This window comes from Dermacentor silvarum, chromosome 2, assembly GCF_013339745.2.
Source record: "Dermacentor silvarum isolate Dsil-2018 chromosome 2, BIME_Dsil_1.4, whole genome shotgun sequence".
Taxonomy (NCBI): Eukaryota; Metazoa; Arthropoda; class Arachnida; order Ixodida; family Ixodidae; genus Dermacentor; species Dermacentor silvarum.
The window spans coordinates 122,683,067-122,755,155 of NC_051155.1; the positions used below are offsets into that span (position 1 = coordinate 122,683,067).

The 72,089-nt window shown below is 43.9% G+C and overlaps 2 protein-coding genes across 3 annotated transcripts in view; one reads left to right on the forward strand and one right to left on the reverse strand.

Moving 5' to 3' along the window:
* Window positions 1-10,848, reverse strand: part of LOC119441727 (sodium leak channel NALCN-like) — an 87,150-nt gene extending 76,302 nt beyond the window's left edge. The window contains exons 1-6 of the mRNA XM_037706330.2: window positions 10,669-10,848; window positions 9,702-9,817; window positions 4,467-4,652; window positions 4,151-4,234; window positions 1,546-1,685; window positions 1-49 (exon numbers count right to left, since the gene is read on the reverse strand). The exon at window positions 1-49 is cut by the window's left edge and continues 80 nt beyond it. Of these exons, the coding sequence (XP_037562258.1) occupies window positions 1-49; window positions 1,546-1,685; window positions 4,151-4,234; window positions 4,467-4,652; window positions 9,702-9,803 (561 nt within the window). The 5' untranslated portion in view covers window positions 9,804-9,817; window positions 10,669-10,848. The remainder of the gene's footprint in view (window positions 50-1,545; window positions 1,686-4,150; window positions 4,235-4,466; window positions 4,653-9,701; window positions 9,818-10,668) is intronic.
* Window positions 10,849-14,100: 3,252 nt separating this feature from the next.
* LOC119441729 (mediator of RNA polymerase II transcription subunit 27-like) lies at window positions 14,101-45,055 on the forward strand. Of its 2 annotated transcripts, XM_037706331.2 has the most exons (8): window positions 14,101-14,441; window positions 16,456-16,600; window positions 20,408-20,535; window positions 26,469-26,562; window positions 32,027-32,134; window positions 41,127-41,168; window positions 43,713-43,790; window positions 44,356-45,046. In XM_037706331.2, the coding sequence occupies exons 1-8, from the start codon at window positions 14,236-14,238 to the stop codon at window positions 44,488-44,490; spliced, it is 936 nt and encodes a 311-aa protein (XP_037562259.1). In that variant the 5' UTR covers window positions 14,101-14,235; the 3' UTR covers window positions 44,491-45,046. The 2 variants fall into 2 exon arrangements, with proteins under 2 accessions (XP_037562259.1, XP_049517535.1); XM_049661578.1 differs by lacking the exon at window positions 41,127-41,168 and having other exon boundaries at window positions 44,356-45,055.
* The last annotated feature ends 27,034 nt before the right edge of the window (window positions 45,056-72,089 follow it).

The window sequence follows — 72,089 nt, forward strand, 5'->3', positions numbered from 1 at the left end:
GAAGAACAGGAAGAACAACGTCACATTGTATATCTGCTGGCTTGATCGCCTGCAGAGCATAAGAACAAGGACAAGAAAACTCGATTAGCAATATGGTATTTCTGCACCAGATTAGCTGGGATTTGCGAATGCACTTTTTTGGGGCTCATTCTCTCGGTTTTATGAAATAACCAATGAAAATTATGTTCACAGTCAGTGCTGAATCCAAGACATTTGCTGCTTAAGATATGTACACATATATGCAAAAAGGTAAAAAAAGGGAAAGCCGATTCAGAAGAATTTCATTACAGTCCAAAAATATGGATGTGGGCAATTTAACAAAAAGCCAGCAGCCCGCATGTGGCCTGCATGCACATTTATAAAAGTGCACAAAAACAAAGAGGGCACAGTAAAATGGATGCAAAGGATGCAAAGTAATGTCTCACTCCTGTATTCCATAAATTTCTTAACTGTCCTCTTACATATGCTTATCAACTTGCTTGGTGGCTTTCAGTTTTTGTGATGTGCAAAACATATTCCTTTGATTATTCTTGCTATACGAGATTATTACCTAACGAAGTGTCACTAGTACCATGCAAATGTGCAGGTGCTCATAGAAGTTCTCAGAACAATATCACTATGAAAAATACTGAATTTGCTTGAGCCCTGTGCATTTAGCTTACACACATGAGTGCTGAGTGCATCCCTCAGTTTCTGGCTGCATGCTTGAGCTCTTGTCACTTTTCTGTTTCTAAAACTTTCATTAGCTCCTGCGTGCAGCTTCAAACAAGACCAGAAACATTTTCCTATACTTTTTCTGCTGGAGAGTTGCCTGGACAGATGGTTTAATTAGCTCAGAAGTGTCAAGTCTAACACAATATTGCAGCATGCATATCAGAGTGCTAGATGTTCATCACTAAAGCACCCTCTGTATGTGGTTGGCATTCTTTATATAAACAAGCCTATGTGTGACTGGTGCATGAACACACTTGTGAACATGGACAGCTTTCTAAGGGCCACACTTTGGTTGCACTACACAGGTTAAAAGAAAATAAATCCGATAAAAGGCAGAACGAGACCACAAAGCAAGGTGTATTTTTGTGTCTCGTTTTGTCTTTCATTCATGTTGTTTTCTTATAACCTGTGTAATGCAACCTCCACTCAGATGTAAAGACCAACTAGCCTTATGAATTATCAGCATTATGCTTCGGTTCTTTTACTTTGCTATAAATCACTTCTGTCAGAATTCAATTCATCTAAAAAAAACTACAAGGCTCTTTCATTTTAAGAGCAAAGAAGATTTACTGATGATAGTCGAGGGGAACCCATGCATTTTTGCAATAAATGCATTTACACAAGCCGCTCCACCATGCATGTATGTCATTTACAATATGTTGACACCATATTATGATGTGTAGATACTGCTCATTCCCTTTCTTTAAAATGTTTAGGTCAATTCTGATGACAAACCCAGCAACATGAGTGCTTGTGAACAATCTGTATAATGGCTATCGTCAATGAAATGAAGACATAACAACTAGCGCTGAAGTAACGTGTTGCACTCACTTGAAAATTTGGTTGATTCTGGACTTTGGCATTGAAAACTTGAGGAAGACTCGAATAAATCGGATCATGATAAGGGGTCGAGGAGCTCGCAGGATGGACAGGTAGGAGAACTTGGGAACCACTTCCGTGATTTCGAAAACCTACGAAAGACAAGTACCCCACGACTCCGATTTATGCTGAAACATGTACAAAAGCTACACAATGTTATGCGCTGATTAAACAAACAACAGATACTATAGATGCATGCAGTTTATAAGTTATGTTAATATTGGCTTGCAAAATGATTTGCAACATAATAAAATGGCCATGATCCTAAAAATAACAAAAGAAACAACATACAGTACAGTCCCCTTTCAATAATACCACATATCATGGTACATTGCGTGTAATAATTAATTTGGCGATGTCACCTTTCACAATATCTGTACTTGAAAATATACCACTACCATATGGAATGACAATTTCTACAGCAAATTACATTCAATTATCAAATTCTGGATTTTCAAAGCTGTTTTCCGGGTACACCATAACTTCAAATTCATAAAATATTAAAATTCAACTAAGCAGATGACGACAATGTGGTCTTGTTTCATCATGGATGACGATCTGAGCTTACACCAATCTACTTTCATTCAATCCAAACGACTGCAGTCTGCATATCCGATGTGAGCATATGTGATACATGATGCTGCCATTAGACCGCATGTGTGGTATAACTAAGAAAATATATCGAAGTTCTTTTTGGTTCTGCTGATCACTTAAAATACATTGTGTTCAACTGCAGCCTAAACACAAAACCAGGGTTTTATATTTTTTGCTAAAATCCTACAAAGTATAGGTTTACGCAGATAGCATTCTCATCTGGAAAATCCTTTTTGTTTTCTGTAACATGCTACCATTATCATGAAATGTAAGCACCATGCTTGCATGAGTGTATAGACGCTTTTCACTGCAATCCCATCGGTGCCGCCATGTTTGATCACGTTATGACATGTCCATTGCTTGCCTCAGCCAGCCTCCACTGCCTCTGTTAACAACGACAGTGCACAATGCCATTGTGGTGCAGCAAGCTGCTGTTTCAGTGTTTGTCACCTACAATGACTGCGTGAATGGCATGAAACTTTGGCCAAAGCTTCAGAAGACATGTAAATGTTGCATATTCATCTTTCTGAGCTCATTACACTTTATCCAAATGGTGCGAGGATTACAGTGCGAGTACTAGAAGGCAAGATTAGAAATTGTTTTCCAAGAAATAATGGTACGTACTTTCAGCCACTGCATTAAATCAGGATTATTGTAATTTGCATCTAATTTTTCCTTTATTTATTGCCAATGGCTTGGAAGCCACAGTTTGTCATGTTTTTGTTTCAGTAACATATTTTGATGCGCTGCCATTACATTACTTATTTTCTATATAATCACCCGTAAGTGTCAGTTGTGCCAGATTTGTTTGTGCCGTGCTCTGAGCTTAAAACATTCATGTTTTGAATTTTTGTAGCAGCTTCCAGAAAAGACATAATATTGTTCATCACTCGTTTACGTTGTGGCTGGCTCATAACAAAACATTCAGCTTTCAACATTCTTGCATAACATATGTAAACCACTCATTCTTCAGCATATAACGAGCGCACTCATATCTTATATGTGACAGTGAGTCTCAGTGAGTTTCAGTGAATGGAACTGGACATTAGTAGGGACCATAAAAATAATGTTTAGAAGCACGAGCGAGTATCTATTGTATTTGCAGTGCTATCTAGCCATCATATATTTCTGGGAACTTTGCATCTGATCAAAAAATAATTGCAAAGTTGTTTTGCCATAGCAACACTTTGGTTTGAGTTAGATGACGATTTGACATTTTATTCCGTGGTTGTGGCGTAAAGGAACAAGGACAAAGAAAACCTGGGAGGACAGTAGCTATGGTAAACCATTGTTAACAGAATACCATTAATGAGTGGTTTTTACAATGCTTCACCACTGTGAATACAAAACATTGTGAGCTGATCAGCCTTTAGTACAAAAATTTATGGGTGAATGCCACAATTGTCAATCCACTAGCTGAGAAGCAGTCTTACTTAAATGTTTATGCATTTTTAGCAGATTTTAAAGAAATGTAGGGTTTAGCATCCTTAAAATGCACAGTGGGCTATGAGGGACGCAGTAGTGCTGGGGCTCTGGATTAATTTCAACCATCTGGTGTTCTTTAGTGTGCCCCCAAATCTACGTGCAGGAGCATTTTTGCATTCCGCCCCTCTCGGAACGTTCCTGCCATGACCGGGAATAAAAATGCCGCGGAGGCGATGCAGCAGGTCTTGAGGCAACATATGGCAAGATGCGGTGCAAGCAGCATCTGCTTACAGTGAGTGAACTAGCCGGTGAAAAGGCTCTATAAAAATCTCTGCAGGACAGTCTTGAGGTCAGTCGATAAATATATAAAAATACCTACATACAACAGCATTTCCAGTTTGGTGTTGTGGATATATAACTGGACAGCAGTGATGTAAGACAGAATACTACAAACAGAACATCTTGTTTTGAGTTAGCTCTACCTTGCTGTTTAAGGTATACATGTGGTAATGAATAGAATCATTGTCATGCAACTTACCTGAAGAATAACTGATATCCAAAGAAAAAATACCATTGTGGCATCAAACTGACACCACCGATCTTTCAGGTAGGGTGACTCTCCCTGAAAAATCAGAAAAAATGTATATAAAAAATCGGGAAGACAGCAGTTTCGTGACTGTGAGCTAAGAGAATGCAGAGTAGGCAGCAATGGCAAGATAATGTGATGAAATGAAATTATGCCATCGGGCATTTAATGAATCCAGCGCCACCTTCCACAACTCATGTAATGTGTGTCTACCTGAATTCTCACAGAACTTGTTCGGTTCTCAAACGTATGCGAACAGTTCACGCACCGTGATGAGCCCCCGGATGTGCATCTTGGCAATCATCTCTGCTGTGAACAGCAGAGTGGCAAAGATGTCCCAGCAGAAGGTGACGTATACAAGGGGCGGGTGCTTTTCAAACGTTCGTGTGGTGTTGAGGCTGACAGAAACCAAGGACAGAAGCGCACACATACGCAGTACTCGTCGCACCCATACCTGCACAGAGCAACCGCAGCCGACATGCACAGACAGTTGGAAAAAGTGCACAAATACATCTTTTGCATATTCTGCTAAAGGCAGCTTTAATCACACACATATACACAGGGCGTCCCAGATAACTTAATTTAGTCAACCTGTGACGAGAAAGAAGATTAACAAAACACAGTGCACGATACAATTATAAGACCTACGGTGTTCAGTCATCATAATTATACACACACAAACATGAGATTTACAATGCTCACTGGTGCTGCAGTGGAGAATGTATTAGGACTAGTAAAGCTGTATCATTAAATTTTGTCAGTCATAAAAAGCATGCAATGTATGTTTTTGAACATATTAAACTATATCATAACCACCTAATTAGGAGATTACATTAGGTTACTACTTTTATTGGCTGCATTTTCCCTGTGTGCAACTTGGTACATATGTAGTGAGTGGTTCCACGTGAGAAGAGAATACACACATTGCAGTTCACTTAAAATGATGTTGGTCGATCAGGCAGAAAATCAATTTGTTATAACTGTATATCACTGTATACAAGCTTATTTTAAACAGTCACTATTGTATCATATTGACGCGAGATAGGCTGGCACCTGTGGCCGCCGGCCGCTGCAACGAGAACGACGAAGTGTGTTTTGGAACGCGCGCTCTCCGAGTGTCAGCCTAGATTAAAAAGAACACCGTTTTGCCAAGGCCTCGACTGCTAACTTCGTGACATTTTCTGGTGGAGTTGCTGGGTGGAGGTGCTCCCCAGCACCTCCACCAAGAAGCACCCATCTTTCAAGAAGCACTTCAAGACTTCAAGAAGCGACTTCAAGAAGCACCCATCTTTGCCGCGGCGAAGCAATTAGACGCGTGTCATTTCAAGGGGCACCATGTCTTCCCCTCGTGGAAAGAAAAATACGACGCGGGTGACGTCATAAACCGCCCATCTGGGTCCTGTCGACGAGAAGTCGCCAAGGGGACTGCGACGACTGACCACTCGCCCCTCGGGGTCCTGTCGCCGAGTCGCCGCCAAGGGAATTTAAGGAAGAACCGGCCCATTGTTAAGCCACAGAGTCGCCACCGGCCGCCCCGTCGGTCTGGTGCGCTCTTACTGCTTTATATGACCAGAACATACAGACAACACAAGAAAGTTTTGCTTAACCAGCCAGGCTACAGCTCTGAGGTTTCTTTTCTATGTGCTCCATTATTTTTCTATGCTGTATGCTGTGATAACGATGAAGCAAAGAAGCTCAGAAGAAACTGCCATTGTATTAAATGTTTTAAAGTAACCACGCAAGTTATAATTTGGAAAAATGAGTGTATTTTGCTTTGTTCACAAATATTGCGTTCAATTGTTTTCTATACAATTAAATATGCAGTCTGTGACATCATTTCCTGGTGATTTCATGTTGACAAAAATATGTGTTAGCAAACTATAGTTGTGGGAGACAAAGTAGCTTTATCTTGCTTTCTTCATGCATAATATTTTTCTAAAACTAACTGACTGGCACAAATAGATAAGCCTGACAGCAAAAGGAGACCATCACTTCTTTTTTTATGAAATATGAAATGTGGGAAGTTAAGCCACAGATAAGGCCGGTTATCTAAAAATCATAATCATAAGTGGTAAAAACAACAAACAAATATGATCGTGAAAATGCAAAACACTCCACGCATACATGGAAGAAAAAAAAAATAAGGAGATGATGAGACTACAAGAACATTTCTAGCATAGCAAAAGTAGTTGATTCTTTAAAGATATCTGGGTGATGTGTTTCAATGAACCAAAATAGCTCCACAAACACAAACATTGGCAGTGTGAGAACTGAATTTCTATCTTTTGACAAAAGCAACATCACTGTGCAGTGAACGTATATCAGCAAAAGTACTAAGGTATTTGTTTGGTTTGCTACTCAGTAAGAATGATCAATTTCATGACGAGCACAGGTCTGCATTTTTTAATGATGGAAGCTTGTTAAGCAGGAAGTCGAGAAGACCAATGAAGGCTAATGATATCTGCACAGGGCTACTGAATAAACGATTTTTTTTTCTGTTCTTCAAAAGAACCTTTGGAAATAAATGTACTTATTGTCTTTAATTCTTGTTAGATCAAAACAAGCTTTTCATGCATTTCTCCCACTATACCGAAAACCATAAGCGTTACAACAGTAATGCTTGTCAAGCTAGTAGCATGCATACAGTTGAATGCAGCAAGTATTAAGGAGCTCTGCTTTCTAATGACATGTCTTGGTCCAAACACACTGATTTAACATGCAACGAGGCACTTAAACAACTTCGTTATCTAAAGCATACATTACATACCGCTTCGAAAGAAACAAAACCTTTGATGTATAAGACTCTAGTTCGTCCCGTTTTAGAGTAAGCATCCTCTGTATGGAGCCCACATAAGCAACAAAACATAAACAGATTAGAATCAGTTCAAAAGAGAGCTGTTCAATTAAAATGTTACAGATATGACAGAGAATTTCCACCTTCGTCCAATCTTACTGTTCTACATCTAACCTCGCTCCAATTTCGACGCCACACTGAACGCTTAAAAGTCTTGCACATTTTTTTAAAGCAGCCCATGTTGCTCTTCGCTAGATTGTCAAATATTCAAAACCTTCAGTAACAAGATGCTACAACTTGAAGAACACTTCAGTATTTCTTCCTTGTACAGACTTTGTTAACTGTCTTTTTTTCCATACAGTATATGGACCTCTAAAATCTGTTGCCTAGCAGTGTTCGTGAAATGCTAATTCAACAGTTTCTAAAATCTAATGGATGTTAGTAATGGGCACTTTGTTTTACTGTCTTTGACTGCACTGTGTCTCTCACTGCTATATTTTGTGCTTGTACATTGTCCCATTCCTGCTATGGCCCCTGCTTGGGCCATGTACAACTAAACAAAACTGAAACTAACTAACTAAACTAGAATTACTGCAATCTACTCAGCCTATGAGCTTTATTAATGCTCTTATAATGAAAGCTTTTTTGACCCTTAACTGCTGTGACAAATGGCAAAAATTTTTTTAGAAGAGCAGAAAAAGATTGGCGAAAGTCATTATGTATTATTTTCTTATAAAAATGAGAACAAACTGAACACATACACATGTGCAAAAAATTGCCAAAAATTCACGAGTTAACTTGTAATTGGTACCAGAGGACGCTCGTTGTGATGGCGAGTTATCTCGTCACCGGCAGTTAAGGGTTAAAAAACAAGCGCATTAGAAAAAACAAAGATTCTAAATGAGCGACTGAGATATCATTTTAATAATAAATTAAAATAAAAATGTAAAATATGTAGAGCAGAATGACAGCCATGTCCCAGAGAAACATACATTAATAGTTGATGAGGAAATGGTCATTAATGTGTTTTAAAGTGTAAAGGGCCTACCCAGTTACCTTAACTATAGGACTTAGCGGATATGTAAAGGTAACCATTATAACTACATACTGTTGCCAGTGGAGTGCACTGTAAAACTGTCATTATGCATTTCAAATTCCTATACAGTAGCATATGTTTATGTATCTACTAATTTTATGTGTCAGTGAGAAAGAGATACAGGTGGTTTACTATTAATCTACACAGCAGCAACCCCATGAATATTAAACTTTGCACGCTTAGCACCTATTAAGACCACCAGTAAAAACATTATATGAAAATCTTCCAAAATGTTTATTGTCTTTACATTGAACTAATTTTCAAAAAAATCAACACACACAAAAGCTCTTCATATGTTAAGTAGACTATCTGATTATGTAAGCATTGCAATAATTCTTTTTTAATACTGCAAGGGCCTATTATCACCCTCTTTTTCAATGTAGCAAGAAAAATTGCATAACTGCTTGTTTTGATTATCACCACCACAAAGCTGCAACCGCTTACTGGCTAATTGTGAATAAAGAACAAAACAAGAGAATCAACGAAAAGTAAAGCAACTTTGCTATCTTAAACACCCATTTTAATTTTGACAGCCATCTTAGCAAGCAACAAGTATGTTATGCCAGTTAAGTAAACAGCAGACTAACTATTTACTTTCTGTATACATGCACTTGCTAATTTCTTAGAAAGTATACCACTTAAATAGTTGTAGATGAAGGTAACAGGAAATTTCAGTGGAAAGCCTCATGCCTAACACTATGGCACATATATAAGAAACTAAGCATTGTAATTTGTTTCAGCACTTGAGTAAACTCCTTCCCACGTTTCATAGGAATTTTTCAAGAGATAGGTTTGCACATAATTTTGTTATGAATTGATCTACACATAGGTCTGCCCTGGTATATATGCCAATCACTGGATCTGCATAATGTTAGAGGAAAATTTCATTTGAAGTAACTTTACTATTTCGAGAAACTGTACAGTGTAGGAAAAATTTGTCCTGGTCCGGGATTTCCGGACCAGGACGAATTTTTCCTCAACTGCGATGCATTCTCTCTGAGAAACCCGTATGGGTTTCCTTTGTAGCTTCATGTTACATTCGGGTGGATGACAATATTTCCCTTTTGTTATCACAGCAAGTTGGATACAAGATCACCGATTTACCTTTATATAATCTTATATAGCACTTAAAGGAATACAGGAGGCAAGAATGAATATCTGAGCTTGCTCTGTCAGTTCAGATACGAGTGTCCAGAGTTGACAGAGAAACCTGTTATGGGCCATTCTTTAGAATATGGCACATCTTACAACCCTGAAAATTAGTAGTTTGTGTACACATATATTCTATTACAATTTTTGAACTTATGCATTTCTGTATATGTCAAGTATATATAATGAAACTTTTCCAAAAGGGTAGTAAATGGAAATTCTGTACTTTATTTTCACAACGTCTTTGCATTTGGACCCAAACAAAACTTTTCTGGGCAAGGATAGGTACAAATCTATATTAATGTGAGTAATTAACTTGGTTGATGTAAAGATGTGAATATATTAAAATTGTTATTCATACCCCTCAGTTAAATTTTTATCGGTGAGCAGAAGACTGATAAAAAAGAAAAAAAAAGAGAAAAAATTGACATACATATGTGATAAAATAAGTTACTGATACTTACCTTGTTAACCCACTCGATATCAGCATTTTCATTAAGGCTTTCATCAGGTCCATAGTCTGCGAGGATTGGTTCTCCTCGGACGCTTTGTTTTCTGGCTAGCATTGTTCACGTATAGACTGCGAAAGGTGCATTTGCCGAATTCAGTTGCGGCAACGAGGTAAAGTTAGCAGTAATACACTCGCTTAAAAAAAAAAAAAGTTAAATATTTGTCAGTGAATCAGAAAAAGAAAGCATTATTAAAACAATTTAAGGAAGCACAGAATATCATGCAGTCACACAAATGATCTCATAAAAAGAATGTGTTTGAACACGAAATTAGCGGCACTTATATGCAAATATTACAGTTAATTTATATAGGGCTACATATCGTATATCATAAACGTGCGGTCTCACGATCAGCTCCCCGCGCACATGGAAGTAATAAAAACATTCACCGCGGTACTTTTCGGACTCTCTCAAATCCTAAACTTAATCGTGTTTTAAACGAAACCAACAAAATCCGTGCTTATACGCCTCCCACGCAGTGCACCTATATATATACACACACGAGACGGTTTATTTTTTTCGCTCGTTTACGTTTCACTCAGCGCCGAGATCGCCGAGATATTGTATACACAAACGCCGAGTGCCGTTTTCGGAACCGGGAGAAGGCGCAGCATCTGGCGAAGCAAATCGCGCTGGGCGCACGTCTCGTACTACGTGCTTCAAATGTATCTATATAGATGCGTCTAGGCTGTCGTGCCAGCGCTATATACCCGAGTCGTAAAACGCGCATATAAATGTGTTAAAACCCGGCCGTTTCGCCGTGCGAAAAGCCGGGGGCCGTAGTTGCAGGCAGCAAGGCCGCCATCGATTTCATGGCTACCTGTCAACGCGCGCGCGCGCGGCCGACGTGCGATGTTTGTTCAACGCGCGGTGCGAAAATAGGAGATAACTGATACGCCTTGATCGCCAGCGGTTCGCTCACCTTGAAGGTTGGTGGCAGTCCTATTAAGAAATGATCAGGATAGGTGAAGAGGACGACGACTCGCAGTCGCATTTTCCCCGGCCGGCCTGATCATTCCACGGAGGGATGGATGCGGCGGCGCTTCGCTTTTTTCGAGGAAGGAGCACCCAGAGCGGCGAGAGACGAGGAGGAAAAGCGCGGATGGAGCGCGCGGGAAAGGGCTGGCGCGCACGCCGAACCTCCTCTCTCTTATTAAACATCCTCTGTTGCCGCCCAGAGCTTATTTACCGTGTCTGCCTCAAGCTTTGAAATGAAAAAGTGTTCGGGTTACATTTGCGTTTTACTGATTGTAGCGCCATCTAGCATCAAAAAATAAAACTATTATTGCTCACACATTTTATATATGTGTTGCAAATTTATGTATTAATTAATTGTGTAGAGGACGCTTAAGTTTGTTGTTTTGAAAGCTGGCCTGGCCGGATTTTGGACAGGTGTCTACAAGCTCTGGCTGAAGCAAATTATTTATTTTTATTGATGAAATTGTTATTATAGAAAGCGTTACAGTTTCGTGTTTCGGAGTGAGCAACAGCTATTCCTGAAATTCAGTGCGAGGAGACATAGCGGACGTTCACAGCTGGATGTCAGGATATCAGTGTGTCGTCCGGGGGCGAAAACGTGCCTCTTTTAGCGATGACGGCCTGGGGTGTTGGAGCACCCCGGTCTACTGCAGCGTCATCTGTCGCTGCAGTCTGAAGTCATTGTTGGCAAGTGGTACAACACAAGGCCTCCGGGATCGGCAGTGAAGGTTGTCGCGGAGGTCATGCACCGACGGGGGGGAGGGGGGTGCTGAGGCCGAGTTAATCCCCCCCCCCTCCCCCCCGCGCCCAGCCCCACCAGTCCAACGTGTACCTTCACTGCTCTGTTCGCCATTGTCATTACAATTCAAGAGGTGGGTTGAGGTCGAATTTTCCTGATTAACAGAAATAACTCTCTACAACTGTCTTGTATTGATTCAAAACGGTGAAGAAATAAACATCGGCACCATCCTTGGTGTCATTATATTATTATAATTATCAGGCATTTTATTTGCTGGTGGATTCCTCTGGCTAAAGCAAGGAAATTGCATATTATGCAAAGTGCTTGCTTTACCCTTTTTCTTAACCGCTGTTTCCTGGTTTGCACCCCTCCTGCAGTCCAAATATTTGATTGACAATTTTCTGGTCAGCTTCCTCCATTTTGTGTCAACATTCCTCATGTACAAATAACTGAAAACTCTCGATCCTTGCCCACCGCTTTTCTACCATTTCTGTGTATTCCTACCCTTTGGCGCCCTTTTGCGGGCAAAATGTGCAAACGATGGTGGTTGCATTCGTCACGGGCCATTATGATTATTCTTTATTGCGATAGCAATTATATGGACACTTCAACCGGATTTATGCCGTCGGCGTCGCCGTGAGGTTCCGTATAGACTCCAAGGGCGATAAGATCGTCGCCGCGCGCCGTATGCGCGAGTGAAAGCGCGCCGGGGACGCGCGCTATCACGGAGAGCGAACGCACGGCGGAAAGCAAACGCGACCGTCGCGCGAAAGGCCGTGGGTGTATGGGAGGGAGGGAGGCAGGCCGCGCTGTGCTATGGTACCAAATGCGTATGTTGCAACCGGGCGCAAGGGGAACTGGCAACGCAATCTCCCACGCGAAAGCAAGAAAGCGGGAAGACAGCGCGGGAGGGAGGGGGGGGGGGGCAGCTTCTACTCTGCCAACAACTACGCTTGTACTGGCTGTGCTGGCGGTCGCCCGCACCGTCTCTTATCTCCACACGGCTCTGACCTTTGTATGCGCTGTGCATTCGCCGCTCAGTTTCCGTTGAAGCGATAGACCGCACGAACCTTCGCCCGCTGCGGCGGCTGCGCTTGCTGCCAGCGTTGACAGTCGTTGTCTGCGGTCATTCAGTGTGATCTATTGATGTTTGCTTGTACGCGACGGCACCACGCTTGTCAATTCAGTTAGAAAGCGAATGTGTCCAAGTTTATGCAGCCGATAAAACTACTATCCCTACTCCGAATAGCTCTCTGCTAATTTGCTATCGCAATTGATGCTTCGCCTTTCGGGCGAAACTGCGACATTTTTTTTTTCTTCAGTGAAACCTGGCGACTGCTTTTATGGCTGATGCAACATGAAAGGAATCCCGTGCAACCCACTAGGAACAGTGCAGGTGCTCCTTGCGGGCTTCTCCTCTTCGTGTGTTTCGAAATACTTTGATACCGAACGGAATACCAGGCACGTTCGATTCGCCTGCACCGCCTGAACCAGTTCACAAGGTGCTGCACCCTGCCATTCGTTTCAACGGTGCACCAATGGCGCCCACTGAACCACGCCGTTCGTTTCAAAAGGTGCAGGGCTGGTTCAGGATTTTGCTGCACCCACTCCACTGTCGGTGCCGCCTTGGTGCAGGCGTACAGGTGCGCGGCAGTAGCGCAGCAGACGACACAACACACGGGCGCGAGCGCCGTTAAAACCCCGCTTATGCACGTCTGATGTATCTACGCAAGTGTGGTGTGTATTTACGCCCCAGAATTCGATCATATCTGCAGTTCAGGACCTCTCAAACTTACGCACTCCGTGCACATTAGTCGGACATAACATAACGCCTGCACAGCGTCTGCACCTTGACATTCGTGTCGAGTGTCGCGCTGTGCTTGCACCACAGGAATCGAGCTGCACAATTTCTGAACTTCTCGTGAACCGCCGTGAACTGGTTCACAGTGGTGTAGGCTAATCGAACGGAAAGAGCAGACAAGTGCAACCGTTGCACTTCTGCAACTTCTGCAACCGTTGGAAACGTGCAGGCTTAGACGGCGTTATTGATGTATCCGAACAGTTCGTATGAATAATTTTTTGCAGTTTATAATAAATTCAATTGGGTGTTGAGAGCGTTTGAGTTTATAAATGTGGAAAGGTTTGAAAAACATATTTAAATTTCGCGCGCTAGGCACACCGCTCGATTGCAGCGCGCATTTGGTGGCGTCATCGCAGAAGCGCCCTCGGTTCTCCCATTGTTTTGCTATACAGACTGCCCCATTCCAGTACACCATAGCTGGATGTCGGGATTAAAGACTTACGGCGGTAGTAGTATGGAGGGGCTTTAGTCAGGATGTGATATGCAAGCATCGCGTTCATGCGCTGTCCAAAAAGTTCTGCATTTGCCATTTGCATTAGCTTCGAGATTAATAACAGTGAAATTAGGATCTCAAGGGCCATGCTTTTGGCGTACTTTGATGTGCATACTTGTGCTTAGGCAAGCGGAACGCACTTCTACAAACTGTAATGCGCAGAAAATTCTGAGTTAGTATAATGAACTAAACACGTCAAAGATCCGGAAAGTCAAGAGCCAACCACAGAGCCAACTGACAAAACGTTAGTTGGGGCTATTCACCCATTCACCGCCAGGGGGACGCGTCTCAAAATGGCAGCGGGTGGTTGTTTTGTGTACGCTCTAGTTTTGTGACTCGAGTGCGGTCTCGGTGGTGCGGTGTTGTGTGGTTACGTTCTGTAAGCGGTTGCCTTGTGTGAAAACTGTCAGTAAGAATCATGAACCCATACATTGCAGACATAGGGATAAATTTGGATGCTGTGAACTCTGGCCTGAGGGCCGTGAAGGCCCTTCGATGCACTGTCGGGGAAGTGTTTCGTACTTTGACGGATGGCGTTCCGTGTTCACAGGGTGACGAAAACAAAGAGAAGAACTTTATTCTCGAATTACAAGGAACGCTAGGGGCGGTTATCTCTCGCATAAGGTATGCTGTGCCTTTGATTTGTTCACTGCCATGAACAAAAATAGCGTGACAATGTTAGTACTTCGACATGTACTCTGAATGTCATCGCTTTAGGAGCTCAGTGGTTTCCCATAATTCTACTGTTACCTTTGATTTCTGCACACTTTAACCATTGCATCTTGGAAGGATGAAACCTGCAGGATTCCATGCCTTGATTATATATTAGAACTCGGTGAATGCAGCCCCATAACGCGTTGCGATTTGTAGCAGATCGTCTTGCGTTACTACGTGGCGTCAAACATAAACGCACTGGCGCACATTGGTTGTTGTGTAGCGCCGTGTATGATGCGTTACGGTAAGTGTTGGAGGTCATAAAGAGCTTAACGATCTCGAACCGTGCACGTAACGGCACGATTTTAAGCGTAACTCTGACAAGTTACAAGTCGCATGTAACTGTGTGACCTATGCCCGTAATTCATCCCGTTTCGATTTGGCAGTTGTTGATTTTATGATGCGTGAAGCCAGCGTGAACACTATGCAAAAGTGGGTAAGTTGCATTTAATCCTTAAGATCAGAGTTTTCAGACAGGAGAAAGCTTCCTCGTAATATGTTAGCTTGGGTTTCTTAGGGTCTTTCGCTTCTGCGTGTAGTGCATTTCATTGGTATTGTCCGCAGAAATACCATGTTCAGTGCTGTTGATTTCTAGGGGAATATGACCTCCCCACCCCCCTTGTAGCCAATCTGCTTTCTTAGAGCAGCTAGCTCTCTTTGTTGTATTTTTGCTTCTACTTCCGATAACACAAGGTGCCATTCATGTGATTCTAAACCGATCAAAATTGGCTTCATTGACGCCATGGGATGCTCATGACAACTGCGTTGATATGTGAAGCCTGGAAGTAAGATGCAAAACTGGGGTAAGCAGGAAAGCTTGACAATATAACCAGTGTGACTCGGTGACTGTGGTGAAGTGCTGCTGTGCACAAGGTCACTGGTTATGTCAGCTACTTTGACTCCATTTTGATGGGTGTACAATGCAGAAACACTTGTGAACTGAGATATCAGAACCCCAGGTTGTTTCAATTGATGTACAACATCTCTAATAGCCCAAATGTAGCTTTGAGGTGTAGGACTCTGTCACTCATATAAAGTGCACAGATAGACAAAGTGAAAGAAATGACGATTACTTGGCGGGTTAATCAGTCAAGGTGCTATCATTTCCATTAGTTATGTATATTGTATAGTCTTTCCAATTCTCAAATGAAAAATAAAGAGTGAACTGACTCTGGAGTTATTAAATTAAACCACGAGATGATGGCAATTATGCATACAAAAAAAAAAAAAAGAATATGGTGCCGATATGGCACTATAGATTTTTTGCAGCCAAAGTTGGGGGACACTATGGTGCAGGGCATACAAAAGAATGCAAGAGGAGCACAAGAGAATGCAAGCAGGGTTATATCTAAAGCTCCCTATTGTCATTTGTCTGACTGCTTACTAGGCAAACTATGGAGAAGTGTTGGATGCAAAACTCTCATAGGGCACTTTTTTGTTTGTTTGTTTGGCTGTGGTGTGAGGCCTGAGCTGGAAGGCAGAGAGATACTCTTATGAAGATAATCATATTAATTTGATTTGGCCAGCAAAATGCTGCACTTAAATGTGCCATTGTTAAGTTGCACTGTGGTCTTTATGCACTCTTGGAGTTATTGGAGAATACTATTCATTTACGCTGTTCTCCAGCTGACTGATAGTGTTATGAGGGCTGGAGAAGAAGTTGAAACTACAAGGCTGTTGGTTGCATGGTATTTTGTCCATTGTCTGTTTTAATATGATTGGCATTTGCTGCGCATGGAGAATTTTAGAATAGGGTATACAAATGGTTTGTAATTCAGTTGCATACACGAGCAGCTTGGGTTCCAGCAAGATTAAAGCAGAGTTCGGGTTCTTACCTCGTGCGTCCCCTAATCTAGAACTCCAACGATTTGGATATGGCGTTATTGAATTTGCCACAATTACATGTATTTTCGTTTTGTTGCAGAGAGTTGGAGACTGCAGTTACGCTGCTTGGTTCTCCTATTGCACCACTGAATCTTGGAAGCACTGGCCACTTGTGTCAAGATCCCACTTTGGACAGGACATCCTTGTATACAGACATGATTAAGTCATATCGGTGGTTTGACAAAGTACGTAAGAACCTTAAAGACACTGTGTGTGCATCAAGGGATGAGTGGTAAAAATTTAATGTTATAGCCAAACTGTTGAGAGGGTAGAAAGTAACTCCCATAGTCCATGTGTTGTACTTGGCTGTGCAGTTGTTTGTTTTGGAAGCCGCCGTGGTAGCTCGGTGGCTATGGCGTTTTACTGCCGAGCTTGAGGTTGCAGTTTTCGTTCCCAGGTTGCAGTGGCCGCATTCCAGTGGGGGCAGAATGCTAAAGAAAGACTTGTGTGGGGATTGGGGACATGTTAAAGAACCCCAGCTAGCGAAATTTAATCCAGAGTTTTTTTGTGCATTTTTGGATGTACAGGAAAGTAAAGTAAGTACGCAGATGAATAAAAGTAGGTTGATGCAGGCTCTTGTACGTGATGAACCAACATTAAAAAGAAAAATTTTAAATTGATTTATTCTTCCAGTTCTAACCATGGGCTAAGCTTCAGGGATGACAAAAAGAAACCTGAGAAGTAACTAGTGTTGGAAGGAAATATGATAGGTGTAACACTAAAAAATGAGATGATTACAGCATGGATTAAAGAGCAAACACGGGTAGCTGACATTTTAGTTAAAAGTAAGAGCAAGTAATGGATCCAGTTGGAGGCAGCTCATGTGATGTGTAGAAGAGATAGCAGATGGTTTCTTAGAGTAATAGACTCGGTGCTTTAAGAAGGGAAATGCAGTCGGGGGAAACAGCTTTGTCTGGAGCGATGAGATTCTAAGGATCGGACAAAGTTGAATGACTCATGAAAGAGAAGCCGGAGACTGCCTGGAGAGGCCTTCGTCCTGTAGTGGACACATCAGGACAACATTTTAGATCTCATCCGTATGCTGGCTCCTTAAAAAGGGGGCTCTTTATATTACAAAACTGGGTTCAGTAACCATTGGCTCTGCTCTGCAAAATTCACAGTGCTGTCTTGTTTGTGTAATGTTACACAGATATGCATTTACAATGATAGAACAAAGCCTGGAAAAGTCTGGAAAGCTTCAAGATCGAATGCATTGCAGTCGTTGACTTGGGGCTGCTATGTCAGTGTCCTTTTTACAGCTTAAGCTGTTATGGGCTCATTCCAATAGTTGTTTCGGTTTGCGATGTTGTCTGCCGTGGCCGCCGCCGCGTAACCGCTATTGCCTAAAATGCGAAAAAAAGTACCCGGTCTCCGCCGGGATCGAACCCAGGCCCGCAGCGTGGGAGGCGGATACTCTACCACTGAGCCACGCAAGCGCTTGCTATCGAGTAGCGGAAAGATGCTCTAAAACGCTCCCAAGCGTGCAGGGATAGACGACCCGAGCCTCCGCCAGTATGGTGGTGCCATCTAGTTAATGTGCCTGCAAACGCAGCGCACCCGACATGTAAGTTGCAGTTGTAAGGCTTGATCGGGCTCAGCAGTCTGCTGTGCAGAGAGCATTACAAGCCGCAGCTTGCCGTCGACGCCGGGCGGGCAGTTCAGATCGTTCTCATCAAAACGAGGCGAACAGACTGCCGCGAAGACCCTGTTGTGCGTGGTGCCAAAATTGGAGCTACTCATGAGCCGCTCCACCCAGCTTACGCTGTGACTGTGCTGCGTCTGCTGCGCAGGCCTGTGACTTTTTTTTTCCTGGCTTTCCCTCTTGAACAACCTCTGAAAAGTGCTCTTTCCTTATAGGGTCCCTTGTAGAGTATTTGCGAAGCAATGCTCTCACAAGAATTTTATGACAGTGTGCTATATATTTAAAGAGCTACAAGTGGTTAAACATTACTCTCTTCTCCAGTTGCAGCTTTCCTCCTCAACACATATTCTATCAGCCATGCCTTGGTTGCCATACCAGCCGATTTATTGGTTGGAACTCGGCTAATGTAAAGTGAGAAGCGAAGAACAATGTTGGGGGGGGGGGGGGGCATTGAAGGCATAAAACGATTTTCCTCACTTACCTGGCAGTCACGCTGTCTTGAGCCAGGGATGACTGCAGTGAACGAAGATGAAGAGGCACGCTGTTCACTGTTTAATTTGCCGTTGTATGCTTTAAGGTATAATATAAAAAACAAAGAAGGAAGAAATATAGTCGAAGCTGGACATATCGAACCCACATATATCGAATTATTGTCTATATCGAACAGCTGTAAAACACCCTTGAAAATCCCATGCAAATGTATAGGGCTGGTGCACGCATATATAGAACGCCCATTCACCCGCACATTCGTTATATAGAACGCCATGCTATGCCGAAGACCTCAAAGTGCACTACTATGTACACTTTGCGGTCTTCTGGTGCCTGGCAGTGCAGAAGAGAATCGTGTGCCGGGGAAAGTACAGAGGAGCGAGCGTACTGAGTGCGTGGCAAATCAACACCACCTAGAAGAAACTCTAGGTGGAATTCAGCGAAGGGGGGAAGGAGAAACGAGGTGATGCGGTCATCCGCGTCACCTGCATTCACGAAGTGAAACTTCACTGTAACATGATTAAAAAATTTTTTTTTTTCGCTTCTTGTGCGCCTCGCGTGTGCAGTCAGTTCCGCCTCGTACGTCTACATTCCTTCTTTCTGATTTTCGTGGTGTCGTCGTGCGGGTTGAGTTGATATAGAATGCACAGGTGCTTTCGCACCTCGACAGTCTTGACGAGATCGAGACGAGCACCTTCAACTTCATTTCGCAGAAGACATAAACCATAATCAGCAAATTTTTACAGCTAAATAAAGTGTGCTTGCTTTTTTTTTTTTTTTTTCGAGATGCTTGCAGTAACTTAGCGACCCTCGAATGCATCAATTGGTAAGCCGCCATTTGCCTCCGGGCCTATTGTTTCCTATATCGAATTACCTATATATCAAACTTTTTTGTGATCCCCTTCGGATTCAATATATCTGGGTTTGACTGTAAACAAATATTGTATACTTCCAGTTGATTTGAACTGATTGTTTTCCTGTGTCTACCCAGCACAGTTTTTCTTGGTAATGTGGTGATGGTGGCTTCGAAATTGTGTTTACATGTAGTGCTCACGTCTTCTATAGTGTGCAGTCGCTGCAGTTATTCTCTACACACACCTATAACGCAGAATTATGAGCACTGGTTTACCGGTGTGCTTGAGGGGGATATAAGAGTACAGTAATGGCACCATTCATGCTTCTCCTTTCAGAAAAAGACATTGCTGCACCTTTTTCTTTTCTTTAAAAGCCCCTCAGCAGATTTGGCCATTTTAAACAAACAAGCATGGCGTATGCCTGATGCGCTAACGATCGTGTCCACAAAGTACTAGGGCGCTGCACGGCGCAAGAACAGCTGAAATTTCAAACCAAACGTGCCACGTCTTTTTGTCAGTCAGTCACATTTACAGGTGCCTCTTCGTTGTGTGTGTTTCTTCACTCACCATAACTAATCGTCAAATGTGGAAGGTGCAACCCTGCAAAAAAGAAGGCAGGGCTTCAACATTTGTCGGCTCCAGTATGGTAGAAGGTGGAGAAGGGACACCACATGGGAATACTATGTCGAGGCAGAGACAATGGCAATGCAATCAAACTATGACAGTGCAATCATTCTGTGGTTGCATTGTCCTCAAGTGCACTTACAGGTAATAGAGGGGCTCTGCTGCCTGCATTGGAGCATTGAACTGGATGTTGAAGTGCGATAAAGTGAACTCCACCAGAATTAATTGTAGTGGGACATGACCCCAGAGCACTGTAATGCTAAGTGTGAAGCCATAAATTACAGAACGAATGGTTTGCAGCAGTTTTTTTTTGTTGTTGTTATGAAGTTTGACTTCATTTGTGTTAACAATCTCTTGCATCGGCTTGTTTTTTAATTCTGTAGGTCCATGAGCACACAAGTCATGCATCAGCCATTTTAACTCAGAATGGATTGAAGAGATCTAACAGCTCGTTGTTTCCACCAAAACGATTACGAAGACCACATAGCAACGGCCACAACTTCTCTCCTCAGTGAGTACCAAAGGGGTTTAATTTTTATTGCCTAATTGTGTAAACTGGCATCTCGCATCATGGCTGCTGACATCATTGCAGAGTAATGACATGTTGCGAAAGCTGTTAAAGGACACTGCTAGTTTTAAACTGTTGATATGTCCAGCTATAAGCGTTAGATCACGAAACTATCTCAGCATTTGTTGTGCGCCATGAAGCACTACATACCCGCCGTGGTGACGTAGTGGCCTTGGTGTTGCCCTGCTAAGCCCGAGGGTGCCGGTTCAAATCCCAGCCGCGGTGGTCGCATTTTGATGGGGTGAAATGGAAAAATGCCCGTGTACCATGCATTAGGTACTCAGAACTCTGGGTGGTAAAAATGAATCTGGAGTCCCCCACTACAGCATGCCTCATAATCATATTGTGGTTTTGCCACGTAAAACACCAAAATGTTTTTATGAAGCACTACATGCGATGCAGCAGCTGTAACCGAATTGGGTTTTTCTCAACTGTATAGTGTATCAGATTCTGTTGTTTCACATGTGCCTAAATTTCACTGTTTTGCCATAATCTTGAAAGTCGGAAGAATGCTAACACATAGAAACAGTGATTCATCACTTGAATGTGATGTGAAAAACTCATTTTTGGATTAGTTTTTTTCTTTTTCTTGCAAATCATATTCAGTCATCCTTGAAATTTTAAATAAGCCATTTCCATATTTGTTGAGCCTGTGTTACAAGGCATTTCCGTAAAGCATTTGGTGTAGTCGCACACAGTCTCCTAATCTCAAAATTAAAAGCTTATAACTTGGATGGTCAAGTAATAGCGTGGATTGCTGAATATTTGTCATTGCGGAAACAGGCTGTTGTTCTGAAAGGTATATCTTCACAATATGCATCAGTTACGTCGGGAGTTCCCCAAGGCTCAGTGTTGGGGCCACTATTGTTTTTGTTGTACATTAATGATATTTCAATTGGTATACAGTCTTCATTCAGGATGTTTGCCGATGATTGTGTTGTTTACAGAGTCGTAGATTCCATTTCCGATTCACAAATCCTACAAGTTGACTTAAATACTATAGCAGACTGGTGTGGGTGTTGGGATATGTCATTAAATATAAATAAGACTGTTCACGTCACCTTTACAGGAAAACGAGCTAATCATCCGTATAGGCATAGAATTAATGATTTTACTCTAAACATAAGCAAGGAATTTAAATATCTAGGCATCTTTTTTACTTCTGACTTACGATGGAACAAGCATGTTAACTATATTGTAAATAAGGCAGCATCAGTTTTGGGATTCTTGTGGCGCAATTTTAGTCATTTACCGAGTAACTTAAAAACGCAGCTGTATTTCAGTCATGTACGTTCAATACTTGAATATGGATGTGTTTGTTGGGACCCACACACATCTGAGCTTATAAATAAATTAGAAAAAATCCAGAATAGGGCAGTTAGATTTGTTCTTGGTAACTATAGTCGGCAGCTTAGCATGACAGAAAGCAAACATAAACTTAAATGGCAAGAGCTGAAGGATCGTAGAAGGCATATCAGATTAAAAATTTTTCACGATATCTATTATGTATTCTAAAACAGGCATAAACCGCGAACAATATATCCAGGCACTACACTACATATCTAAGCGACTAGACCACTGTTTGAAGGGCAGGGAATTTTCTTGTAGGGGTGACGTTTTCCGTTATTCTTTTTTTGTTAGAACTGTTCGAGATTGGAACAGTTTGCCATCGCGCATTGTATACATCACAGAAAATGATGCTTTCTTCCACGCATTGTAATTATTTGTTCATGTATTTAGTTAAGTCTGTAACCTCCCTGCTGTAATGCCCTACGGGGTGATGCAGGTAACTAATAAATAAACATAAATAAATAATAAATAAATTTATTAGCCAACAGAGTGGTGGCGTGGCTTGTCTTGATCTATCACTTCTATTAGTGAAAAAGAAGGAAACTTTCAGATTAATAGACACTGAAAAAAATCTAATAAGTTTTCATGTGAGTAAAATAGTGGCTGAATAAATGTAGAATTGCCTGTTGGAAAAGACTCAAAGAAGATTGCTAAAATTAATGACAATTACAAGCTGAAAGATACTTAATCTTGTGTATGCAGTATGGGAAAATGCCTAGCAATTAGGTGGCATTTACATTCAAGCAGTATCAGTGTGCATATAGAGGTGCTGTGAAAGATACTGTGCAATACATGAAGTAATTCACGTTGAATATTTACATGTCATTATAATCAGTGATATAGCCTGAAATTTATTTCGGGACGGGTTCTCCGCCGACAACTACCACTTCTCTCTCTCCTTCACACCCCTCCTCTCTCTCCATATATATATATATATATATATATATATATATATATGTTATTTATTTATTTATTTATGGAGGTTGTACACCACGCAAAGACAAATTCCGAGCACTCCCGGCACAAGAATACCTTAATGCACGTTTTTGCGTTGCTGAAACAACACTTTCGCTTAACTTATGACAAAAGTTTTTCTTTGCTATGGCGTGCAGCCACTTTGCATGAAATTATGCTATCATCCTTGTGCAATTTTTATAAATGCTGATATTAAAAACAACTAAAATTTCGTTTACGAATTGATGCATTTATATAATGTATGTTGGTGACCTAGCTGGTACATGACTTGGACAAACGATCAGCGCTAAAAACGGGGCCGAACAAAGAGAAGACAGCACACTATCGTGTGTCTTCTTGTTTGCAGGCCAGACTTGTTGCAGCCCAGGTAACAGTCGAGATAACCGTTGTTTTCCCATCAGATCTGTGAGTGGTATGGCCATGGCTACGTACGGAAGAGGGCAGCTGCTATTTTGCGAGTCCCCTATCAATCAGTCGCGCTTTCGAAGCTATGGGAAAGCTATATTATTCTAGATTTAAAAATACAGGAACGAAGCTTTGTGCCAGAACAAGTTCCACTCACTTTCGGTGACCTGCTGTCCAACTTCTTTTGTGGGTCTCATACGTGCTCTTAAGACAAAGGAACGACAACACAGCAGTGCAAACAATCAAAAGGGCATTTCTTGCACCTTTCATACACTAATACATGCTAGCCGAATTACTAGGCATAGAACATTCACATGGGTGCGCGACAAATCAAGGAAGTCCGACTCACCGCGACCGGATAGCGAGCGAATATGTTCGCCCCATGCTATGACACCATCGCCTAGTCGTTCACGTGTACTGTCACGCGAACGGTGGCGTGTTCAAACGATCTGTGCTCGTCCATACCGGTGTCCTGCTCCTAAGCCTTCTGGGGACGGTCCCGAGAAGTGGGCCAGCACAGCGCGTGCTGCTCGCCAACTCCCAAGCCAAGAGGAAGTGCTTTCGACCTTTTGCGCCCAAGTAACCCCGCCGTTAGGTGGTGTTAGCATCGCAACACTCGCGCCATCTCTCGCAATGCGCAGCAACCACACCGATCATAAAGCCACGCGGCAAAGCCGGATTAGAGGAGACGGGAGCCATGCAGGGAAAACAACATCAGGGGATGCGTGAGAGTCGCGCATCCCCACAGTTTCAAGAGATGTTTGTAAGTAACTTGTGGTCATGGTATTGTAGTCATCACTCGATGCATATTGTTATTTGATCACAGTCCGAAGCAGGGCTGCTTCTTGTTTAGAAGCCTTTGTGAAAATTACGGCATCTGTAGTTTCCAATAAAATAAGGGCCAGTAGCTCCGAGATATTTGAATGTGTCGTATCTCCTCACGCCCATCTATTCTAAAAATTGCTGAGACGTTAGGACGGGCTCTCCACAGCAAGCAGCACGTGTTACGACGAGGTAGGTGAACCTCAGCTAGGCGATTGGCCACGGCCGTATGGTGTTGAGCGATCGGACAGTGACGAGATGCTATTCCTATGTCCGTAATTATCTGCCAACTTTGTTCATGCCCCCCCCCCCCCCCTTCCTTGTCTCCATCACTCCACTCCCCTTCTTAAAATTGTTTTCCCTTAGTCACTGTCCCACTCTTCAACATTCACCGGGCGGCGGCCCCTAACATTCCTTTATTTTTGTTTGTGCTTGGGCTTCGAGGCCATTCACCTACTTGCCCTCCGACTTGATTGTTGTGGCGGTTTCTTAGCTTCCCTGGCCCAGCACCCCATCCTTGATATATTTTGCCATGCGCAAATAAACGTTCCGTAGGTCTTTCTTTTTTGTCCCGTTTTTTGCCCGGTTTTCATTCTTAGCAGCGTGTACAAAGTAGCCTAACAACAGGCTCTTCTCAAGTTTATTAACAGCCTAACAGCAAGCTCTTCACAAGGCCATCACCTGAATGTTGCCTTGAACTCAAATACCGGGAGCACGAGGTATTTGCGAACATAATAATGACATCCAGATTAGCAACAATATTTCAGTCAAGAATATAAATATTCCTTCTAGACTTTTTTGGATTGCTTCTTTTACCATTGTTTTTCTAAGGCTATTGAATAAAACCATCTTCAGCCTAAATTATTGACTGATTTCGACTTCAATAACGGTAGCATCTTCAGATCGCATAGTGCGTGTTTATGTTGGGTAGTGCTTTCACAATAGCAGCTTTTAGTGAGCTTTTAACATTGTGTGGCTGCTAGTTAGTCTCCCTCTCTGTAACGCTGCCCATACATAGCAGCGTAGCAGGTTTGTGTTTGTAATGAGGGACGCTGTCATTGAGGGTGACGTGACCGCAGATGTTCACAGCCAGCCACTCCTGGATCGTGCAGGATGTGTGGGAGCAAACGAATCTATTACTTAGGAGTGCGTTAATGGCATCATGCACAGAAAGCTTGGCTGTTGATTCTGTCACTCGAAGCTGCTTGGCAATGGCCATATTTGGCCTTTAAGGTTTCTTACTCATCATGGCCTCCACCTGCTGGAGGATCTTGACCGCCTGAATGGTGTCTGACCACTGGCAGCACTCATTTCTCTTTGTCTCGGATGATAATTGGCCTCATGCCAAAAATAAAGGATTTGGCGACATTAGAGAAGGTAGCTATCTCTTAAGTCGCTGTGGTCTGCGTGTAAGGCAGCTAGTACAGTGTTGGTCGTTGTCTCTTGTGTTTAGACTGGAAGCTGACACCCTGAAATAAGTGCTAGATAAGTGACAGAGGGTACAGGGAAAAGTAGCGAGGACTGCGCTCATTGTGGTGCTGGCATTACAGTAGCACATTTGCTCAGAATGCGGTGAAATCAGTCTATTGCATGCTAGTACAACCAGCTTCTCTGAGGTCACTGTGGCTTCCAATCTAGCTTGCCGTCATTCGTGCTGGTTGCCTAATTATGTTGGTTTTAAGCATTCATATATTGTTTTAGTGTTTCTTGACGAGACACACTAGTAATTAGCTAATAAAGTTAAGATGTCTTAGTTATTTTAAAGTAATGTCACAGGTCTTGGAAGCATAACATGTAAGATGATGTTTTTGCCAACCATAGGTTACCTTAAACTTCGAATTGCTGTGGAACTTGGCTGCAGTATTATTGCCCAGTAAAGAAAAAGAGGCAGCTTGGCTGCACCGAGCAGCAGGCAGAGCCCATGATGGTTACCCAATACATGTACAGACTATTGCAAAAAAAGTAAAGGCCAACGGGCTGTTGCCGGCGGCGGTTGACGGGCCTTTAGTTTCTTGCAGTAGGCTGTGTGTTGTGTCTTGTTTACTGATTTGCCTGACATGCTTAGATTATGAATATAGTACATGCTCATTTATGGTGTAGTATATATACTACTGCTTTCTGGGTGCTTGTGATAAACTTCGGATAGTCACAAGATGATCTGTAATAATACTGAAGCTGAAATAAAAACTAATAACTTGCTCATAGGAGTGCTTATGGTAAGTAGTCACGTAAGCTTTTTCCTTAGAAATTGCAAAAGCTTGCAAATTTCATGTGGAAATGGTGTGATAGTGGAGCTTGTATTGTATATCACTGGTTCCTTGCAGAAATGTGGATGCATTCATCGGCAGTGTACAAAGGCAATTTGTTGACATGTCAATTGAGATTCTGAGGCCATGTGGCAACTCCGCTGTGCTAAAGGTGAGCATATTATTACGTTTGCAGTGTTCACACATTTTCTCGGCGCCTTACTCAGTGTTGTGTTCTGCTTCTGTGTAAAAGCTTTGGAAGAGCTTAATTGTCTATTTTGTATAATGTGTCCAGAGGTGCTCCTCTCTGCAGTTTCAACAATGCATATTTTAATCAAACTTGTATGCACTCTGCTTCGTAATGTTACTGGTAATCAGTCTTCTTATATACAAACAATTTGTAAACAGCTATAGGTCTATTGCCCTGCTCAGACAGCACTGCAAAAATGGAGGTACGACTGTGCCCTCCATGCTGTTCTTATTGGTGTAGGGTAGTACTAAATCAAGCCCCTGCTAGTGAATGGATATCATTGCGGTATATCTGTTCATCTGAGCTGCACTGTGGTGTGAATTCTGAAAAGAATTTTGTGCACAGGATGCTTTGTTGCATGCTCTGTATGCTGTGACAGAAGGAATATACTGTGCTGAATATGTGCACAGTGCACGAGAGGTTGTAGAGGCAGTTTCGCAATTCAGACGCACTCAGTGCGAGAACAGAACGTGTGTAGTGTTTTGTCACTTAGCATCATTCATCTGCTAACGGCAATATAATGTGATGGCTTAAGTTGCAAGATTTTGTCTGCATTCCCATTCAGTAGCACACCCAGGATCTAGTAAATACCGTGTAAGCATTTGGGTTAAATTGCCTATGCCACTTCACCAGCCACCAGAAGCTCACTTCAATACCTTAAAATTGACAGTTTTAAGTTTAAAAATAGCACCAACGACAGTTTCAGACTCGACAGCGTTGTTTGCTCCCACCATCTGCATAGTTAAACTAAAAGCATGGCGCACTCTCGCAATGAACTGGGACACAGGCTACTTCCAGAAAATATAGATACCTTTTCCAGTTGGCGAGCACCCAAATATGGGCAGAATTGAAACCTGAATGTGGGACAGGTTCTACTGCCCAGTGACAGTGTAACTGAATACACCAAGCTGCATTCATATTAACCAGCCAATTTTCTTGCTTGCCACAAGGTTGCACCAAGATGTGTTCAAAACTGCAACACCTGTACAGCTTTGAGCGAGTTGACTTTGGGGTGAACAGTGCCGCTGTGGGAAATACCTGTTGCGTGGCAATTGAACAATGTTTGAGCAATGGAGAAACCTCGTATGTGATGACACCCACACATACCAGCCAGTTCATTCGTATTTCTTCACAAACTTAATAAGGAAATTACAAAGAACAAAATCAGAACTTTGAACAACATTGTTCCAACATGGATTCCTGATGAAGTGTAAACCACGAAACAAGAGGCTAGCGTTGCTAGCAGGGAGTTGTCAGTGCCGCAGATGATGTTGTTATGAGGAAATAGAAACCTCCCACAAAAGCTCTCGAAAACAGCCACTTTATGAAAGTTATGTCTTAGTGATTGTCACTGACAATAGAACATGCATAAAGAAGACCAGATCAACTCTCAATAAATTTCTTTCTTTTTTTTTTCTTTTTTCAATATCTTCCCCGTGATGAACATGCCTCTGATGCCATAGGCCTCTTGGTGAACTTTGAATGCTAATTTGATATACATATTTATGAAATTCTGACATGGTTGAAGGAAAACAATGGGAAAGTGAGCATTAACATTTTTGTATTTGCTCTATTACTTTTACTGAGCTGTATTTTCAGAGTGTACATTCTTAGTGACATAATTGTAGTTAGTTACATTCTTCTTTATTACCTGTACAAGACTGAATTAACATAAATGAACCTTAAGAATGTGTTCATTTTATCAGAGGTATTGCTTAACAGAAGTTCACAGGTTCTGTGGAAAACTAAGCAAAGGTCCCCAAAGCAAAGTGTTTGACTTATCACGGAATTTAGACTGAGTTTACTTAACTGAAGAGCCCACTCTAGCTCGTTGTGTAATTTTGGATGTTCAAGCACAGCAGTAGATGTTGCTTATATAACAAGCACATTGTAGCTATTGTAAACTGACTTGAATAGCATGAAATGAGCTATGTTTATTGAATGTATTCATTCAAGAGACAGCTTTTGATGCTGTGCTATCGTGAAATTTGCAGTTGCTGTGCATATTTTGGCTAAGTATTATACATAACCATTTCGATGGTTACCTCTTAAGTCGTCATGTGCACCACTGGTGCAGAAATAACAAGTTTTTGCACTTTAAAATCTTAACATTGCTGCTCAAGAAAGCAGCTGTGCTTGACTAAACTGCATAGAAAGCACTGAAAATGGTGTGCTAAACGTTCTGAAGTGTCTTAGCAGCGAAAAACCAGGGGTGCGATCGCGCAAACAGCTCGCTTTCCGTACGTTCGGTTTGACTGCTACGTCACAAAGTGGGGAAGCTGTGCTACCGCCCCGCTGTCTCTGACGCCGCTGACGCAATCACAATTCTGACCGATCACGAGAAGGCAAGCGAAGGAACGGAAAAGCGAGCTGTTTGCGCGATCACACCCCAGATGTCTGATTGCTATCTGTAGTTAAAGTGGTAATTCTTGAATTCTGGGGTTTTATGCGCCAAAACCACGATTTGATTATGAGGCATGCCGTAGTGGGGGACTCCGAATTAATCTTGACCACCAGGAGATTTTAACGTGCCTCCAATGCACGTGACACGGGCGTTCTTGTATTTCGCCCCCATCGAAATGTGGCTGCTGCAGCCAGGATTTTATCCCGCGACCTCATGCTTAGCAGCGCAATACCACAGCCGCTAAGCCACTGCGGCGGGTAATTCTTGACTGCTGAAGCATTCATTCCTCACCTGAAATTAGCCTGTAAGTATGGCCGTACTTTATGTTACACAATCATGTTGATGATTTTTACAGTGAGGCCCACTGTTATGGGCTCACTCCCCTAGTCGTTTTGATATCCGCTGCTGATGCTGGTGTCTGTCACAGTGGTGTTTGTCACAGAAATCCCGAAGTGCTTTGGAGTTCATAAAGAAAGAAAAAAAAAATGCAATGCCTCGAGTGGATTCGAACTCGGGTCCTACAGAGTAACAAATGGAGGTTTTTACCTCTCAGCAATTCCACCGATGCTACAGAAGAGAAAAATACTGGGCATGGAGAGCACGGTCAGGCCACTAGCTGCTATGATAGGCTTACGCTGCGCTGTGCAGCTTACCTGTAAACCAGCATCGACGCGAAAGAAATATGACTCCAACGGTAAAATGCGAATGGCAAGATAGGACAGAGGAGTACGAAATAACTGTGGCACTCTGCTTCACTACTGGGAAATGTTACCTCCCCACTGATACCGCACGAAACCGTGCAAGATTTGCTGGACATAATATTGCGCTGCTGTGGTTGCTACAACGAAGAGAATAATGCACCTGGGTAGCAATGACTGGCTGATGCCACGCTCAGCAGACCAGCACAAAGCTGAAAGAATTTAAATGAAGGCTACGGTAAGAAGCGAATTGAATAGAGAAGAGGCAGAATTGAATAGAGAAGGGAGAAGCCGTGTCTCTTCACTTGGTCATCACCTGGGAGTGCCCCCCCTTCTTCTCGATGATGACGTGGACTAAAGTCGACATTGAAGAAAGTTTCCTTCTTCTCGAAAGCAGTCTGCTTGCACATGTCTGTGAACGTTTATTTCAACCAAACTGGACATTGAAACATGCGGAACATGGTAAAAACTATGTTGACCTTTCCTGGTTTCACAAAATCACCAATACTGCTCTGTGAACAGCCTCCACATGTTGCTGCTTACATGTCAATAGTCAGGGTGCAATCATTATCATGCCCATTGCAGCTAATTTCTGGCTTTTATTTTGCATCACTAAAGCAGACGTTAAGTAGTATTCCCCCACAGTCTCACATGCTAGAGTTTAAGAAGGTTGGTTAATGTGTTTAGGGTGTACTGCTTTTTTGTAAGCATGTTTCATAATTATGTGAGGAGCCAGAAAAGCACAGAAATCTGAATATTGCTTGAGGCTTGTCATGCCACTCCCTAATACAAAAAATAAGCAATCTTGTATAAAGATTGTTTGAAATGGAGAATGGCAGTACTTATTACTGAGTTGTAGCAACATCTGATGCCTGACTACCGTAGTTTCCGATGTATAAGTCGCTTTTTTTTCTGAATTTTTTTCATCTCTACTTCTTATAGAATGGCGGGACTTATATACGTGTTTTTTTTAACGGCCGTCAAAATCGGATTGGATGCTATGGCCACATGAAGCACGCTGGGTGGATCTCCTCTGGCAATTGCTACGGGTGGTGTGCGCACTATGGAGGTATCGGGTTCTTCCCGTGATTGAGTTGCCGAGCACCTTGTGAGAAGGTTGGAGCAGCAACGCAAGCGGCGGTAGTCGACCACGAGTCGACCAACCCCGAAGTTGTCGCATCTGCAGATCGCTTTCAATATGCGGCGCGCGCCGCTGCGCAAACTATACGCAGCTACTACCAGAGTACAAGCCACCCCGCCTCCCTCCCGTGCTGCCTTCCCGCTTTCCTCCCTTGTGCGCGATTCGGCTCACCGTCGCACGCTTTCACTCACACATACAGCATACGGCGCACAGGGACGATGTTATCATCCTTGGAATTTATATGGAACATGCGGCAACCATGATGGCAAAAATGCGCCTGGAGTATCCATATCATTGCTGTCTCAATTATATAGGAATGGCACCCATATGCTTGCGCGTGACCTGCGTTCACCAAATGAAATGTCTCATAATTTTTTTTAATAGCTTACCGAATGAACAGGTGCGTCTTATACACCGGTGCTGCTTATATATGTTTTCTTTCCGAAAAAAACTGGCGTTTTGAGGGGGTGTGAGTTATAGATAGGAAAATACGGTACTACTACTTTTTTACTGACATTTCATGCATTTCCAGCGCTTTAAAGAACAAGGAAAAGTTAAGAAAAGTGGAAAGACGCAAGGACAGGTAGGACAGGACAGGTAGGTCCAGCGTGTCCTATCTGTCCTTGCGTCTTTCCTCTTCCTATTTCTGGAAATGCATGAAATGTCGATTTTCCAACTAGCCCAGCTGTCTGCTTTAAGTATTTTTTACTAGTTGTGTATTCCCCTTGACAACCTTCAAAGTTTGAGTGTCTTCATTTGGTGGTGCTATATCCTTGTGCATTAGGTGTCCTCTCTCTCTCTCTCTTTTTACTGAAGATGTGTGCTATTACCTATTCATTGCAATGGTGATTTCTAAAACTGTTTCAATACCTGCTTGGTCAGCTAGGTCGCTCCCATTGAGGATATTAATAATCGCTAAATTGAAGCCATAGCATTCGTATTCGAATTAACAACTGTCATGCTTGCTTGTCACCTGCACTCAGCGAAACTGCAGGTGTGCATTGACCCTTTAAATATAGCTTGTTTTCATGTTCCTCATGCACCAGTCTCCTGCATGACAGCGGAAAATTCTGAGCTGCATTTGTTGGTAGTACAGGTGGTGTACATGTGTGCCTTTCTTTCTCCATCTCCATGCCAACTTAGATTACACTGAGCCGGACCTTGAGAGCACTGGTGTGTCTTCGTGGCCTGATCATAGAATGGGTGCTGGTGAAGGCATTTAATGAAGACTTCTATACAGACGATGACCAGGTATTGCTTGCTTATGTGATGCATGCAATTCATTTGTGTGTTGAAGATGGGCTGCTTAAGGTAATCAAAGGAAATGGTGATTTTCTACGAGACAAAGGGCAGATGACTCACACGAGCAACATCTAGCAACCAAACACTCTAAAGGGAGCACCTAGTAGTGACCTGGCTAGGCCATGCTTCCATTTGTACGTACATCGCCATCTTCAAATGATGCATCATCTTTAGAATGTGCCAGCATCAGCAAGCGTGCAAGATTTGTGATAAGAAAAAATTGTGGTTGTTCCTGTGCTAGTGAGCCTTCTGTATTATTGTTCAAGAAAGAGTTGGCATATCTTCAGAGTGATTTAGACTTTTTTTACGTGGCAACATACATACATACGGCCTTTGTGAAGAGCATGAGGGCTACGCCGCACCCTCACTGTATGTGTCATTCGGCTGTGTGCTGCGGTGCTTGTGGTATGGGAGTTCTTTTCGTTTCCAAGGGCTTTGGAATTCATAGCATACCATAGGAACTCCTTTAAACAGTATTTAGTCAGTATGGTAGTTGCAGGCAACTTAGCTCGTTGTGATCGTGCAGTTGACCCCATGGAACCAATCGTTTGCAAAGAATGCGACAGCCAGGCGCATGGTAAACAAGCCAGTGCCCTCGTCAGAGCCATCTCCAACTGCGGTGATTTATGGCAACCAGTTAGCCACAGCCAAATGGGTTTAGGCATCTTGTGATGTGGCATTCCTTCAAACGATCTCATTGTGCCTTTCTGCCCTATCATCGTTCGACATTGGGGATTGAGTGTTCCTGGTGCGTGACCTTCTCCATGTTCGTGCATCGTGCCATGTTTGTGTATTGTGCTAAGCTCTCCTGGGACAAAAAGGGCTGCAGACCTCCGGATTGGCCAAAGATGTTGTCACCCATTTCTTAACGCCTGATTGAGGGAAGGTGATGTGACCGAGACGACAGAAGGCGATACAGACGCTTTGTGAGAGTTTAGCAGCTTGAACTTAAAGTGAACTTCTTTTCTGCATCATTCCTATATGTTTTTGTAAATATATAAACATTGTGTTCTAAAACGTCATGGATGTCGGGCCAAGGCCTATGATCCTTACTCCAACATGGTGTGTGAAGTTCCCATATTTTTGGAACTCCATATACTTTTGAAAGATTGTACATATATAGTGTCCATCCCAGATATATGAAACTGGGATATATAGTCTATATTGAACAGTTGTAAAATACCCATGGAAATCCCATGCGAAAGTATAACGCTGTACTACCCATGTCTCGAACTCCTGTTCACTGCCACATTCGATATATCGAACGTTGCACCACGCCTTGTACCTGCAAGTACACTTCTTCTAAAAGGAATGCCATCACACCTGCAGTTCGAAGTTTTTAATCCCGACGTTCGTTATGCCAGATGTTGTCAAACAAGAGATGCCAAACCAGAAGCGGGCCATAACAATCTATGGAGGACCTCATTTGGTCAAAATTATTGACTGCCTAGTTGACCACTTGTGATTGATTGAAAAAGTTTGACCTGCATTCGAATAAACATTGTCCTTTGCTTAGCTCTCCAGTCCCCAGTTCACACTTCATTTGTTGAGATGCTAATGTTATTGAGCTGTAGCGAGTCCAAAACTTTGGCACCTGCAGGAGTCACATCTTTGAACCACACAAAGCAACTTTTCTTGTGATGTAGTGGAAACAGTGGCGTTGTCATACTTTTGTTTGAAGGATTAAGATTTTACCTTGCTATAGTGATATTGGACGAGAAGAGAGCAGGAGCGATGTAGTGTGCAAGTGTGATTTTAGTAGTTACGTGCACGTTCTTATGGAGGCAGACTCTCCCTTCCATACTTTTGGTTGAAGGATTAAGATTTTACCTTGCTATAGTGATATTGGACGAGAAGAGAGCAGGAGCGATGTAGTGTGCAAGTGTGATTTTAGTAGTTACGTGCACATTCTTATGGAGGCAGACTCTCCCTTCCATTACAATTTGACCCTAAGAAAGTGAACAGAAGTCTCTGTGCACTCATTTGCAAGAAGGTGATATTCATGTTTGAATAATAAGAAACCATGTGTAAAGTTTTTAAATAAAGCTTGAAATTTGGAGGGTTCTCGTACATAGAAAACACAGCTGCACAAGTGAAAAGCATTTCTTGGTCCTCCAGGTGGGCCTCAATTTATGCTGCCAGTGTGCATTGCATAATAGCATTAATAGTTTTTTGTGTCTATTTGAAAAATACAGTTTGTTCAAAATTTGTTCTACAAAAACTCTAGCTAGTGCCGCAGTTTGGGCAGCTCGCAACTTTCACTGATGGTGGTGATGGCACGCGGTTTCAATCAGTCAATCAATCAAACAATACATTTTTAGTATATCACAAAATATTTTGCATGTCAGGATATACAAAAGGAGGTCCCACAGTCAGACTGAATTGGGACCTCCTGCACCCAGTAAACATAGAAAATTACATAGACAAACGAAAAATGCAATTAAGAAATACACGATAATAAGATTAAAATACGGGAAGAACAAAAAGATAGATATGCATTAATATTGTCACGCAGTTGGATGACAAGGCGAACAAGGTGACAAGGCGGTTTAGTCCTGGCTCAAAACCGTTCAGTCGGACCCTCTACTTTCTCGTCTTCTCTGTGTGCTTTATCCCCAAAACACTAGGTGGCATTAATAGGTGGCACTAGAACAATAGATACAAGGAAACGGATTAAACTGTAAATTGTGACCCATGACCCATACTTATCATGTAGAAAAAATTTTTTCAATTGATGAATAAATCTGTGAGCTTTCTGGAGTTTCATTACAAATGGTAATGTATTCCATAAGTAGGTGGCTGTGAAGCGAAAGGTCTGTTTGCCGTAATTAGTAAGAATCTTGGTTAAGATGAAGTTATTATTTAGTGTGAACTGGTGTTGAGTTGCTGTCCATTAGAGATGATTTGAAAATTAACAGCAACGAGATTTGATTGTTAAATAATGTGACAAGCAATGTGGCTAGGTTATGCTTGAACAAGGGCTGCTACATCCAGAATGTTATTTGCTTGCAGTAATTGTTTAGCATTAGCGGTTTGGTGTACTTGACATTATGATTCTGATTGCCTAATTCTTGACAGTTTGTAGCAGTTTTAGATGAGTAGTACACACGTTATCCCATGAGGTTATGCAGTAATTAATGTGTTAGTGGATGAATGGGAAGTAGAGAGAACAAAGTACAGGTCGTGAAAAGAAAGGTCATGCCCTAAGGAGAATTCATATTCCATATGATAATGTCTTTTTGATAGGCATTTTAGATTACAGTCAATATTCACACCTAGATTTATAAATTCTTCACTTGCTGGTATTAAATGGTCATCGATGGAAATGGGTGGAATGCACAGTGTCGATTTTTGTTGTGATAAACATAAAATAAACTTAGTTTTAGTGGGATTGATGATAAGTCTGTTCATTTTGCACCAGCCCAACAGATTATGAAGATTTATATTGGGCGTGGTTACCAGCAATGACAGACATTTATGAGAATTAAAAATTGTGTCCTCAGCATAGAGTAAGGCAGTGGGGTAGATTGTTAATGTAAATTAAAAACAGTATTGGGCAAGATGGATCCTTCTGATATGCTTAAGTTAGTCTTTATGGGTTTAGAATAAGCATAGGAAATACTGACATTGTGATGCTTGTCTTATAAGTAATTCCGTAATAGTAGTAAAGGAGGACCTGTTATACCTATCGCTTCTAGTTTAAGAATTTCAGTGGTAATGCTGTCAAAAGCCTTTGAAAGGCCTACAAATATGGATCCTGCAAATTTTTCACCATCAACAGCTTTCTTTAACTGGTCGGTAAGGCATGAAAGTGCTAGGGGCAGTTGAATAACCGAATTGAAATCCGAATTGAGAAAATGCAAGAATATGAAATTTGTTTAGGTATTTTGTCAACCGTTTTTCTATTAGTTCTTCGATAATTTTACTGAAGAATGGGAAAATGCAGATTGGCTTATAGTTAGGTAGTAATAAACAATTACCTGTTTTAAAAACCCAAGTAATCCTACTGTACTTAAGCTCACGAAGAAAGGTGCCTGTTTTGGAAAGAACAATTTTGGAAAGAACAAATGATATTGGTTTAGAGAATAATTTTACATGACCAGCAGGGGTATTCTGCAAGAGTCTACCTAGTGGACTGTCCACTTTGGCTGTCGCGATTGGCTCCAGCAGCACGAGCGACAAGGAGCCAGTCAGTCTCCTTGCTCGTGCAGCTGGAGCCAATCGCGACAGCCGAAATGGACAGTCCACTAGTTAGACTCTTACAAAATACACCCCCAGGATGAATGTTGTCCAACACAACGCTAGTGATTTTTAGATTGTTAACCGCTGACACACAACCTCTATTAGGTGGTTAAAAATAAATAAAATTACTGGGGAAGGCGCTTTGCCTGAACATGTACTGTTCTGCCTGTGCAAGAGTGTTAGCAAAGAAAAAAATCGCTGAAAGGTTTGTTCGTAAACTAGTGATGTGATGAATGGTGTTTGTGGTATGGGAGACCGCAGCGTTTTCAGGCATAAAAAAAGTGCAGGCAACTTGCCCAACAATGCCTTTCCAAAGTACAGCGTAGGACATTCTGAAAAAACAGATATGGTTTGCACACAAAATTTTTGAAACAGAAAAGAGTAGTCAAAGATCAAGTGGCACCACAATAAAGCCGTACAAGTCTACTATATGCAGTGCACCTCATAAGAAATGGATTTGTCACAAAAGGTCCGTGCTCAAAATGCCTGTTGCATCATTCTGAGTCTGAAGTGCCCAGAATGTACCCTTCCTATAATTGCCTACCTTCAAATACCCCACAGTCCTGGTATCCCCATCTGTTTGTCATCCCTGCACGTTGTATTCTCTTTGCTTTCTCAATTCGCTTCTGGTTTACATCTTATCTGGGTCTTCTGCTGCTTCCTGCGCAATTAGAAAACCATAAAAGCACATTGCCAAGAATTAGATATGCTTCCAGAGTCGCTCTTTCTGTTCGGTTGCAGAGTGCAAAACACAATTCCTTTACTACATTGCTTGCTTATGTGAGTGAAAACTATACTTCGTCTTCTTCAACTTCACTATACAGTCGTAATATGCTGCGGCAAACATGTTGAGTTAGACATCCCTCCGCCAATGCTGAACCGAACTGAAATGTTACAGTACGGAGTAAAGTGCAAGTAAAAGTGCAATTAGTAAGCGTGTGTCTAAGAATTTTTTGCACTTACCTGAGCCATATGCGTGAACATTTTATACTTTGTGACACACTCCCATCAATGCTATAATTCGCACTAGCGAAGCGAGATGCTGCTGCACTTGCAGCATTTACAATTTTTTACGTTTAAGTTGCGGGTGCATTCACATACCCAACATATCTTTACTTATGACAAAATCTTATTGTTTTCTTGTATGTATGCAATAATGTACAACTACAGAGAACTGTAGCCCAAAGAACTCTGCTCTTCTCCAAATGTACACGTTTGAAAACGTGATCGTCTCAATGTTTGCCATCTTGGATGTACAGCTGCGCTACCTATAGGCTGTGAAGGTTGTGAATAATGTGGCCATCCTTGGTGACTACCTAGGAGCAAGGCTGACCTAGGTCCCAGCAGACTGCATTAGTATTTTTCGCATTAGTGCCATGGTTGTACATCCTGGGTATGTCTCTGGGTGATTATGATTGGATGATGATGACTGCACAGGATGACAATTTGCAGGATTTCTTAACGTCGCGCTGAGAGCCCTGTTATTTTGCAGTGGAAGGGGAAAAACATAATTTCAGCGTAGCCACATGTTCCTGTCATTCGCACTTGATTCACCAGTTTGAGAAACTAAAATTTGAATGCAAAAGAGAGAAAGAAAAGGGAGGGCCTGCAAGTTAAATTCTTGTGCATCGGCTGACTGTGCATGTCAATAATTAATGCTCATCTGTTTAGCATCCCATTGCGAAGTGTATCTAGAATTTCGACACCTGTTCCTTTTTGAGGCATAAGGACCACAGTTTGCACCAGTGTTGTCATAAAAGAAAACATTTGTAAGGAACATAGCTTCCAAGCTCCATAGCTTCCGAGCTTCATTGATCTTTATACTTTTCACATTGGCTGTTTATAACCATGACTTAGTCGAAAGCATCTTACGTTGAAAGTATCTCTTTATATGACATTCTTCTTGGGGGTTTTACGTGCCATAACCATTTCTGATTATGAGGCACGCTGTAGTGGAGGGCTCCAGATTAATTTTGACCACCAGGGGTTCTTTAACGCGCACTACAATGCAAGCACACAGGCGTTTTTAATGCAGCCACCGCCAGGATTTGATCCCGTAATCTCGTGCTCAGCAGCGCAACGCCTTAGCTGACTGAGCCACCGCGACAGGTTCTCTTTATGACAGGTGTTTTCAAGGAGCGAACTGTACACTCTGTCATCTTACTCTCCTTTTTGTCACAAAAATGTTTCACAATTAGATTTCTGGCGTCTCTATCTTATGGTATGTAATGACTACAACATCTAAGATTAAGAGATTGAGTCGCCTGTCATATTCATATCTTCTGCGTACCATAAATGCTGCAATAGATTTTGGTCGTAGTGCAGGTGATGTGAAAGTCAGCTTCCACAGTGGTTCCTACTATGTATGAAGCGGAACAATGAAGCACCTTTATAACAAAGCACTTGGGACTTCCAAAATTCTTTGTTATACGGGTCACTTCATCGTAAAAGTTGTGCGCTGTACCATGTGCAATACTGTAGGCTAAGCATGTTTAACAAACGAGAACTGTTATATAAAGGGCCACTAAAGAGAAAAATTATTTGAGGTGTATTAGTAAGTTACCCTTCTACCATACCAAAAACGCCACTATTACCGTGAGAGGAGGCTTGGTAAGCCAGAAAAGGTGCGAGAACAAAAGACTGGTGCTGATGCCACCGTGAAGTTCCTGCCCCAGCTTGCCGTATAATCATCTAGTTTGACAGCGTCTGCTCAGGCCTAATTAATCTCTCATCGGTAAAGGTGGGATGCACTGCATTTTAAAGACGCTAAAGACTGAGTTCCGCAAGTTTCGGGAACTTTTACAGGGCTACCACGGCCAAAATGCGAAGAAATACCTTGAAAATCCTTGACATCACACGGACATACTGACGCTGGGCTTTCAGCGCAAAATTCAAAAAGTGAATATTTGAGCCTTATTTTCTTGCCTTATAATCAACCTATTACTGTGAAATCGTTGTCAGTTTAAACTGATTTGGTGTTTCTCTTTAGTGTCCCTTTAACACGAATTCAAAGGATACTCGGTCAAAGAAGTCACAAAGTTTTGTTATGTGCACTGTGGCCGGAGGAATGTGCAAGTACAGCCGACCTTATGGCATTGAGGCCCAGAGCACACTCCGTGGCGAAACCCAGGAGTGATGCAATGTAGAACTGTAGAGCATTAAATGCCACCATAGCCTCCATTGTCTTCAAAATTCTTAGTTCTTCAGCATCTCTTAATCATTGATGCCTTCATTGACTGGTGACTTCGACAGCGTCGTGTATCACCAGTTCTATCAAATTGTCAACTGTGACATATACGTCAGCCGTCACACCCACCGTTGTGTTGCAACAAGCGGTGTATAAGTGGAACAATTCCTGGAGCTGTGTAGCACAACTGGAATGCTCGCTGTCATCAGCACGATCGTCAAGCTCGTCGCTAGTGCTAAAGCTGATGACAACTTAGTTGTGGTTACAGAGGGCAGTGGCAGCGCCACTACATGCATTCATTGTTAAGCGACAAATCAGCGTTATGGGACGCCGAGATGCCTTTGTCATACAGGCAGATTCGTTCGTAGTGGTGTTCACTGTATAGGCATCCACAATGCACATGTTAGAAAGGGATTTGGCCCAGACATATGACACCCTTTGTTATATAGGTAATTTCGTTGTAGAGTTGTTTGTATAGATTGATAAGTGAAGAGATCACATCATGATTGATTCAATTGATTCAGAATTGCCTGTGTATTCACTTGATTTGTGTTTCAGTGCAGAGAATTCCTAATTGTTTCAGAAATGTATATTCTTCATAAAGAAAATTCGGATGTGATGTAGAATGTCTTTATCTCTGACAATTAATCTGGAGGTGCTTGACCATAATGCTTTGGAGAACACAAATCTTCAAGGAAAAATAGACCCGAAATTGTGGTCAGAAAACTAGGAGCTCAGAATACTTTTGTGCTCTCTTAAAGGGGCCATGAACCACTTTTTATCGAAGTGAAGAAAGGCATTTGAAGTGAAAATAGGCTATTGCAGAAATACTTTGCCGCAAAAAGTACTTCAATGCACTCAGCAGAAGCGGAGTTATTGGCAATCAAACACGGCCTCCGCTGTGCTCCCGTTCCTTCTTCAATGCCTCGCACTGGGAAGGCTATGGCGTAGTGGGGCGTGGCCACAATGCTCCAGCGCCTTCGAAATGTCATCGTGGCACGCAATTCAAATTTGGTTTTAGATGTTAACATAGATGCCACGACTTCCAATTTGGTGCCTATGACGCGCTAAATGTAAGCCAAACGCGGTGTTCCTCAGCGAACTGCAGTGCGCTTAGCCAGTGGACTCGTGGTGGCACCCCACCACGGCGGCCGCGGTATCTACGCTGTGCAGCTGACCGCAGCTACCAATAGTAGCTGCATATGGGAATCCGCTTTATTGTGAAATAAAGCGTCCAGAAGGGAGTGAGGAGCAGGCTTCTGTTTGAGAAGAGAGCGTTTGAGAGAAAGGTCACTTCACGCTCCGCTTGCGAGTTCCACGCACTGTGTACGACAGCAAAACTTGGCCGAGGTGTTCACAGCAGCATATGCTACCCGCGGACTATGTTATTTCACCAAGCCTTCAGGGTGGTTCAGGGCCCCTTAAGACACTGCTGTTTCTAGTGATGATGTGAACACACTTCTCTCTCTCCTTTTTTGAAAAATGTTTGTTATTCTTCATACATTTTTGCAGCTCGACATGTGGTCGAAGTCTCGGTACCAGGTGTTTCAAAAGGTGGGCATACTTTCTTAACCTCTTTAGTGCATTTTTGTGCAAGCACGGGCAACAAAAAAAAAAAGAAAGAAAATTATGGGGTTTTACGTTCCGAAACCACGATCTGATTATGAGGCACGCCGTAGTGGAGTACTCCGCAATAATTTATACCACCTGGGGTTCTTTAACGTGCACCTACATCTACTAAGTACACAGGTGTTTTCGCATTTCGCCCCCATCAAAATGCGGCTGCCGTGGCCGGGATTCGATCCCACGACCTCGTGCTTAGCAGCCCAACACCATAGCCACTAAGCAACCACGGCGGGTAAATGTTTACTTGAAGAACTTAATTTTCTTTCCTGCTTTAATTTGGAGACGTTGGTTAAGTAAGCCTGGTATGAAGCCTCAAAGGCTCCAGCCGGTCACAAATGATGATATAATTCTTTGGTGTAAACGATTAAGAATGAAGGCCAGTTCCAGTGTGGCTTCATGGATCATAAATGTAATTGTGGCAATAGCTGCTAGTGCTCTCACCATAAACCATTGGCGATATCGTGAGCTATTATGATAGCTTTTCTAGGTGTAGTGTTTGCAGACTGTACCATGCTGCTGAAAGCTTTATGCATTAAGCCATTTCATGCATTAAGCCATTTTATGCATTAAGCCATTTCCCGTGCCAGGAAATTGGTCCTTGCTTTTTGCCTCTTTTGATGCTTCTGCACGTTCGGCATAGGATGAGTGGAGCCACTGAGAAATGGAACACGCCGATTTGATAAACATCCCAAATCAACACAGGGGCCATGAAGTGCTGTGGCGAAAAATTGGGATTAATTTTGACAACCTGTTCTTAACAATCACCCAAAGGTCTGCACACAGGAGTATTTTTGCATTTGACCTCTATTGGAAAGCGCAACGGTGGCCAGGAAACCACTGGCCTTTTGCTCAGCAGCAGAATGCTATAGCCAAGTGATTCTGTGCTATGATGACTGGGCCAGTAGCCAATTGTTGAAAAGAGCAAGTTTGTGAAGTTGTGCCAGTATAGCCGCCATCAGATTTAATCCGTACAATGAAGACACAGTACGAATGATTTGGAAGGAAGCTGTATTCAAGGCACCCCAGCCAGAAATCTCTAGCAGGAAAAGTGAAAAGGTGCTAAGTCATGTTTGGGTGAAGTGTGGTGAAGGCTGCACCTCTTTTTTCACTGTAACAAGGTAGGGTCTTAAGTCGTTTTCCTAAAGAAAAAAAAAAGGGAGGAGGGGGGTACTTTTTTTTTTTTTTACAAGTGCAGTAAAAACCACGACGCCATTTCAGATCAGTACATACAAATATTTGTTGACTGCGTGTTGCACTGTATTGGGAGATTCGTGTTCATACTTGCGACAGCTTAGTCCCATCAGACATTTTTGTCCCTGAGGTTTGTAGTACGTGCTGCATACTGGAATACTTCGGCTCAGTGAGTCGAAAAAGACAACAATCAATTACATGCCATCACCTGCCCCTCCCCTCTGGCGAGAGGCTTGTAAGTTGCACTGCGCTGGCATCATCAATTATATAAATGATGCATAAGTGACAGAGGGGTGCAGGGGTACTCAGACGAAAAAAGACAAACACTGGCAGACGTTCTACAGACACAGAGTAAGGGGGAAAAAATGTCTGTGCTGGACACAACCTTTGGTCGTCACGTGGCAATCTCGAAAGCAGCTTGAAGAGATCCAACTGTGTTGCCAAACATGCATGGATATTTCTAGTGCAGCATTTGTTTATAATTGTCATGAACTGCATCACTTGGGGAATGAAGTTTTTCGCTTGTTTTGGGAACATTTTTGCACACGCTTCACTGGTCACTTGGGCTAGTTTTGCTATGACTGCCGTCTTGTTCGCTTTGCTGCATCGCATCAACCTGGCACTGAAAGCGTCCAGCTAGGGGATTTAGGAATACTGTTTTCCTTTGTGCTAATGGCCTTATTAATTGAGAACTTACTTCTCACCTATCGACTGGCAATTTGCAATGCTGTCCTCATTTTATTTCCGATCGTAGCACACAGCAACTCTATATAAAGCGGCTGTTTGATATGACCTGATAAGGCTTTGCATCATGCACTTACGTGAGAATTTGAATACTATCCTACTGAGATATGAAGTTTTGTGCATTAACCCTTTTGGCGTTGGGTTTTTCGAAGGGGGGGGGGGGGGCACACCCTTTGAAAAACCCGACACACCCATCCTGTGTCGTTTTTTTTTTCTCAGATATTACAAAACAAACACAGTGGTTTACTTTTAGTTATTCAGAAGAGAACAAATGACATGGATAATGACAAATGCACTCTTCGTATGGTCCTCACAAGAGAGTGGAGAACATACAGGGTATGTCAGTGACACTGGAAGGGTTAAGTGAGCAAGTTTGATGTGGATGGCTTGCTTTTACATTTCCAAATGGCTAATTAAGTAACATTGATCGTGAGCTATCTCAGTTTCAGCTTTTGTTTTTACAACCTTACTTAACTGCTACCCTGTCTTGCTTGCATCATGACTTCTGTTCTTACGTATTTTCTCTTTTTTTTGCAGGTGACAGACCATGCAAATGCAGCAATGCTTCATTTCTTTTCTCCGCAACTTCCTGACTTGGCCGTTAAATCGTTCCTGGTGAGTGTGGCCGGTACCACTTGGACTATACAGGGCATAGGCCATCTATGAACAGGGGCTACAGGGGTCTATTATGGGTGCTGGTCCTGTTTGGAACATTGTTCAAAGTATTCTCTGCACTGCCATGGAAAGTTCCTCTCCACGAACATTTTAAGCTGATAAGCCAAGGCTGTAAAAGGCTGAAGATTGGAATCAACTGTAGACAATAAAAACCTCTTGTTTCAGTTTTTTTACTTTTTTGACAAAGAAACCTATTTGAGTACGGTGAAGCGCGATAGGTGGGACAAAGTAAGGCGAGGCAGATGGGACAAGTGCTTGTATCGCCTTACTTTGCCCCGTCTTTCGCGCTTCACCGTACTCAAACATGCATCACCAACTGGCCCAAAATCTACTCTTACAAAGAAACCTGCAGATATCTTGTGAGAGAAGAGGCTGAACTTGCTTTTAGGCATCTGCTTATTTCATTTGGAAAACAAGAATGAAAACAAAGTTTCAGAATTGCTTCACTTTTACAGATATTTCCTATTGAGATATAAATAAGCTTTTCCTTTTCTTCTTTTGCAAGACGTGGCTCCACAGTTACCTGCACCTGTTCTCAGCGCCATGTCGGAGGTGCGGCACACGACTCCAGCACAACATGCCACCAACATGGAGGGACCTGCGCAATTTGGATGTTTACCACGAAACTTGCAGGCCGTGAGCATTCCTTTGGACCACGTCATGTCTTGAGAGTTCATCTGATTTGAGTTGGTTGCTTTAGTTTAGCTTTGCCAGAAGACAGGGCATATGCTGAACACTTGTTAAATCGTCAGCAGGGTCATTCAACTACATTGAGACAACCTGCCATTGCTGACCCACGGCCGCTGGATAAAAAGAAAAGGTGCGGCCTGCAATGGGAGCCAACGTGACAGCTGTAGTTGCATTTTCGGCCGCTTGGCTGCGCCAAACGGCGCTAGTCATCGGCGATGGAAGGCATCGGCTTCCACGTGCAGGCGCGTTCCTGACGCATTTTTTATGCCAATCCCAGACATCAGTTCCCAACATGTGGTGCCACGGTGGATCACACCGTTTTTGATGCACGCGGCAGGCTGCACCTTTTTTTATCCAGAGGCCATGGCTGATCCAACGGATGAGCTGTATGTACATGTAATAAAGAACTCGCAGCCACGTGTGTACACATGTGTCTTTATGTGCCTTGCCTTTCTCTCTTTCTCCTTACCATGCTCATTGTGGTGCTGTTTGATCTGGTTTGCTTTCAAGAAATGCAGATATCAGAAGAACTGGCGCCAATTAGGCATGTTAGCAAGATGCTGCACACACACACACACACACACACACACACACACACACACACACACACACACACACACACACACACACACACACACACACACACACACGCACACACACACACACACACACACACACACACACACACACACACACACACACACACGAGCACATACCGACTCCAAACTGAGCTGAATGACCACGTTTGGTCAGGCCTAGAAGTGTGAAATGAAGCCTCGGGGCCATGTTTTCGTGTATGTTCAGGCCGTGACATGAAGAAACAGAGGGTGTCTATCTGTGTTCAAGTTTGAGTGTTGTGCAAATTATTTGCAGAACCAATTTTCAGTCACTCATGTGCAGGACTATACATTTTTAGGCAGAACTAATTTCTGCGAATTTATTTACTCCCTGAACACTTTGAATCAGTTTAAAAACCCCAATGTCTTCCCACAAAGCTATTTCCCCTAAAATAAAGCTGTTGGCTTGTAGGGGTAACTGCACTACTGCCCAAGGAACATGACATAGATGAAAGACACAGACACAAACACCAACACTGTTGTCCTCTGAATTGTGATGTTAAGTATGCAAAGAGGGCCACCGTAATCTCCGAACCAGAGTCATGCTTTACTTCAGCAACTCTTGCAAGGGCAGGCCATTTTCTTCAGCCACACTTTGAGCAGCTTCTTAATCTTGAGCTGTGGTTAAGTATTGACTCACTTTCATAGATACGATTATATTCTTAAAATCTTTTGTGTAAAATATGATTTAAATTGGACTGCCAGACACAATTTAGCTGAAGCTATGATAATCAGAGGTTTCTCTATAACAGCATGGGAAAGGAACTGTGCGCTTCATTCTAGTGGTGGCTTTCCTTCCAACATGACCCATTGAAAGGCAGACCTTACAGCCCAAATACGATGTCATACGATGATGAAATATGAAGACTTGATGTCTTAACGGCATGATAGCATCACATACCACTTCATACCTGCCAAGTCTCCCGGATTAGTCGGGAGACTCCCGGATTTGGACCATTTCTTCCGGTTGTACGGTTGACAGGAAAATCTCCCGGAAATTGCAGTTGTGTCTCGTTTCTATCTGCTTCCAGCACTTTGTCAGGCCACATTGGCAAAAAGAACCCAACCCAATCCAATCCAGTTGGAAGTTCATCGTGCAAAACATTGTTAAGAAAGTAGTAGGGAAACCCTATAAATGCGCCATTTCGCTAACCATAGAGCCGCTTACGCTGACAGGGTTGTTAGGTGCCCTAGTGGCCCTAGCCTCATTAAGCTGGTGAGCGAATTCCGCAACTAGCAACACTAGACTCCCCATCGTTCTCCTCGGTGTCAGCCGCTCTGGCATTGCGTAGGCCTACGGTCAGTCATGGCTTTAAGAGCAAGGAGCACTAGTGCAAAAAGTGTTAAGTATTTTTAACGTAGTGCTCAGCTGAAGGGATGTTGGGTATTTTGTTGATACCACAGAGCAATGCTTAGTGCTAGCGGCAATTTAGCATCGTAAAAAATACGAGGATGCAGTGTCGCTTGTTCACGTGTCGTTCGTCTAAGACACTGAGAAACGTCATCCTCGCAAAATGTGAAAGAAATGAAATTTCTTACAATGAAACATTATCTAAAAAAATGTTGAACAGCCGCCGTGGTTGCTTAGTAGCTTTGGCATTGTGCTGCTAAGCACGAGTTCGCCAGATCAAATCTCGGCCATGGTGGCCGCATTTCGTTGGCGGCGAAATGCAAAAACGCCCATGTGCCGTCCATTGGGTGCACGTTAAAGAAACCCAGGTGGTCGAAATTAACCCGGAGCTCCCCACTGTGGCGTGCCTCATAATCAGATGGTAGTTGTGGGACGTAAGACCTGAGAATTTAATTAAACTGTAACGAATTTTTGAAGACAGAATTAGCAACAACGAAATGCTTGCAAAAGTGAGACCTTGATGTTCATGTGGTCATTTGTATATATGTGTAAATAAAATGGTAATGAAGTTCTCCTGTCAGTACTTGAAAATGTAGACGTCGGCTGTGGGGGGGGGTGTAACCGACCAACGCCCCCCCCCCCCTTGCCCGGTCGGAAGATCTCCTGGATTGAGTTTCTTCGAACTTGGCAGGTATGCTCCTTCATGCTAGCAAATAATTCTGCAGAACTGTTGTGCTTTACAAGTAGCAGTGCTGGTGATGCACGTACAGGCATCACCAGCAGAAAGCCTGACCCTGGAGCCAATGTTTTGTTAGGGGGGACTTTGCCAACAAGAGAACAAGTCTTCTTGTTGAAATGTTGGCTGCATGCTGAGGCTTCCGTTATGCACCCACTGTTGATTGATATACAGTGGGCAGGTTTAGGAACAGATTCTACAGCCATGGCGGCCTTGTTCTCTCATCTCTGACTTACATCTGACTTACATCTGACTCAGTTGTAAAAGCCAAAGACAAGTAATTCTTCATAATATAGAGTGGGCACGGCGGACTCAGCAGAGGCATGGCTCTAACAAAGCCGTTCTCATACCTTGTGCAGGGATTTCTTCTCTGCATCTCTGGAAACTTGGTACTATATTGTCAATCTTCTGGGGATCTGCCTCCTGTTTACCAACCTGCTATCGTACACGTGTCCTTGACACCATTAGAATCAAGCCGCCATAATCAAATGTTTCCTCGATCGACCACCAGCGACAGATCCGTGACGTCGCCTACCTATGCCGATATAAGAGAGCGTCTTCAGAATTTCACCTTCAGTAGGCACGGCGAACCCGGCGGAGGCATGGCTCTAACAAAGCCATTCTTTTACCTTGTGCAGGGATTTCTTCTCTGCATCACTGGAAACTTGGCATAATGTCAATTTTCTGGGGATCCACCTCCTGTTTACCAACCTGCTATTGTACACGTGCCCTCCACACCATCGGAATCAAGCTGCCATAATCAAATGTTTTCTCGATCGACCACCATCCACAACGTCACCTACCTATGCTAGGGTAGGGTAGGCATACATCCCCGTGAAAATTCAAGAGCAGGGAACACTGCAGAGCGAAATGTCGCGTGCACGAAATTTGGGTAACTTCGCACTTTCACAAGCCACTGGGAGCGCTTTTTGCATTTTTTACTGACTTATAGTTGATTCTCAGCTTTGATATTTTAATACATAAAAGAGAAGGCTTGGGAGGACCACAAAACACCAAATCGACTTTTTTCGAACAAAAATCAAGGATTTTATACCCTCATCTCCCCTTAACATTGAACACTTCTTCCACACTTACCTGCTCGCGCCTAAGGATAACAAAGCTTGATATATATTGTGTTGTTCTCCAAGAAGTCAAACAAGAACTAGTACAGGCTGACCGAACTCTTTTTCAACAACTCCACCATGAATTAACATTTACGTAAAAGCTAGAAAAGCACTGTGTATTTGGTATCCCAAGTATCCCTTTCATGGTCACATTTATCGCATTAAATAGCAAGATGGTCACCAACGATTTTCAAGTACAGTATTTTTTTTAAATTTCCCTCACTCTAGCTACAAGGAGACCATTCCCCAAGTGTTTGAGAGCCATCACATGTTAACTGTGAACACGACATGCCACTCACTACACAACCGTCAAAACAAGATTTGGTGCTAGGCACTGGAAAATAATTTCATCTTGACATTGGGTGAAATACACCCTGTCCTGTCATGCTCTAGGATAGATACACATGGTAATACATTGAAACTTTTAAAAGCCACTTGCAGAATAAAGGTACCAATACTTTTCCATAGTCCTGACATTTTTTTGGTGAGTCTCTGCAAGTCTGAATATTCATTTGGCAACTGTTTATGTAAAATCAAAATTTAAATAATTCAATGATCCGTAAAAAGGAAAAAAAAAAAACCCGGGGTAGCTTGCACTAGTGGTGCAAGGCTAAAGACACAGCGGAGCTGATTGGTTCCTAGCTGGTCATGGCTATACGAAGTGTATAAGCATTTCCTCGTGGTCCGTGGCATCGGGGCAATGCCTTGCAAAGCACTTGCAGTCCGAGCACACGTAGGGGAAGTGGGGCGAAAGCTATGCACAGTGTACAGGCGGCGCGCAGCAGACCAAACGCCGGGATGACATCACGGCGCATGTGCAGTGGCACCAGAATTGCCACTGTCTTAGATGAACTAATGTAGGAATGAAACACACATGCACGCACGCACGGATTTAAGAACTGGCTCACATATTAAATTGCTGAGGAATATGTCATAGTAAAGGCATTAAACGGCAAAAGTAAATAACACTTGCAAGTTCCATCACTGATATTCTATTGGAGCATCGAAGAGAATAAAATGTAAGGAGACTATAAAAGTAAGAAAGAGAAATATTATGTTTATTAAGAAATGATTGTAACAGAGGTTATTATAACTGCAAACAAAAAGAAAACAAACAACATTAGCAATGCACTCATCAAGCATAGTGATTGATATAGTCCTCCAGAAAAGACAGTGTCAATTCTTAGTGTAGGCAGGTCATTCAGGTGCTGTAAAAGAATGCTTCCACAAATGGAGACAGTGACATGGCTCAGAGAAATAAAGAAGATTCCAACAAAGGACTTATACATAGAAAAGGCAATAAAAATGTGAGATGAATAGAACAGATCACATCTTTCTATGCCCACAGAACATAAACTGAAGGTACCAGTCACACACATTAATGATGATGTGTGGCGTTTTATGGCGCAAGGGCCAGTTATGGCCAAAGAGCGCCATGCCAGTGTTTGTCAGTTTGCAGTGAAGCGATGAATTCTTAGAAGTAGATGAGGCATGGTTGTAAAGGGGGCTAAAAATAATCGCTGTAAAGTGCATAAAATATACATGTACAGTAAAAGCTCGATGATACGATCACGGCTAATACGAATTTCTGGATGATACGAATTTTACTGTGGTCCCGGCCGAGCCCCATTACTTTGCAATGTGCTAGAGAACGGTTGTTACGAATCGATTTTTAGCCTGCGTCGGTTGATACGAATAAACGCCGCCCCACCGACGGCCGCGAAAGAGAACAGCGCGCAGTCACGCGCTTTCTCTCCTTCTCTTTTGGTGCGGAGGCGCGGCGCCGGACAGCGCGGACTCCGCGACTGGGCGGGAAGAGTTTGAAGCGGTGGCACTTCAAGAAATAAATGCTTTTTACGTACATTTGCCTGAGTGAGTTCACCTCTGACTCTTTAATTTAGCTACAGTCGAATCTCGTTAATTCGAACACGCTTACTTCGAACATACCGCGTACCGACAATGCTCTTAGCAGCGCGCCAAATAACGCGGCAGCGCCTCCGACCGGCATTGCTCCGACACCGCCATAGAGCAAAAACTCAGGAGAGACCCCTCAATGCCGCGCGCGAAGGAACGGGGGAAAAAAAAAAAAAAAAGAACTCGCGGCGGAAATTTCCCCCTCTCTCAAATTGGAAGGTCGCCGTTTCTGCATCGCGCCGGAACAAGCGTGTACGTGCCGACTAGAGTGTTCTAGAATATGGACCATTGTCTAGTACACTCTAGTGCCGACTAGAGTGTTCTAGACAACCGTATTCTAGCACACACTAGTGCCGACGTCTCAGCCACGCGGATAAAATGGCAGTGAACCCTTCTCCTCTATTTTCTAGTCACATGCTGACCTTGCACGCTGCGGCAGCAGCGGCGGAGGCACAGTCGGGCCAACGAAACTGCCACGCCCGCAAGCGCTCGCTTCCCGATAACGGCAGACAACGAAACTTCAGGGGGCGGCTAAAATAAGCTGGCGCCAGCACGGCGGCGGGCGCGCACGGAGATGTGCGCACGGAGTCGAAGGTGAGAGAGCTACGAGGGAGTTGAGAGGGAGGACGAGGGGAGCCACCGAAGCGGCGGAGTTGACGCGGCCATATCCGCTTCCCTGCCGCCCTCCTCCCTCACCTTCGACGGTCTCCGCGCGCACCCGTGTGCCGGCGCCGCCCGCTCGCTCCCTGAAGCTTCGTTTTCTGTTGTGGGAAGCGACCGTTAGCCGGCGTGGGCAGTTTCGTGGCCCGCGCTTGCTATGTGCTTGCGCGCCGCGATATTTCACGACTCGCACCGTTCGTGCATGGTGCTATGGTGCACGAATACTTCAAAAATACGTCCTTTTAATTCGAACAAATTTTCGGGCCCCTTCGAGTTCGAATTATCGAGATTCGACAGTAGTTTTAATTGTGTTTCGATGATACGAATTTCGGCTAATACGAATATTTTCGTGACCCCGTGAGATTCGTATCATCGAGCCTTTACTGTACTAAAATCATGGCAATGACTAATGAGGTGTACTATGAAATGAAGAATGCATTGAGAAAGAATGACACAATATTTAAAATATTTAAGATGCAGTAATTGGCAAGAAGCACTATTGCCTAAACAGAGCCCTTGAACCACAAGGGCCTGGAGGCATGCGCTATAAAAAACTACTATCACAGCAGCATCCTCTGGAGAGAGGATGTGCTACGAACTTGTTGGGCTACTAACATGCAGGGCCACATCGTTCAAGAAATCGATGACTGCTTTGGCATTAAAAAGTGGTTCTTCACCAAGAAACATAATGGGTGAAGAGGGACAGGATATTGGTACGCTTGTGGAAAATATTTCTTTCTCTCTGTTTCGGCTTCCTGACACTCCAGGAGGACGTGGAGGACGGTCAGCCTCTCACCACATCTACCATAGGTTGGTGGTTCGTCACCAGTCAGCAAAAAACTGTGGGTGCCATATGTATGTCCTATTCTGAGATGACAGAATAGGACATCAGTTCGTCGTGTTTTCATTATGGGGGGCCAGAAACCTAACTGTGGTTTAATCAAGTGAAGCTTATTATTTGTTTCAGCATTCCACAAGTGCTGCCAGTGGCCTTGCAGTTTCCTTCGCAAAAAAAGGCTTCAGACCTGTGGAAGGAATAGCAGCGGCAGGATTAATAGCTTGCGATGTAGTTGATGTGGCCAACTGGTCTGCTAGCACATTGCCCTCGATGCCTCTATGGCCAGGCACCCAGCATATAATCACATGCTGGTTAGAGATATAGGCTTTGCACAGAACAGAATAGAGCTCATTAAGTACAGGGTTTTAGTGTTTACAGAGTGACTTCGAGGCTTTTACGACGCTTAGGGAGTCTGTAAATATAATTGCCTTTTGAAGTTTTGATTTCCTTATATATACTTCACAACCAATAATAGTGCATAGACCTCAGCCATAAAGATACTTGTCTCCGGGTGCAGTACACCGGAATCTGAAAAGGATGGCCCGACGGCTGGATAAGATACCCCGGCATGTGACTTGGAAGCGTCTGTGTAAAACTCTGTACACAAGTATTTAGATTGGAGTTCTAAGAAATGCATTCTAATGTGTGCCTCTGGCGTGTGTTTAGTGACCTCTACGAACGATGTGTCACACTCTATGAGCTGCAACAGTTTCGCTGGAGCCATAGGGCATTGTTCAAGCATCGGAACATCCATTTCCTCACTAAGGTTCCTCACACGCAAAGAGAACGGCTTTCTCGCTGACGGTCGATTTTGGAAGGGTCTGGCAGCGGTCATATCATTTATGGTTGAATAAGACGGATGTTCTATGTTCGCGCGTACGCTCAGATAATATGTGAAACTGCTATATGATCGCTGGAGATGAAGTGACCACTGGTTCGACTCTACGTAGAGGCTCTGGATAGGACTTGTTCTGAAAGCACCGGTTGCTAGACGGATACCGAGATGGTGAACTGGGTCTAGGATTTTTAATGCACTTGGCGTTACGGAATTATGAATTATAGCTTCATAATCAAGGCATGAGCGAACAAGACTTTTATACAAGTTAAGCAGACACTTAATACGATCACTACCTCAAGTCGTACGCAATAGAAGCTTTAAAAGGTTTATTGTCTTCAGGCATTTTGCCCTCAGGTATTTGAGATGAGGAATAAACGTCAGCTTGGAATCTAAAATGATTCCTAGGAACTTATGCTCGCTGTTCACAGAGAGCGCATATCCTTTGATTTCAATACTTGGGACTGGCGTTACGCCACTTTTGTTTGTAAAGAGTATGCAAGTGCTCTTCTGGGAGTTCACTTTGAAACCATTTTCATCTGCCCATTTGTACAATCTGTTTATTCAAAGCTGCACTTGTGTTCTCAGATGGCAATATTACATGACTTGAAGGCTATCTGCAAATCGTCAACATAAACAGAATAAAACATTGTGCGTGGGATGACAATATGCGGGGAATTCATTTTTACAATAAATGGTGTGCAGCTAAGCACACCCCCCTGCGGCACATCAGTTTCTTGTGTGAATGACCTAAACAAAGCTCTGCTCACCCTCACGCGAAATGTGCGGTTAGAGAGATAACTTTTGATCGTGTTTAGCATGTTGCCATGGACACCCTTCGCCGAAAGATCTCGGAGAAATCCAAAGCGCCGTGTCGTGTCATAAGCTTTCTCCAAGTCTTGAAATACTGACAGACAATACTGCTTATGTTTGAAAGCATCCCTAATTTATGCCTCAATGCAGACAAGGTGAGCTGTTGTAGACATACGTTCTCAAAAACCACACTGGAAGGTGTTCAGTATTTTGTTAATTTCTATGAAACAGATTAAGCCACGGTTTATCATTTTTTCATACAGCTTGCACAGGCAGCTTGTTAGAGCTATTGGCCTGTAGTTGCTGGCTGAAGATGGGTCTTTGCCTTGTTTAAGTATCGGGATGACTACGGCTTCTTTCCATGAGGACGGAATACACCCAGTCGCCCACGTGGCATTAAAAAGAGACAAGAGTGTTTTAAGTACTTCAGAATGTAGGTATCTAATCATGTTGATGATGATGATGATGATTTGTCGCTAATGAACCCTTTGTAACGAGTGGACTCAATACATTAGTGTCCTAGCCAAAAGAAAAAAAGAGGAAAAATAATCCATAACCACATAGTCAAGAGCTATACCACACCCCGCACCGTTCGCGATTGTTTTACGGCACTCCACCACCGCTCTAGGCGAGCTTTGGTTGTGGCTACGCCCTCGAAGCAGCGGCCACCTTCAGCGTCGAGAAATCCGAGGGCCTGCGGCATCGTGGTGCCCTCTTTTGGGGTGGGAGACAACTTTTCAGTTAAGGACCAGGTGCTCCGCCGTCTCCCGCTCGCTACCGCATACCCTTCACACAGCGGCCTGCACCTCGGGGGCGCTGTCAAACTGGCTACGGTAGTCAAGAGTTCGGAGTGCACCCGCACGCGCCTCGAATAGCAGGGCGCTGCCACCACTGTTGTCGTAGATCGGCTCTGTTGTGATGGTCCCCTTGTTGTCGCAGTACAGGCGGAGCGTCGTCTTCGAGGCCATAGCCGATTTCCACAGTTCTCGCTCTGTCTCACGCACATGGTCCTGAACTCCTTTAGCCGTCTCACACCTGGCTCCTCCGGTTTCTGAATAGTTCAAGAGGCCATATTTTCGCCTCAGGAACTGGACACGCGCCCTCCATTGTGTCTGGATGCCTTTACGGTAGCGAAACACCCTGCGCGCCCACCTACCGTCGTCCATGTTGCGCAGACGGCACTCAAACGCAATTTTACTCTTGGCCTCTCGAGCCTCGAAGGAGGACCAGCCGACATCTCCCTGGATGGCCTCTACGGCAACTCGGCCATGGCAGCCTAGGGCCAGGCGGCCTACATCTCGCTCAGCCAATCACGGGTTGGCGCTGTCAGACATATGGTCAAGTTCGCGAAGGTCAGTCCAGGCACGTGCACTGGCTTCCACTGCGATCGTATATATGTCATACATGATATACGATCGCCACCTGGTGCCGAGTTGTTGCGACAAGTGAGGGATGCCTTAAGTTCAGCAGGGCTAAATGGGCCTCACTCAGTGAACCTTTACGATTTAGGGATCGCCGCTCTTCGCGTTCTTTGAATATCAGGAAAGTTTGTGTATGGTGCGATGCACTCGAGACATTTTGAAAGTGTTCTCCTAGACAATCTGCCTGGTCTTCCAGGCTATTACCTTGGCTACTTACTAAGGGTAGGGGATGTGATTCCCGTCCTATTAATTTATTTACCCTATTCCAGACTTTGGTCTCGTCCATGTAAGAATTAATACTGGAAATTTACATTTCCCAACTTTCTGCACGTCGACGCATTCTTCTGCCCTGCGACTTTGCTTGTTTAAAATTTATCAGGTTTTCGGCTGTTGCGGAGTTGCGAAGCAATCCCCAGGCTTTGTTTTGCTTTTTACGTGCTTTTTTGGCATTCGTCGTTCCACCAAGGCCGGCGAATCGTTTGTTGTATGCACCTTTCAGCAGTGTCAATGATACAACCTGCTATACTGGTATACGCCACAGCATCTTTGTTAAGAGAAGCAATGTCATCCCGGCTTAAATATGTTATTTCTCGGAAAACTTCCATTAGGGAACGTGTGGCGAGCATCCATCTTGTTTAGTTAAGCCTAGCGTAATTTTGAAGTGGTCGCTCCCAAAGGCGTTCTTGAGAACAGACCACTCCAGGTACGGCATTAGTGTACTCGATACTATACTTAGGTTTATGTACAAGTATGTGGTATGTGTAACGCTGTTATACGTTGGCTCTTTATTGTTAAGTATAGATGCGCCTGAAGAACGCAGAAAATTTTCAATTAGCGACCTCGCGCATCGCAACGAGATTCTCCCCACAAAGTGTTATGTGCATTTACATATCTGACAACTATGTATGGCGGCGGAAGTTCATTTATGTAGTTTTAAAAATTCGGTTTTATGAAGTTGATAATTGGGAGGGATGTATACAGAGCAGATAGTGACCAGATTGTGAAACAACACCCCTCGGACATCCTCTGCCTCTAGGAGCGTACGAAGTTTTAATTCCTGGCAGGCAACACCTCTGTCGACTACGATAGCTACACTACATCGCGGTCTTTACGAAAAATAGCATATGTTCGGAGGAAATTTGTTGGCATATGTTTCAAGTGTGTTTCTTGACCACACAGCACCTTCAGATTATATACTTATGTAGGAGTTCTTTAATGTCATCGAGATTGTGGAGGAGACCTCTGACATTCCACTGTAATATTTGTGTATCCATGTTGAATGTGGTTTTTGTCGATGGCCCCTTGTGAGATGGCGGAGCAGTGTTAGCTGCAGACGCCGAGGGGGCTGTGTGTGGGCTGGACTAAAGCCCCTCCATCCACGCGCCAACCTGGCCGGCGAAAACGCGTATGGAGGGGCTTTAGGCTGGACAGCCGCCGGAGACCGTTGTGGCGCTTTCCCATGACGCGCCACATCGGCAAAGCTGGTTTTTGGCAGGTAGGACACCTGCCTTCGTGCCTCTTTAAACAAAATGTTTTGTTTAACTTTATTTGTGAGAATTTCCTTAGCAATAACGCCTCGCGCCAGCTGTGCGAGATGTTGCTAGGCAACGCACGGTGGCGTCATTGCCAGGCGCAGTTTTCTACTAACGCTCCACGGCGGAACACGAAAGTGAAAAGTGTATTCACAGAAGCTGTTGCATGTTTCCTTCGTGAACTCACGGTCCGCTGCAGCGAAAGGCGCACAATTTGCGGGCCGGCGACCGCCTTGCAGGTTTGCTTGGCGCGCGGCGTCCTGTTGGCGAGTCACTTCGGCGACGGTACGAGCATTTTGGTCCGACACCGTAGTGTCTTGGGCAGCCAGTTGGGGGTGGTGGTGTTGGAAAACTTTTATTGAGAAAGCCAGAAGTTAAAGAAAATTAAAAAGCAGCGTTGTGGGCTTCGTTGAGTTGCGGCGCGTACAGCTTAAAGAATGCGAGTGGCAGATTTTGCAGCGTGCGCAGCCAACGCGCGAAGGCGTTCTGCTTCGCGCTAGTGTGTCTCTCACAGGACCAAAGCGAGATTCGCCCGTCGACGCCGTTGCCTTTCTGCGCCGCTTAGCGCAGCAGTTTTCTTAGTTGTTGCCATCGCAAGCGAAGCTGTAGGCGGCGTGTAAGCACTGCTAATGCATGTTGAAGCTGCACTCCGTAGGCGACGAGGTGCCACAGGCTCATCCGACGCGAAAGACAAACCATGTGCGGAAAGTGCCAACACCAGGTTATACCGCGTTGGAGCCTCCGCTTAGCTGTGACTACCGTACGTAACGCTCCCTGTCGGCCCTCGTTAGTGTCACGGTGCAGTACTTCGCTTCCCCGCTTCTAAATGGCAACGCCATCCCTGTCAACAAAAGTCCAAGGCGCGCTTAGCTGTCGCCAAATAGACGCAAAGGCGAAATCCTTGTAAAGCCTACTGTAATTCACCTAGCTGCTCCACCTTAATCCTCCCTAATCCACCATAATCTTCCTTTATCCACCTTGAAAAAACAGAAATCGACCATAATCCATCCTAATCCTCCATAATACATCTCGATCAACTTTAATCCACATTAATGCCTCTAATCCAACCTAATCAACCTTAATTCGCCCTAATCCATCTAAGTCCTCCTTAATCCACTTTAATCCCCCTTAATCTACCCTAATCAACCTTAACCCACCATAACCCACCTTAATATACCTTAATCAACCTTAATTCACCTTAAATCACCCTAATCCATCTTAATCCACCCTATTCACCTAAATCCAGTCACTAATCGATCATTAATTAACCTTACTAATCGTCACGTGATATCGTCACGTGTCACGTGACGGTCACGCTAATGTCAAGCTAATCGACACGTGTCGATGCTGCGCGGGCTCTCCGACGGCTCGGACTTACTTTAACGGCTTCTTAAGTCCGAGTCGTCGAAGGGGCCGAGTCGTCCGAGTCGTCGAAGGGGCCGCGCAGCACCGACAAAAGACCAAGGCGCTAGCTCGTGAACAAGACCGTCCTCGTCTTCTTCTGGGAGCAAACGGCACAAGCGCGTGGCAATATCTTCTGTACCTGACAACGGTACATTGAAAGAGAGACCTAAGGCTTTTGCCTTAAAACTTATTTTACTCGTTACATATTAAAGATGTTTATTCTCTCTCTCTCTCTCTCTCGTTGGCGCCGAACGCTACATCCGTTACATTCTGTAAAGGAAGTTCATCGCCGACCCCGGCATAACACACTGTCGTGTCAAAAACAGCCACCGGAGCATCTCCATGGCCATTTGTGACAGAAGAGGACTACCATGTTAATTCTCAAAATCAATAATTGGATAGCTAATTAAATTGCTGATTATGTGTTGGAAATTATTCGAACACCACCAAAAATACCACAAAATTTACAGTTTATATATAATTCGATATTTTTATTTCTGTGTCTGCCAGGTAAATCTATTTCCTAATTATAATAAACGTTCTACGTCACCCTGACTTTTTCGTTGAAGTTTTCCTCTCTCTCCCTTCCCTTTAACATTTAACCGCCGGCCAATACCCCGCAGTGGGTAAGCGCCACAAGTGAAGGAACAAGCGAGCAAGGAAGGTTCCCAAATTGTAAGTCCCCGGCCTCCTGCTGTGTTTTCGAGCATTGCGAGCGCAGCCCTGCGGGGCTTGAGGCACCTGGCACACAGGCGGCCATGTGACGCATGATATACACCCGGTAAATGTGCCAGTGCTACCATGAAGCGATATTAATGAGATAGTGGGTACTCTTTTGCTCACGCCAATAAGAGTACCCACTAAAAATAGATCGAAAAACGCGTGCTCGCCTGTTGTCTTTGGGTAATCGGAATAACATGGATGAACTAGAATTCCCGGTGCTCGAGCACCACAGGGTCGCACAAGACACGTGGGGCTTCTATTTCGCTATCCTCGTCTGGTGCTTTGTTTTCCGAGTCTCCCTTTCCTTGACGCTTTTATTTTCTCCCATCTTCGTACTTAGCATGACAACTGGAGCATTGGACCAGGCGCAGCCGACCTGCGATATCGGTGAGTGAACCACGTACTTCTTGCGCAGTTCCAGTTTTGAAAGCTATTTATTTAAAATGTGCTTCCCTGCTAACAGCGCTCTGTTCTATAACTAGCCATGCGGAAAGCGGGATCGAACAACGCCGTCGAGTATCCGAAAGCGTATTTTATGTTGCTTCAGTGTTGCATTAAAAAAAGATACCCAGAAGGACACGATATCTATGATATGGTTCTGAAGAGCGAAGCTGCGGTGGCACAGGCGATTAAGCAAGCTTGCAAAACGACAAAGGCTTTCTGCCAAACAGGCCAGCTCTTTCTATGCAAGGACTACAGTAAGGATGTTGAATAGAAATCCATAGCACTCACTGAGGTGTGCAGAGTGAAATATATGTGTTATTTATCGCCGTCACGCCATGCCCTGCTGTAATCAGACGGAATACAAGCAGACAGAACAATGACAACTACGCTCGCACGTTATCGCTTGAAGTTGCCTTTGCGCGAGTAAGCAGAGAAGCTATCCAGGGAGGAGGTCGCACAATTTGTTCATCATTGTCCCAATTTTTTCATCCGTCCACAAACTAAATCGCGCCTCTGTGAACTATTGTTTAGTACCAGCAAGGGTTAACATGCACAGTATTGACCCTTTTCGCGGCGATCCCGTGGGCGCTGCCATGTTTGGTCACGTGGTGACGCGTCCATTGCTTGCCTCAACTGCCTCCGTTGCCTCCTTGTTTACAATAGAAGTGTATGACGCCGGCGCGGCTTAGAAAACCTCTGTTTTCGGAGATATCGCAGACGGTGACTAGGTGGACGACACGAAGCTTTGATCACAGCTTCAGAGAACATGCAAAAGCGCTTTCAGAGCTCAAAACGGCGCAAGCAGCGTATATGGTGCTTGTTCTAAAAGCGGGGCTAAATATGTATTCCAAGCTATCCAAACATTCAGCTCATGAATTCAGTCAGGATTAGTGTGTTTTGCTCTTTTATTCGGCAAATATTTTGAAGCAGTGCCTTGTCAGTTTCTGACTCAGTGAAGTTCCTCTGTGCGGCCCCTATCTGATTATTTTCTGCCTAATGGCTCGCGGGTGTGCTCAGTTCTGATAGATTTGTTCTTGCTGCGCGCAAGGCTTGAAATGTAGCTGTTTTGTACATTGTAATACCTTGTAGCAAATATATATTACAGTTAGTAACTCGCTTACGCTTGTGGAGCGTCACGAAACATTCAGCTTCGACCATTCGTGCGCCATCGGTGTAGTCCGTCATTTATTGTGCGTATATAGTGCGCATATATTCAAGTGTGCGCCCATTCACTTATTCTTGATACGTCGGCGATAGAGTGGGCGTAAGTTTTCCTGCTATTTGGGACAGATTTGTATAGATAACGTGCGCTAAACTTACTATGACAGGAAGCGGTGCTACTCCCTTTGTCATTGTTTAACAAGTGGTACTAGCTCTTGCCGACGTTCTGGGGATGAAGCCCTTTCTTTGAAGGTTAGCATACAAGGCTGGCGGATGAGCAAATTTCTGTATCCTCGAGGAAAGCCGTTCATCTCGAAGTGCCGGTAACACGTTCGGACAGTTGCAGCAGCGGTGTGCGAACTTGGCCACACAGATTCATTCCATTCCTTAACATGAAGTCACTATTTTATTGCGATAGCAATTATATGGACACTTCAACCGGATTTCTGCCGTCGCCGTGAGGTTCCGTATAAAGTCCAAGGGCGATAAAATCGTCGCCGCGCGCCGTATGCGCGCTATCACGGAGAGCGAAGACACGGCGGAAAGCAAACGCGACCGTCGCGCGAAAGGACGGGGGGTATCGAAGGGAGGGAAGCAGGGCGACGCTGTGCTCCGGCACCAAAGGCGTATCTTGCAACCGGGCGTAAGGGGAACTTGCCACTCAATCTCCCACGCGAAAGCAAGAAAGCGGGAAGGCAGCGCGGGAAGGAGGGGGGGGGGGCGCAGCTTCTACTCTTACAACAACAGCGCTAGTACTTTGCCCGCGGCTGTGGTGGTCGCCCGCACCGTCTCTTATCTCCATACGGCTCTGACCTTTGTATGCGCTGTGCATTCGCCGTTCAGTTTCCGTTGAAGCGATAGACCGCACGAACCTTCGCCCGCTGCGGCGGCTGCGCTTGCTGCCAGCGTTTTGACAGTCGTTGTCTGGGGTCATTCAGTGTGATCTATTCATGTCTGCTTGTGCGCGCTGACACCACGCTTGTTAATTCAGTTAGTAAGCGAATGTGTCCCAAGTTTATGCAGCCGATAAAACTACCAACCCTTACTTCGAATAGATATCTACTAATTTGCTATCGCAATTGATGCTTCGCCTTTCGGGTGACACTGCGACATTTTTTGCAGCCAACTACTGCACACGTCTTCAATCCACATGATATTCAATCTAACATGATTAGAGTACAGTGTGTTAGCGAAAACTCAGTTGCATTTCCGACAGCTGATCGCACAGAAGCAAGGTAGAAGCGGTAATGGTTTCGTATTCGTGCGCGGTCGCTGAGGAGACGTATGGCGCGCCGCCGTGAGCGCCATCTCGTTTCTCTAAAACAAACTGCTCCGCGAAAAGGGCCCATACGAAAGCCAGCGACCATGACAGCTATCTGATGATCCCATTCTTTTGTGTTGTAAATTTGACTGCATATTGACTCACGTTAAGCGATTGTAAAGATGTCGCAATACTTGCACTTCGAGGCTCGTGTGACTCGCACTCGAAAGCTATGTCGGTATAATGTAACGATTCTATTCCAATGTTATTCCTTTTTGCGCTTCGAAAGTGGTACGAGCGGTGCTCCGCCTTCGTTATCACCACGACCGGCCAGTCGTGAGCGGTGTATGCTGTAGGATACGGGGGATGTGGTCACGGAGTATGGCGTCACGCTCTCTAGCCTACACCACCAGTGCGTCTCGAAACGGGTAGCTGGCCTACGCTACCGGGGCGTCACACTGAGGTTAAGCGAGCCCACGCCGTCGTGCGAACTTTCACGGCGAGAGTTGCTAACTTCTTGATAAGTACGAAGTAAGGAGGTTGGAGGAATGTAACAGGGGGTAGCAGAAGCGTAGCAGACTCCTGCTTCATGCCACTGCGTAAGACAATTGCCTCTCTGCAAAATCGGCGTTCACGCTTCGGGGAATAGGCGAAGGGGGGAATTCTCATGAATCAGGTAAAGAGGCCAGAAGCGTTGTGAGGAGTGGTATACGAAGAAGCGAGAGGATCGATGCTGCGACCGGATGTCGAGGTTCGTAGTGGGAACTGACGCGAATGCCTCGTAGCATCAGTTATATTGCCTCGGTGGAGTTTGGCTGGACCATTTAGGCAAGGCAGTCCAAGGGTGTGAAATGCAGCGGGCAGGTGACAATCCTCATGACTTCATGGTTGAACGATTTGAGCTTTTTTCATTGCTTTTGGGTCAGAATGTAGAAGTTACAGCCGTACACAACATGTGAGGCCAGAAGAGCAGTCGCGAGACGGCGGAGAGTTCGCTCTTCATTGCCCCATTTTTTGGACGCCATCCGTCGGATTAGGTGGAGTATCTGGTGCCAGGCCCGAGGGACGTTGCGAAGCCAGGTTGTGGCTCCCCCATCTGCATCGGTGTTGATGCCAAGAACTGTAACACTCTTTATCTGGGATGTTTGCTCGCCATCGAAGGTGAACATGAATTGCGAAGCAGAACGGGTTGCTTTCGTGCCCAGTGCTACTTGGTTTCGTCACCAAAAGGTGCGAGTGAGACCTTCAGTGAGAGTAAAAATGTGGCAGTAGTGTCCAGTTCAGCTTGAATGACATCGAACTGGCCACCATCGAAGTCCATATTGTGACGTCGGCCGCATACACGGTGAAGTGCAGTCCAGGTACTCCAGTTAGGCACAGCAAAGTGGTGCCATTGCCAGGTTGAATAATAATCGCGAAGGCAGTGCGCCTTATGGCACTATACCACTCGTAATTTCTTCGTTGCTGAGTGTCAGCCCCACGGCAACTAATTGGAATCCATGCTCACGGATAAAGCCGCGCATGCTTGCCCAGAGTTTGCCTGTGATACCAAAGCCAGCTTCGGAGGCCAGGGTCAAGGGCTGAGAGATGGAGTTCAACGCCTTGCGTATGTCCACCGCAACCAGGCGCTTCCCATCCAAGTGATATGACGGGTGTGTGTAAGGTCATGCGAGAGTATTTTTCGAACTATCTTGTGTGCTGTGCCGATAGAGGAAGTCAGTTCGGCAGGCATGGAGGATGTTGCTTTCGACTACCAATTAAGGCAGGTCAGAGCCATTTTAATGCGATTAGCATTTTTAATTAGCCTACTTCGCACACTTTGGCATGCTACTGCTGTCTCCTATGCAAGCTAACTGCTGAAACGTCGCTCACGCTCGCGAAACGAAAGTCCGACTGATAAAAGTGAGTGAGCGCGCTCTTCTAGCTGACAATAAAAAGTTAAGTTTTACGCCTGGAAAAGACGCCTGAGCAATGGTGCAGTAGTTCGTTCGAAGTCAGATATGCTGAACCCCAATTGTACAATGCCAGCAAGACAAAACTGGCTGCGGTTTGTAGGCGTAGTTTAGTGGAGCTTTCTTTGTGGCGTCCGAATGTGTAGGCGCTGTAGTCTGTGGTGACGCTGTGGCGCGTAGGTGTATTAATGCGATCGGCATCCTCAGCCTACATCTGCTGCTGTACATACATAGAGGTGTCTTCCGCAATACGGTGTGTCGCTGCAGTGCTTGAATGCTAATCGCATTAACGTCGACAGTGATCTTCCGGATTTTTCTTATAGGAGCTTTCCGAGGTCAGTGATATGGGCCGAAGGTTGCTCAGAACAGAGGGTGATTCCCCAGGAGTGCAGCAGGCCTGGACGCGACTTTACAATTGCTAGTAGGTACAGCGGAGGCGTGGCACTGCGTGTCGCGTGACTTCCGCTTAACACGTGTTGTCATGACAATCGTGGAGTTTCTAGGTGCCTAGGGACATAATCGCTTAGGGACTTTTGAGGCACTGGTCTGCACGGCCGCGCGGCTGCTGCTAGTTACTGAGCGTGGCTCTCTTATCTCCGGGACTGGGCGCAGCGACCTTGCCGAGCGCAGCTCGTGCGTAGGGAGCGAATCGTTTAGAGTGCGTTGAATGTCAGGATGTCAGGCGGTGTCTGGGCCACGCCGGCCGCGCTTTATTATTGTAGCGTTTGTTCTAGTGGCGGGAATCCTTGCAGTAGTGGTGGTGTGGCATGACAGCTTTTGAGCTTGGTGAACTGTGGTGGTGTAAACAAGCGGATACTGCTTGCGTGTGAGTCCCGGTGCCGCGGCGGAAGCCGCGGTGCCTTGTGCCGACGCGAAGCGGCGGTCGTTGGGGTGTTGCGGAGCGCAGCGTAGCAACACCCCAAATAAAAAAATACTGCTCCAGCCAGGTAGACTGCTCCCTCCCTGATAGTGAGATTGTATTGGGATCATCAAGAGTGATGCGTTTATTGAGGAATACTATCGTTTCTCTCTCGCAGGCGCGAGGACAAGCGGGTGCAAGATTATGCATTTCAATTTTTTGTGCAAGTAATATCCGCCTCTTCGAGTAGACCAGCTCATGAACTAGAATTGTGCTATCTGCCACAGGCAACCTTTAAAAAAATTGTGAAAGTGTTTCCTGAAACACTCCTACGTATTTATGGCCTCTGTATGAAAGAGGCGATGTTTCGATCCCTAATGCGTAAATGTTGTAAATAATTAGAAGAGCTTTCTCTCTCTTTTTTTGTCACCAGTCGTTAGCATTGCCTACTGGAAAGAGAATCATTATGGAGACATATATCACTCACGGGCTTTTCACACGCCGTTGATAGAAGACTCTACCGAAGGGGTCACTGAAGTCTGCAGGTTTTTTTCAGGGTCAACAAAGCACGCAAAGTAATTTGAAGTGAGGTGAACATACATCAACATATTCATTCTCTAGGCGTAGGCTATCCATTTGGTTGGCTACCTCCTTCTCTTTAAAAATAATAATAAACCTTGTCCTGTTTACATATTTAAATATATTGTGTCTGTGCATGGCGTTCTCAGCGGAAAAAAAATGTTGAAGTGAGGAAACACGGATGAGGTATTCGCCGCTGGCACGTGCTTCTAATGCGCTTGTCCTCCTATTGTCAGGATTTGCCGAAATAAAGCTAAAGTATAAATTAAAAGCCGTGCACGTCCGCGCCAACAATGATGCCATGAGCTGTTAATCACAACAAAAGTGAAAAGGTAGAGACAACGCAAGAGAATCCTCAAATTATGTGGGTAACCGAACTCCGGTAATGACACTTTACAAGCGGGGGGGGGCAGAGGAAAACTCCGGAGGGGGCTCGAGCCCCAGAGCCCCTCCGTAGTCGGCGCCTATGCCTTATTGCACCGAATTCATGTGGAGCAGTAAATTACATCTGAACATGCGTAAAGTACGACTTACACACAACCTACAGACATGATAGCATCGGATTGCAATTAGAATGTACGAGAAAAAAAATAATTCTGCTATGCGCAAGCTTAAACATAAACCCCTTTTCCAAGTGCCGTTTTTTCGATTCGATCTCGCGACCTCGTGCTCAGCAGCCCAACACCATAGCCACTGAGCAACGACGGCGGGTCAATTAAAGGCTAACAGCTTCGCTGTAAAAATACGGATGAGACGTTTTCACGAGGGCGCTTCCGACGGTCTGGCGTGGAGAGTATGTGTCAGTGTTGCCTGTTCGGTCTGGACTGTGAGCTTGCGTTGCGCTTGCATTGCGGAGTGGTAGCTTTCCTTCGTGGTTTCCGTTTATTTTTGTCACGAATTACTTACGCTCGTAAATAATGGCATATATACTCATCAAAAGGCTACAGGCCAGCACTGTGCAGTTTATGGGTGCACAAACAACCCGTGGAAAATAACGATTTTGGGGACTGTGTCCACAACACAGCACTCCGCGAGACCACTGCCGATGTGACATGTTCACATTTCGCCGGTTTCCTGCATCACCTGAGGACTTGGCATTTCAGTCTAATGTGAACCAATGCACACATCAGTAAAATAACGCATTTTGGTAAACCTTTTTCGGCACATTTCCCAATAGGTTGCGAGAATTGTTAGCTCTTCGATGCAATATTTTCTCGTATGTAGTGGCAGAGGCTACATTTGTTATTCTTTCAAACACGACTTCATTCCACTGCCTAATACGGGGGCCACACGGCGCACTTTTGATCGTGATCGAGGCCGATCTGGGTCGAATTTCTTGGTCGCGATTGGCTTCTTTGCTCAATCTGCGGAAGGGAGCCAATCGCGGTCGAACATTCTGATCCAGATCGGTCTCGATCGCTACCAAAATGGCCGTGTGACACCGGTATAACACAAATTGAAGCACTCTGCGTGAGAACTAGTCGGTAAATACACTTCGCAACGATCTGGAAAAATCGTGTCCTGTGGAAGATGTATGCAGACCCTGTGTCCACCAAAACATTGTCTCTGCGTTCACACGCACCCTGCGTGGCCCTGCCCATAAAGTTAATAACTTCAACAGTGTGGTGCTGCATCGAGCTCACCCATCTTTGAGCGTTGTCTATGTGCTTGGGCAGCAAGAGAATGCAAAAATGAACATGTCAACCTCATCAGCGCGGCCTAGCGCCAGTGCGAGAGTTCGGGAACCGTAATGCGCTAACTGTGCATGGCGTCGAAACGCGCTAAATGAGCCCGCGCAAGTTAGAACGTAAAAAAATGGTATTCGCATGGGTACGCATGGACAATAGCGTCATACTTTCAAGAATAACAGGAACGAAAAAAAAATTATTCGCACAGTCGATCAAGTGAAATACTTACGTGCGTGCAGTGACCGCTTCGCTGACCACTAAGCGCTTTTCACTCACGGTCAGTAGTGGTTTGCAGTCATACGCATATGTATTTATTCGACAATTGTCAAGACTCGACATTAATTTATTATGAACATTGCACAGAAACTAGAGAAAGAGCAGAGATGGCCCTAACGCTGCAATATTATTGGCTTATTTCGCTTCAGAGATAGCGCACATGAACAATTCTTTCCGTACGCGATATCTTCAATACAAACTTCGCGCACGATCTACGTTAAGGTTCACCGTGAGCGAAGCTTGTTCCAAATTCAGACATTCGAAAGAAAAGCCATTCCAGGTAAACAAACGTAAAAAATAGGTAAACAAATATATCTTTATAACAAGTCATGTTGTAATCCCTATTGGGATTGACAGTATGTATAAATAAATAACTACTAAATACTAAAAATAAAAATCTAGCACCTGGCCTGTATCAGTTGCGCTGGCATCTGTGATCACTGTCGCACGTCGGTTCGCTGCAGGTACCGCGCTGCTCGATCGCCACGCTTATGCTTTGACATTTGGTTATAAGCACACTGCACCGCACCAGATCCAATAAATATTGCATGATTGAGCTGTTCAGTTGCGTCGGAAGCGTATGGAGTAACCACCGCATATCTACCAACCACTGACACGCGTCGTCGGGCCGCGGCGGCGCCTGGTTCTTAACATTGCCCGACAGCTACGTACGCGCCTGCTTTCGCTAAATGAGGCAACCCTCAACCACGAAACCTAATGGTGATCAGATTCAATCGACGATACGGTCGCATGTGTCCAGAAATAACAATGAAATATACCGCTGATTAGCACGCCAGGTCTCGACGAAGCAGACGCGGCTGCCGCCGCTACCGACGACGAAACACCACATCCACTGGCTGGGCTTGCTGTTGCCATGGCACACCACACTGAGCGCTCACGCGAGCACGTGAAACATGTAACAAGTCAAGCCGCACAAGACAAGCGAAACGGAAGAAAACAATCGAAATAATGCGCGGCGAAGATCACACAACCGAAGTGCGGCCGGCCTGCTCTCGCAAGGCGCACAGTCCAAAATGGTGGCATAACACCATTTTGGACTGTACGCAGAGAAGGCAGAGAAGGCAAACGTGGTGGAGGAGTATTAATATTTGTGAAAAACTGCTGGTTTTGTGAACGTTTGAAAGTTGAGTTTGATGAAGCGGAAGTTATAGCGCTTTATCTTTCTAACAATGAAGAGGAATTGTTAGTTTGTGCGATTTACAGACCTCCTAGCAAGAATATTGCAGTTTTTTTAGAGGAGCTCGCTAGATTCCTTAAAAGGTATGCAGTAAATAAACGTGTGGTTCTCGCAGGAGATTTAAATATTGACATTTCGGTAACTAATAAGGTAGGTGTAAATGAGTACTTAACGTTGTTGGCCAGTTTTGGCTTGGAGAATAAAATTCAGGGCTACACGCGAGAAGAATTTCTTGGAAGTAAATTTACACAGACATGCATTGACCATATCAGTACAACCATAACGCAAGAGGAAACGTTCGGCTGTATTATTAAAGAAAAAGTTGCTGATCATTATTTTGTCTCCCTTACGTTGTTAAAAGATAGTAAAATGGCGATACAGGAGAGATCTGCAGAAAGGCTTGTAATTAATAATGGAAAAGTAGATAAATTAATTAAGTTGTATGACTGGAATTCCCTGTTGCAGCAAAATCACCTATATGCTTACGAACTCCTTGTAGAGCAACTGCAATCAATTTACAATAACTCGAAAACTAAGGTGAGGCTGAAACGGCGAAATCAGGCGAGCCCTTGGATAAACAGGGAAATAATTGAGCTATCCTACATTAAGAGTAAACTTTTAAGAAGGTGCAATGAGCACCCTCATGACTTTGTACTAAGAGAAGAATTCAGGCAACTGCGAAATAAAATTACAGCAAAAATACGACTGGCAAAAAAACATTACCAGCTGAATCAATTCTCGGCATGCAGTAGGGATGTAAAAAAAACATGGAAATTAGTGCAAACCACCTTAGGAAAACCATCCAAGAAAAGCATTGATGATACTTTAGAACAGGCTTTTCCAGATAAAAACAAGGAAGAATTGGCCACTGAGTTCAATAAGCACTTTGTAGAATCTGTTACCTTGTTGTGTAGACAGGGAAGGAAAATGGCGAACTCTACTGCAGTTGCTTCGAGCATTCATTCAGCTTACATGCCTACTGTCACTGAGTCGGAATTATGGGATGTGATGAAAACAATGTCAATAACAAAATCGCCAGGCTATGATAGTGTTAGGATGAGGGATCTCATAGTGCATTTTGACAAACTTAAAACTATATTACTTTTCATTATCAATGAAACTTTAATAACTGGGCAAATTCACACGTACATGAAAATAAGCGTAGTAAGACCATTGCACAAAAAAAGCTCCAAAAAGGATTATAATAATTATAGACCCATTGCAATCCTGTCCTCCCTCGCTTGTATCATGGAGAAAATTATACATGCTAGCATGACATCATTTCTTGACAAGTACAATCTACTAAATGCAGCCCAGTATGGTTTCCGCAAAGGCAAAAGTACGGTAAACCTACTAGAGGATTTTCATGACTTAGTCTGTAAAGAAATAGATAACAATAACATTGTCCTTACACTTTTTATTGATTTGCAGAAAGCTTTTGATACTATTAATCACAATTTATTATTAGATAAACTCGACAACATTGGTTTCAGAGGTCCGTACCTGTCGTTCTTCAAAAATTATTTTGCTGATCGAGCCCAATGTGTCCAAGTAGGCGGATTATACAGTCCAGTTTTGAACGTTTCGACAGGTGTTCCTCAGGGCTCAATTTTAGGACCCTTGTTGTTCAATATTTATGTCAATGATATGACCTTTCTTCCATTGAATTCACAACTGTTTTTATACGCGGATGATACTGCCCTGGCGATACCAAGTGAAACGTATGAAGAAGCCTCCGGCAGGATGCAACAGGATGTGCATCTTTTGGTAGAATGGTTCAACGCTAATCAGATTTTTACTAATACTACAAAAACCTGCCTACTTTGTTTTCATAGCCCATATAATGTGTTTAGAGCATTCTCAAATATATACCTTCATGAGAGGAATTGTACGTGCTGTTCATGCCCACCTTTGGAACTCAAATCCAATTTCAAATATCTCGGTGTCACATTTGACGAAACACTGTCATGGAACTTACATATCGCAGAGTTAGCCAAACGCTTGCGCCTAGTGTGTGTTTATATATATGCTTTACGATCTATATGTGATGTATCCGTTAGAAAAATGGTATATAAGGGACTGGGAGAGTCCATATTACGATACGGAATAACAATTTACGGAACCGCATCTTTATATAAATTGAACACACTAAGCCGCATAGTGCACAGAATTGCAACCAATCTCGCCTATGGAACCAACTATCACGATAAGTCAGCCAGAGCCATTATGGAACATTTTGACATGTTACCTGTACACAAGCAATTTATCTTTGACATATTATACAAGCATTTCTTTCACAGCCCCTTCAAAATCTGCAACATTAAAGTACGGCCTCTCCGCCATTCGGAAAATTATGTCATACCCCGCATCTTCACCGCTTATGGCAAAAGAACCCGCATCTACTACGTTCCTTATTACTTCAATAAAATACGCACCCTCCCGAGCATTACCGGATTAAAAAACCTTAAGAAGTTCCTTCGACCTTGGTTGAACAATAATATAGACTGAGGTAATTTACTATTTGCCATGTTCTTAGCGTTTTCATTTCGTGTACGAAAGTGTACACGGTGGAAAACTTGCTTTCATTTGTACTGTTTGTTTGTTTGTTTGTTCTTACGTCGCACAAGGAATTGCTGCGTATTTGGTTGATTTTATTTCTCTTCTTTCTACTATGATTTATTCGCTGTTGTTTCATGTGCTTAACTTGGCTGCCCAGCTCTGCACACAAGCGGCAACGCTTATGCAGGCTGGAACTCGTACGAATTGAAGTGAATAAAAAATAAAAAAAATAAAAAAATAAAAATAAAAATATAAACATGTTCTGACGCTAGACGTCGCCCGCGTCGGCAAATGGCGCTGCTCAAACGTCGGTTTGTGAAAAGGTCTATAAATTAGATGCCGCGACTTTGTTCAAAGTGGTCGTACAATTAAGATGCCGCTGTTTTGTAAAAGGGTGTACAAAGCGATTGCAGTGTGTTGATATTTTTCACATAAATTACACGCATGTCCTGTGCTTGTCGCATAAAGTGCCGAAATAGCCTGACAGCCGTCGACAAATCGCCTTATAAAATGGGTTCCGCTGCTGGAACCTCGCTGTCAAACGGAAGCCGTGGACTAGCTCAATGTTCACGTCATTGTATACAATGGTGAGGAGTCGTAGAATCGTGAGCAACATGATGGGGAATACTGAATTTGTTTTCGAGCAACAACTATACTCGTGATATCTGTAATTCAATGTGACACGTTAATGTAAGTAGCGGGTAGCTCTTCCGTCTAACATTTACTGGCATTGAGCGCATTTATGCATGGCAACCTTGCTCAGCCTTTGCGTCCTTTTGAAAGCAATTTCGCTGTTCTCTTTCATATTATAGTCAAGGGGGTACACATTTTCAAACCTATTGTGTGTTCTTTGATATCATTTCAGGAAGTAACACTAGCAGCGTACCCTGAACTGCGTCGGTCTTGAAAGAACAATGCTCGAGAGCACGGTAAAAGCTATAGGCGCGTTTTCAACGGGTTTGTTCACTCTTTTTTTCAGACGGAAGAAAGAGAAAGAAGCTGATTCAAGCTACGCTTGCTACGCGCATTCAAGAATGAAACGTAGCAAGGACAACAAGCAAGACAACGAAAGCGAGGTCAGTCAACTAAATAAAAACGGTTCTTCATATATGAAAGCTGATTTTGGAACTGTAACGCACGAACGATGAACTAATGGGAGTTTATACAGAAGCAGCAGTGGTGAATTCGGGTGGTCTATCCGGTCCTCCGAGTAGGGTTTCCAGACGCTCCAGATGCGAGTCAGAGAAAGCATGCGCCACGCAATCCGTGGATCGCTTTCTGGAGCTGTAAGATCGAAGGAAGCGAGGGCAGAGGGGAGCTTCCGGGTATGCTCGACTGAATGCTGTCGCATAGAGAAAGACACTCGGCAAAAACTGGCAACAGGAAACACGTCGCGCTAGTATTGACGCCGTCCGATAGCTGCCGCGAGCATCGAAAAAAAAGTGAAATTAAGTTAAGACATTGTTCTATTGTTTTAATTCTTTGCCGTGAAAAGTAAAAAAAAAGTTTTGCGTATATGAACTTATACTTTGCGACTTATTTTTCTTGCGTTACCTAGCGACAGGCCAATGACGCGCCAGATGCATGCGTAATGCGCAATAAGA

What these genes read in the sequence shown, in the direction of transcription:
- LOC119441729 (XM_037706331.2), top strand. Translation starts at nt 14,236, where the DNA reads ATGAACCCATACATTGCAGACATAGGGATAAATTTGGATGCTGTGAAC. An exon ending in GCAACTCCGCTGTGCTAAAG is followed by an intron (nt 26,563 to 32,026) that starts GTGAGCATATTA and finishes ATGCCAACTTAG; the next exon opens with ATTACACTGAGCCGGACCTT. An exon ending in TGGCCGTTAAATCGTTCCTG is followed by an intron (nt 43,791 to 44,355) that starts GTGAGTGTGGCC and finishes TTCTTTTGCAAG; the next exon opens with ACGTGGCTCCACAGTTACCT.